The following is a 69355-nucleotide window of genomic DNA, read 5'->3' as shown; positions in this document are numbered from 1 at the left end:
CTGTGAATAAAAGTACATGTTTTTGTCAATGTACCATAATAACAGAAGCGAAACGCAATATTGTGTCAGGACAATTCACTATTTATGCACAATAAATAAAGGAGCATAGCGACAATTTCTGTTCAGCGCCAGACTTGCTTGTAACCTATATCACCAATTATGTTAAGAAAAATTACGTATTAACTACAACAGCAGACTGACCTCTGTGGAAATGCTTGGAGCAGACTAACCTGTGAGCTGGAGTGTTCTGAGACGTTATATTTGGTATATCCAGACCATCCGTCGGCTCTTACTTCGGAAACATGGCTTAAAACATTTCTCTTCAACGACGTAATCCGATTAAAAAAAAACGATCGGCTTCCCGTGGCTGTCATGCGACCGGCTGTTGCAGTTAATAATACAACAGCTTCTTGCCATTTTTTGTTTCTTTTTATCGCTGTGTAACTGAGTTCAATTGAAAGCCTGCGTGCGCTAGTACCTCTTGCCACAAGTTCCCAGAATCCTTTGCGGTTTTACCCCTGAATGACGTCACATTTTCAATCTTTATCCTGGTGGGCCGGTCTCTAGTCAAAATGCCCGGGCCGATTTTTTGTCCCAGTCCAGCCTTGGTGACATCTATCAGGTTTCCTCTGGTCTGTGGAACAGGTAAGGACTGCTGAATCTGTAAGTTTGCTCAGAGGAATCGTGCAGTGCGTTCTTGGTTCATGTTGTGGATCAAATCATTACTCCCTCAGTGTGTCAGCGTTCCTAACATGAATGAATGAAGCACCTTTACATGTCTGTTTGTTGGTGATCTGCACCTGCTGAAACAACTTTAACATCCATTTTCACCTCACCTCCTCAAAGCTCATCTTTCCTTAGAGACCCAAAGAATTCATCATAATGAAAATATCAATAACAACAATGACTTCTGTGTGTTTCGTCTCTTTGGCAGGAATGAATTTTCTGAGGGGCTGACATCAGAGGGCTGATGATGATGATGAAAGAGGTGTACTCACCATCTTGGATCCTTCCTGCTAGAGCATCAGAGCTGAATCCGGCAAACACCACGGTGTGCACCGCGCCGATACGGGCACACGCCAACATGGCTGCCACCGCCAGCGGAGACACGGGCATATAAATGGCCACTCGGTCACCTTTGTTGATCCCGTGACTCTTCAGGGCGTTGGCAAGGCGGCAAGTTGTCTCCAGCAGCTCCCTGCAGGTCAGACAGAGTGAGGATGATGAAGGTGGCTGATTATTTCCAGCTTTGTGTATTTATTCTCAAAGGGAAGAGTGGCTTTGCATGACTCGTAGTTTGAAATAATCCTTCTTTGTCTGAGTTCATCATACGTCTAAAACCAGCTGCTTTAGCTCCTCCCCTTACATGAAACAGGACTAATCAGACAGCAGGACATGGGAGGAAACAATTAACAGCTGGTGAGAACCATCACCTGATGAGAGCTGAACCTGTGTCATGTTCAATGGCGCCACTCCGTGCATACCTGTGCTTGGTGTGGCTGTGTCAATGTCACCTCCAAAACACTAGTTGGCAGTGGAGTTCCTGTCTTCAGAAAGGATATCAGAAGGAGAGGCTGGAAACGGGAGATAACTAACTTGGAGGCACCTAACCAAAGGCCAATCAGTCACCACAGGCTATTACATTTGCAGACAGGTGTAGGTTAGGGTGGTGCAGGTTCAGGTGTGGCTACGACATAACGAAGGAGTATGACTCCCACCGTGACCGTTCTGAAAGCTGAACCTGTAAATTCGAGTGCAGCACCCTAAAAATATCCGGTCTTTAAGTGATGACGTATGAACCCTGGGTCCAAACTGCTCTGTTTATTAAGGCTGTTGTGTTTTTAACATGTTTTCATGTTTTGTATCTTGTTCTGTTTAATCTGAACAAGCCACTAAAAACAGTCAGTGATCACTGTCGGCCTCTGTTTTTATCACCACTGTTCATTTTAAAGCTCAGTTTTAAACCCTTATGATGTAACTACAGCCCAGCCCATGCAGCAGTATATGAATGACTAACCTCGTATTGTGGATGGATTATCTCAGTTGTTCTCCTGACTGAAGTTTGGTCCGTTTACAGCATCCTGCCATGCGATTGCATTTGTCCCTAACCATCAGGAACCTTCACGTTAACTTTTATCAAGTGGAAAATTGTTAGCGTTCATCCTCCAGCTTCACTGTGTTTATGCTAACATAGCTGTGTCGCTAGCGGTCACGTAGCACATCATTATCTACCAGCTAGCCCAACTTCAGTAACCCTACAGACGTCACTGCTGTTTACTTTTCTGTCTTCCTTTATGTTGAAAGTGACAGCAGAGCTGTACGTTTTAACTTTTCATAAAGAACATGCTATATCATGTTTAGGTGGAAACTAGCGAGCTAACGTCCTGCTAACTTCTATCCATCCATCGATCCATTTTCTTCTGCTTCTCCGGGGCCGGGTCGCGGGGGCAGCAGCCCAAGCAGAGAAGCCCAGACCTCCCTTTCCCCAGCCACCTCCTGCGTCCGGAGTGAGGCGGGAAAGAAAGTGCGAGAGAGAGGGTGAGAGAAAAAAAAAACCCCACTGCTCGCATCATTCACTTCAAAGAGTGAACGAGTCGGCTCTCAGAGCCGTTTCGTTCGCGACCAACACATCACTAGTCGCAGGACGTTTTGGGACACAGCTCTAGAGTCATTGTGGTTACTTCCTGTTTTACTTTGAAGGTTAATCTTCTGTTGTGCATCCTTCTAGTTTTACATCCTGCCTGGTGTTTCTTGCTGTGTAATCTTTGTTCACTTCGAGATGATGTTATTCCAGTTGGACTTTGCTGTGTTTGGATTTGGTTATCTCCTTTGGTTAGCTCCCATGCTGTTGGCGGAGAGACTCTAAGCTGAATATATCAATCAGACCATCACAGCTGTAACTGAAACCCTGCAAAGTGAAGCTGCTGACAGCTGAGGTTTCTGGAGCCAGGTGAAGATGCACAGCAGAAACACCTGCTCCACCTTTACGTTGCTCCAACACCTCTGTGGCTTTGCTGCGTGCTGATAAGATAAAGAGCGGTGTCATCTGCATAGAGGGAGGTCATGGCTTGATTTCTATCAGTACAGCTGATTAAATGATAACAGGTGTTCTTACCTGTAGGTGACCTTCACCTCAGTGCCGGGTTCATCTTGTTCCCAGATCAGAGCCACTCGGTCCGGATGTTTTTCCACGTGGACATCCAGGCAGTTCACTGACAGACAGACAGCGACTCAAACTGAAGCTTCAACAAACTAAACTTTTTATCAAACATAAAAATCAGATTCAGATCACACAGTGCTCACACAGATTTACACAGATCTGTGAACAACATCTGAGAGTCATGGGTCTTTGTTTTTGTAGAAAATGTTTCAGATCTTTGAGTTCAGCTCATGATAAATGGGAGCAAAAATAAAAGTGTTGAGTTTTTGTTCAGCACCAGGAGAATAAGCTTTAAACATTTCATGCACTGTCCCAGTATCTCCGATCATTTCCAGGTCCCTTGTTATCATTTAGCAGACTGGTGACTCCAAACGTGAGCAGAAACAGCACAAAGTGAACCTTTTAAAGCCAAAAATACAAACGTGTCACAGACAAGGCAGCTGCAAAAACTCGAGGCTGGACACAAATGAGGACGGCAAACAGAGACAACGGCACGGGGAGACTGAGCCTATTTATACAAGAGACCCAAAGAAAACCCAGAACCAACACAAAACAGGACGGCACTGACCACAGAGACCCAAAACCCCCACAAGGGAAGGCTGCGAACTACAGGGAATAAACCCTGGAAATACGCGGAGCTAAAGAGCAGTGACGAATGTGGAAATCAAACTCAACTAAAACCAGAGCAGAACGCAAGTTCACAACCTCAGAACTCTCTAACGCTCTACGACCTGAGGCACCTGTTAGTCAAAGAGGCCACACCCCTAATAGTCAGTCCTACATGCTACACCTGTAGAGGTGTTATGGGGGTAAATTATCTACAGAAACCAGAAATGTTTGTGTATCAGGCTGTGAATATGTTGACTCACCGCTGCCTCTGCTGGACACTAGAAAAACTGCAGGTTTAAGGCTTTCTTTTTCAGCCCTGGATGGCTCAATGCAGCTCCAGAATTCAGAATCCAGAATTCCTCCTCACGGCTGCTTAGTCCCGTCAGCAGCTACAGGAACGTCTGATGGAGGTCTGAAGGTTACGCACTGATAGATTTACAGACCGGTCTGACTCTGAGTGCTCCCAGAGTCTCAGAGATGGTGTTTGTGGTGAAAATCACACCGCCAATATTTCACTTTGCTCACTTTGCTTCTGGATTTTAAGCCACGGAGGTGGATTTCATACAGAAACTGACTGAATAAAATACGATTAATTCTACTAAGCAAACGTTTGAAGCTGAGGAAACAAATGTTTCTCTTCATTGTTTAATAATCTTTAAGAAGACAGGATTCAAGCCAGTGTGCCAAACATCATCACACTCCTATATTTACTCGTTTTATCTCATCAGGTTTCAGTTTATCGTGAAACCTTCAAATCCTGCAGCTGCACCTGTGTCCTCTATCCCTCGTGTTTTGTGGCGTCAGCATCTCTCAGATCCTCTAATGATTAATTCTGTATCTGATGCAAAGTGCTGCAAACACATCGTGTGATGCAGAGCGTCTTCATTTATGTTCTGATTGAACATTAATCTGAAAATGGGCTTAAACCTGCAGATCCTGTCACGCAGCAGCTTTACAAAGTCATTTATGTAACAAAGAGCAGGAACAGAAAAGAAAAGCATCCAATCAGATTGGAGAGAAATCCTCCAGCCGGCATTATTGGAATATTATTGGATTATTATTGGATTATTATTGGATTATCATGAGAGAGAGAAAAACAACAGAGGAGGATAAAGAGAGAAACGCAGTCAGGTCACACCCTGCAGAGAGGCAGATACTCAGTAAACCATTAGTATTGTAATTACTCACAGCACTGTCTCAGTTACTTACTGTCATGTGTTTACACACTAACATGCACACAGTAAGATAACATATGAAACTTCCAGTCTGATCGCTGACTCTTATTTAACCCAATAAACAAACAGTCCACTGACTAAATCTTGATTTCTATCAAATCGTATCAATAAAGATCAACAAGCACAGCAGTGACAGCAACAATAACCTCTGCTGCAAACACTGAAGCAGAAACATCTGAACATCAGAAACAGCCAGCTCCTCCCCCTGCCCCTGCAGGTGTGTTACTGATCAGGTGAAGTGGCTTTATTGTAATTTTGACCGTGTGCAGTGGTTCAGTACACAGTGAACTGAGACAGAGTTCCTCCAACACCCTGGTGCAGACAATCAGCACGGGACTGCATGAAGTGCAAATGTGCAAAACCACAACAACAGTGCAACATTAGACACAAGCGTGCAATAGAAATGTGCAAAAGACTGAGCAGAATGTAACTGTGTCAGTCCAGTCACGGAGTGTTCAGGAGTCTGACGATTTGGGGGAAGAAGCTGTTCCTCGGTGAGGGGTGTGTGGCGTCCTCCATGATGCTGGTGGCTTTGCAGATGGAGCAGGTGTGATAGGTGTCTGTGATGGAGGGAAGAGAGGCTCCAATGATCTTCTCAGCTGCGCTCACTATCCGTTGTAGAGCATTGTGATCCGATACGGTGCAGTTACCATTCAGACAGTGATGCAGCTGCTCAGGACGCTCTCGATAGTCGCTCTGCAGAAGGTGGTGAGAATGGCAGGAGGGAGATGGGCTTCCCTCAGCTTCCTCAGGAAGTAGAGACGCTGCTGGGGCTTCTTAGTTATGGAGCTGGTGTTGAGGGACCAGGAGAGGTTCTCTACCAGGTGGACACCAAGAAATCTGGTGCTCTTGACGACCTCCGCAGAGGATCCATCGATGTTCAGTGGACAGTGATCTCTCCGTGCTTTCCTGAAGTCAACAATCATCTCTTTTGTTTTGTCCACATTCAGAGACAGGTTGTTGACTCGACACCAGTCCGTCAGCTGTTGCGCCTCCTCTCTGTATGCTGACTCGTTCTTGCTGATGAGATCCACCACAGTCGCTCAGTGTGGTGGTGTTGGAGATGCTGTTGATCCAGATTGTCTGAGGCCTCTGCGTCAGGATCCAGGTGCAGAGAGAGGTGTTCAGGCCCAGCAGGCTCAGTTTAACAATCAGGTGCTGAGGAATGATTGTGCTGAAGTCTATGAACAGCATTCATCAGGTGTCTTATTGACAGGTGTATTACTGACATGTGGGCTTGAGCTGAGCTTCAGGGGTCACCAGTTTCTGCAGTTATGGTCTGAAACATAATCAGGTGACAGTAAAGGTGACCTTTGACCTGTTGAATATAAAACGGCACCACTTGAGGGTATGATCCGGTTTGGATGAAGTCCAGGTGAGTGTGTGCAGAATCAGAGGCCGAACTGAGAGCTCTCGCTGTGTTATCAGCCATGCACATTCCTCCAGACCACGCCTCCTCCTTGTGCCAACAGCTCATTATCAGCTCAGTCAGCAGCAGTGGCTCCGCCCAGCGACATGGAAGTAATGGGTGTGGTAAAAAAACGGAAACAAACGACCACATGAGGAGATGTGCGTATTCATAAAAAGGTGAATACATGATGAGAAGCCTGCGGCACAGGACTGAACTTTGCCTTCATTTTATGATCATTATATGTACTCACATGCATTAACACAGAAACAGACACGCCCACATGATCGCTAACATGCGTTTGTTTAAAAGGATTCATTCATGTGCAAAAACACATGACTGTCTGCATGAATAAAGTTTGGTCTGAAAGCAGAGCCATTATTAACCTTTAAATGTGTTTCGGTCCGAGCCACAGAACAAACGGACACATTTCTGAATGACGTCTGGTGAGTTTTTTCTGGCCTCATTAGGAGCCGCCGTACAAACACTCAGACGGGCCAGAGCTTTAAACTGTGACTGATCAGCAACAAAAGAACACCCCCATCACACCCCCACCATCATTACACCAGCAGCTCCGACTGTGAGACTGTGAGGTTTCAAACTGAGCTCAGGCCTCAATGATCAAACTGCGTGACAACAAAACCTTCATTTAGCCTCTTCATCAGAGCTGCAGACCCACAGAGTCCTTTACATTTCCTGCAGGCTTTATTTTTTCACTAAAGCATCAAACACAGTCCAGAGAAAATCAAGGTACAAAACTACTGACTTATACTTAATCAGATAAAACATTTAAACACATCAGTAAATGTACTTAAAGCAAGCAAGCAATTTATTTATATAGCACTTTCAGATCAGCCCCCAGCTGAACACAAAGTGCTGAACACTTGACATGCCAAAAGTGATACATTGAACATGTTAAAGAATAAGAAAAAATAATAATAATAATATTAATATATGTATTAAAATGGAAAATAAAATGATTATTAAAATGTCATTTAAAATAATAAAATTAGCACAAATAGCAAAAACAATAATAAAATAGCATAGAAAATGACGATGAGCATTACATTTAAAACAATAAAATCAGGGTCAGACTGTGTCATAAGCCAAGGAGTAAAAACAGAAGGGCTGCTAGCTGCAGCAGCACCGTTGTTACTGATTGATGGGAGATTAGTGTGGAAACAGCGGAAGTTAAAAAAGGTGAAAATCTGACTGAAGTTTGGCTCCGTTCGGCTTTTTCTTCATTACAAACTTTGACTGAAGCGCACAAACAGCCGCGCACACAGGCGAGTAAAATCAGGCACATTTTGAATGAAGTCTGGTGCAGACACTGGCTCCCCGCACAGAGGAGTTCAGGGCTCCTGCGCTCAGTATCGATCACTGATTAATAACAGTTATCAGCGTGTTATTGACTGGCACGCGCAGGAAACGTGACCGACTCTCCGACAGCGGGAAGTTTGACTGAGCACGACGGAGGAACTCGGATTAAATATCGGGATCGATCAGGTTATTGATCGACGGGAAACTCACCGGACACGTTGAGCTTTCCTCCCAGGAACCAGCCGATCCTCCCGCTGCTCAGGTCGCAATCCCGGACCCGGTGGAACGGTTCCACCCAGCGGAGCCTGTCGGCGGCGGCGGCCCCCCAGAACCGATCCGGGTCCGTGACGGAGAGGCGGTACAGGTCCCCGTGGGAGAGCCGGGACAGCTCGGTGCTCCAGGTCCCGGGGGCAGGAGCGTGAGGCTGGTAGGACAGACACCTGCTGGGTCCCGGAGCCCTGCGGCGGCTCAGCGCGGCCCAGAAGAGCCCGGACCCCCTGCTGCGCGCGGCCATGGCGATCCTGAGCGGTCAGCTGTGAGACCGGAACACCTCCGCTCCTCAGAGCCGGCCCCTCGGCCCTCCCACCCCTCAGGTGTGTCCAGGTGCAGCAGGTATGGAGGAACAGTAGTGCCGAGTTTCGGTGCTCCAGCATCCGTTATGAACATAATTATACCTGAAGTCTGAGTTTTGGATTGAAGAGTTAAAATGAAATTCTGAACTTATTTTTGTAAAAAAAATTAAATAAAAAATGAATTCACTCATTATTACTTATTATTTTAGAGAGTTTGTCTCATATTTATTCAGAAACATGTAATAAAAATATGTTTGCATTTTTAATCCCGTAATGATGTTTTTTATATTACATTTAAATTAAAGTCAGAACGTCAACTTTAATCTTTCTGTGAAGGTTCTCAGTCATCCAGGTCATCGTAGTCAAAGGAGCTTGCAAAGAAAAGCGTCTGGACTTCTTTAAGTTACTTGAAGACGTTTCACCTCTCATCCGAGAAGCTTCTTCAGAGGTGAAACGTCTTCAAGTAACTTAAAGAAGTCCAGACGCTTTTCTTTGCAAGCTCCTTTGTCAACTTTAATCTGCTCGTGTTCACTTTTTATTGTCACATTTATTTATTAAACTACAAACAATTTCCTGTCTTGTCTTCTTATTGTTAACGGTTACATCACTTCCTTTGTGAACATAAAGAAACCATTTAAATTTGAACTAAGGTGTCCCCGGCTGAGCGTCCTCATGAAGCCGCCCGCTCACATTAAAACCTGCAGATATTTAAAAGTGATGGCACGCCTGTAAAGGCACGCACTGTGCGAGCAGTTTGGGTGTTTTGCATTTCTAAAGGAGGCTCTGTGAGCCGAGTGTCCACAGATGTGGAAAAACCTGCGGCACAGAAACAAGCAGAGCGTGCAAAACACAACTTCCTTTCTGCGTGTTTTATTAAAATGTCAGAGCGAGGTCTGAAGATCGCACACAAGACCAAACGCGTCAAACAGGAAGGCCGTTTGTCATCGAGTGCGTGAGGTCGTACTTCAGACTCAGTTTTAGCTAAAGGAAGGAGGTGATTTGTCTTTCAGCCGGCGATGAGCACGAGGACGCTGAAGAGAAGCTGCTGGATTTGTACAAAATGAAATGTCTGCAGTGGACAGATATCCATGGTTACAGCCTCGACCAATAAGGAGCACGGATGCTGTATCACAGGATGGCTGGTCAGCTGCGCAAACATCTACTGTAATCTGCACATTTCCACTTTTTTTATTCTCAGAATTTTCTTTATGTCTTTATGTTTATAAAGAGACAAGCTGAAACACGAGGCTTTCAAAGATTAGAGACAGGAAGTTACCGCCGAGTGTTTCCTGTGTGGATAACAACAGTAAAACATGACAAAAGACACAATTAATCTGACGTAAACAGCTGATTCCCGCTGTCAGCGACACTTCAGCTTTAACCCTGTGAGCGTCTGAGCACCTGACCAGCTCGCCGACGTCCACGTTAAATCTGCGGCTCCTCGCATGCCTGTCAGCCAATAAGCTGTCACAATTATTAGCCCGCATCGAAACTGGGATTAACAGCTGCAGCTCTGACACGCTGACATGGAAAACATGGCGGTCTTTAACAGGTAAACAGAGACAACAGTAGCAATCAGCGGTCGCCACGGTGATTAAACTGTTCAAACACAAAGGGTCAGGATTATCTGCTGATTGGATCCTTTAATCTCACCTCTGTTCAGCTGGAAAACAGCTGGATTACATGAGCAGCTATCACAGAGGGGCACGGCCGACACAACAGAGGTCAAAGGTCACAAAGCAGGACAACTGGTCAGACGGGAAAACTCCAGGCGCTCTATTCTGAAAGTGCAGAGGAAGTCTGTGTGTATGTGGGCTGGAATCAGACTGTATATAAAGAACAGTCATTCACCTGTCAAAGAGGCCACGCCCCAAATAATGCAAAGGTCATTCTTCATTTATATTGAAATTCGGCATGGCGATCATTTCTGATCTGAGTTTGTTTTCAAAATAAACAGACGTCACATGACACATAAGTTATTACCAAACAGATATGAGTTTAACGACCACGCGGCGCCACGCCTCACAGCTCCGGTGCAGAGTGCGACTGTGGCCGCTGAGTTCTTGCAGTTCTTAAACACTGTAAACACAAATGGCGAGTTCTCCCACTTGCCGTTTGTGTTTACGGTTTCATCGTTTTGCTTTAAAGACTCGACACCAGCTGGGCAGCAATTATGGATCCGTCCGGGACCACCTCCTGTTCGATGCTGCTGATTGGCGGGGGGGCGTTTCCCTGCGCTCCTGTCTGCTTCACGTGAGCTTTGGTCTGCAGGTGAGCCTTGAGAAAGGTGAACAGGCGGAAGTGTTTACCGCAGTCGCGGCAGCTGTACGGCATCTCGCCGCTGTGGATGCTGCGGTGCCTCATGAAGCTTGTGGCGAGGTTGAAGGTCTTGGGGCACAGCGAGCAGCGGTACGGTTTCTCCCCGGTGTGTGTGTAGCGGTGGTCGCGCAGCAGCTCCTTCAGACGGTAGCTTTTCCCACAGATGTCGCAGTGGAAAGGTTTCTCCCCGGTGTGGCTCCGCTGATGTGCGCGGTACTGCGATGGGTTCGGGAACTTCTTGCCGCAGACCTCGCAGCTAACGATGGCGTCGACAGCGGGCAGCTCGTCGGCGGGCAGCTCGTGCGAATGTTTGCTGATGACGTGGTTTTTCAGGCAGCGGAAGCTCTTGCCGCAGATAGAGCAGAGCTGCCGCTCGCCAGTGTGCGTCGCCTGGTGGCTGCGCAGGTTGGCGGCCTGCGTGAAGCCCTTCCCGCAGGTGGGGCAGCGGAACGGCCGCACTTCCTGGTGCACCAGCTTGTGGCGTGTCAGGTGGCAGGCGTGGTAGAAGCCCTTCCCGCAGACGTCACAGATGAACGACTTGTCGAAGTGCGTGATGCGGTGCGTCTTCAGCACGCTCACGCAGGCGTAGCCCTTTCCGCAGATGTCGCAGTGGCAGCTCTTCTCGCCGGTGTGCCGCGCCTTCACGTGCAGGTCGCGATGCGCCTTGTGGTTAAACCTCTTCGGGCAGAAGTCGCAGATGTACGGCAGCAGCCCGTGTTTTTTCAGCTCGTGTTCACGCAGTTTCAGGACACCAGTGAACCGCAGGCCACACACCGAGCACGCCGGGTGAGCCTTCTTCTCGTGGTCGGCGAGCCGCTCGCTGTTTGGAAACAACATGGCGCAGTGCGAGCACTGTAGGTGAGTCTCTGTTGCCTCACCAGACACCACGATTCGAGCTCTCTTCCTGCGGCCGCGAGGCCTCTTCCTGACCCCACCCACTGCCGCTGAGGCACTGCTGGATGGAGGCGACGTCGAGCGAGCGTACTCGTGGTCATCGGCCTGAGGCGCAGACGAGGAGGGGGAGAGCTCTGTCCCCTGACCTGTTACATCACACGTGCTTTCATTTCCACCTGCAACAGAGCAACAGGAAGTCTGTGAGCGGGACGTTACTCGTAGACGGGACAGTCGGACAGCGCTCGCACATCTTAAAAAACTATCAAGTAACCTGAGAAAATATGATGTCACGGCCAATCATGATGCTTTGATTTCACGCTACAGACAACACCTTCACCAAACAGGTGCCTGTCTGGGGGTGTGGCCTACTGCATAACACCCACACTGTGGATAAGAACCTCACCTTTTTCAGGTTTAATCAGTGACAAATCAAAGGAGCGACTTCTCACCGTTAGCGTGACTCTCCAGTGACACCAGCACACACTGTGAGTCTGCGGTGGCATTCTGAAAGACACAGGACAGGTGTCAGTGCTCGCTTAGCGCTCGTTCTCTGGCAGTTTGCTGGACTCACTCACTGACCTCATAAACCAAGATGTAGGTCTGCTCTGAGGGGGGGAAGGGAGCGCCACCGCCGCCTTCGCCTGCAAAACAGGAAACAGCAAGTACACAACCTGAAGCGTTTAGGTGGTGATGTAATCATTCTTTCAGGGACCCCGTCCCAGCTGTTCAATCTGCAGCCAATCAGAGGTCAGAGTACTGACCTCCGGCTGTCTCTGAAACATCATCGCTCCCATCATGCATCTGGCCCACGTTCTCGCCGCTCTTCATAACGCTCAGATTGACCAGCTTCAGGATTTTCTCCACAGCTTCAAAACAGAGATGCTCGACGAGAGCGCTGAGTTTCTCCTGTGAGGAAAACACACACACCGTTTCATGACTCATGTTTTCTGATGATAGGTGATGGATCTTCATTGGGAATGTTCTTGTTTTTAGGTTTTCTTCACTGTCACTCCGAGTCAACAAAACTGTCTGCACATGATCACACATATGAGGGGAAAAAGGTTCATATTTGGTTCAGGATATTTCCCAAAAACAATGCTGAACGCTAACCTATACTTGGAATCTGTGAGGTAAAAGCAGAAAAACAGCTCCTGCTGCAGGTGAATGTCTTTACCTGTGTGTTAAGCGAAACTTTTCTCTTTCCAACTTAAAACATGCCGAAATGTAGGCGGCTTAGATTTCAGTCACAGGTAAGAAGGAGGAGCCAATTTTCAGGCTCTAGGTCTAAGTAGTCTCGGTTGTAATGATTTGTGTCACTGAGTTAATAAATTATTGACGAACTAAAATTGGAGGATTTTTAAATGGAGCTCGGGATGATGACATCGGGACTTTGGGAGTGAGTAAACCACTTAAACACCTCGCGCTTCTTCTTCGTCTTCTCTCGCACGCACACCGTGAGCACGTGAAACCGGAAGAGCTGGAGTTGAGCTAGCTGTTAGCGAGAGTTAGCTGGGCTGGCTTACCTCGGCTTCGAGGCTTTGTCTGTTTAAAGAAGCTCCCTCCACAGCGCTGAAAATCTCCGTCACCACCGCCCTGGCCAGGCTGTTGACGACGAGCGCCACTTCATTCCTGAAAGTGCTTAAATCAGCCATTTTTTAGGAGTTCCCACTCTCAGTGGCCAGTTAGCTTAGCAACCAAACCGCTAATGTGGATAGAGGAAGTGACGTAATTGGCTTATCCCGCAGGCACTGGTCGGGAAAGGGAAGCGGAAAGTGAATAAAAGTACATTTATTGATTTTCTGCTGAATCTACTGAAGGCGTCGCGCATTGGATAATAAACATTACGAAAAATCCTTAAATTACATGATTTTAAAATAGAGTTTGGCTTACTTCAGTGTGGAATATGAACGTAAATGTGTCTTTAATGGAATAGAATAGAGATATCCTTTATTGTCCCTCACCGGGACAGGCGGAGCATGCAGATTCACACAAAAGTAAAGAATATGAAATTTAAAAAAACAACAATTAAGAGACTGTAGAGGCAGATTTCCAACATTAAAAAAGCAGGACTCACAGAAATGTGCAGCTGAGTAGGATTATTGGTGCACAAAATGCTGTATATTTGTGCTTAAAAACCAACAACAACAGACTATTTAGCAAAAATGGAAAAACTGCAAATACCAGCAGGATGTAAATACTTTATTGAGTTTGTTGGGAGCTGTGACGGAAGTCCAACAGCTGCTGGGAGGAGGGACCTGCAACACTCCTTTGTGCACTGTGGATGCAGCAGGGTGAGACCAAAGGAGCTCTCCAGTTCTGCCACAGCTTCATGCGTGGGGTGGAGACACCGTCCAAGGATTCTTCTGTCTCCTACCACCTGCACTGGGTCGAGGGGGCATCCTAGCACAGAGCTGGCCTTTATGAGCTGGTCCAACTGCTTCCTCTCAGCTGTAGATAAGTTGCCGTTCTAACAAACAACATCATGATGGCTGATGATACACGTGTAATTTAATTCAGATAACACAGAAAAAACAGTATTAAATGGTATAAAAACATTTTTATTTTCAAAGGTGCCTGTTTTTCTTCTAATACCAGCAGCAATGCCTAAAATGGAATTAAATCATATTTTCAATTCATCCTTCAGTTTCATTACATTTGTTTTATAACAGAAAGATGAAGATTAGTGAATCTCTTGGCCTTTTATGAATTTTATTTGTATTTTTTCACCTATCTGGTTAATTTGGGGTACCGCTAAGTAGGTATGGAAGTCAGTGGGTGGCAAAAGTGAAACAATTCACAAAAAATTTGAATTAAACATTTATGGTACTCAAAGTTTCCTGTTAAAACTGAATATAGAATTTGGAAACTTTATAGAATGATGCTCTTTTAAAACTAGTAAATATGTGCCTCTTTTTTTTCAGCTGATGTGTAAAATTAAGTTTTAATCAGTGTTTGTGTTAATAAATCACAACAAAGCTCAGCTGATTCCAAAAATACTTCTTTATTTTCCACCCTGCTGAATCTCCACCTGTATAAGCATATACTAATAATAATAATAATAATAATGATAAAATGTTTGAAATCTTACATTTAAATTACATTCACAGAGTTTCAGTCAAGCAGGTCCAACTATAAAACACAAAAACCAACAGGAAGAAAACAGATATTCTCAGACTCCCAAAAACCATGGATATAAAACATAAACACACACACACACACACACACACACACACACACACACACACACACACACACACACACACACACACACACACACGTCTTTCACAGTCTTTTAGAAAAGACTCCAACCCCTCGAGGCTGATCTGAACGTCACAGCATTGGTGTTCATCTTAACGATGAACATTAGTTTCCCAGGAGCACGGCGAGCACAGCCAATCACTATTTTGTTGTTTCAGAACATAAGTTAGCATACTTAATGATTAGCATGCTTAATGCTAGTGCTCTGTTAGTATCAGGCTATTTTAGCACACTAACAACACTTTGTCGCACAGTGCAGAAATTACCACCGTAGCATGCCACTAGCATGGTAAATCTGAAATGTTCAAATACTAATACAAAAAGTTAATAGTAGTGATTAAAGCTTTTTTGAAGTGCTAAAGTTTGCTAGCTGATCCTTATAGTATAACACAGGGTTTACATATATTAGCATGTTAGCTAAAAATAGCTTTAAGTAATAGCATTTTCTATCAAAATATGTTATCATGACTCATATTTTCCCATTATTTGTTTCACTGTTAACACTTGTTGACAACTGAAACTTTTAATATCATTGTTTTTCATCTAAAATCAGAACTTTTTTTGTCGCTAACACTGAGAAAATAAAGTCAGCTACAAAATGCTTACATGATCAATCCTGCTGATATTTTAACAGGTAGTAGCACACCAAAACAATATTTATATTAGCTCTTAGCTTTGTTAGCAAACCAGCAGCTAGCGTTTGAACAAACTAACTTTGCATAGTAACAAGTAAAGTTTTGGCTGCGTTTGTTTCAATTGGCTGTGCTTCCTGAAAGAGCCAATCCCATCACAGCGCTGCCTGAACAGAACACCTTCCTCCTCTTTGGTCAGATCATCTTCAGCTATGTTCGTCTGATTCGCTGCAGCTTTGTTGCTGTGGTGAAGAGGCGGTTCTTATCGAGGCTCCGCCCTCCTCTTGCTGCTGCTGTTTAGATGAGCTGGACAGGTCAATGGCCACCTCCTCCTCCACCTCGTCCTCTTCCTCCTCCATCAGCTTGTCCTCCTCCGGCTCCTGGGCCTTGCTGGAACCTCGTCGTTCCGAGGCATCGCAGAACGAATCGGAGCGCGCCGAGTCGGACGCCGGAGGGCTGGAACACTTTTTGGACATTTCCAAAGACTTCTTGTGCATCCCTGTGGGGGCGGAGTCACATTCAGGTTCAGTCCAGTGCGAACTGCAGTGTTGTTTACATGTTTGTTCACTGCTATGGTAACATGAAAACATTCAGGCCCGTGTTACACGCAGCACTTCATTGTTTACTCTAAAGGCTTATTGATCACTGATCGGTGTGTATTGATGCTGCTGTGGTGCACGTGTGGCACTGACGTGCATGCGGCTCACCGAGCAGCCAGGGGGCGCACGATCCCATCATGCCGTTCTTGGCAGAGTTGAGGATGGACTCGGGCAGCGGGATGGAGTGTCGCACCATGGCGCCGTACAGACCGTACTCCGCCATGACGCTGCTGCGACCCCAGCACTTCTCACGCTTACGCCACTTGGCCCGCCGGTTCTGAAACCACACCTGGAAATAAAACAGGAAGTACAGAGGTCAGAGGTCGTGCCCAACACTTGAGCAGGTAAACAAATAAATAATGTGTTACACAGAGAAATAAAAACAACACGATTTCACATGTTCACAGCATTTCTCAATAAAATCAACAAAACAGAACAAAGTTCAGATCAGATTAAAGCCCAAATATTAAAAACCAAACAGCCTCTTCAAATAAATTCATTAAATCAATAATAAAAACAATTTGAAAAAAATACTTCTTTTTTTTTTAATTGAGAAAACTTGATTTTACGCTGATGTTTCCCCCTCACAGGAAATCTGTCTCTGATTTGAATGATTCAGGGTTTTCGCATTACAGATGTTCCTCGGATCAGTTCTCCACTCTGCTGATTGGTCAGATTGATGTCACCTGATCGGGACCCTCACCTGTATCCTGTCCTCGGGCAGCTCCGTCTTCATGGCCAGCATCTCCCGGGCGTACACGTCGGGGTAATGAGCCTCCTGGAAGGCCTTCTCCAGCTCCTCCAGCTGGTGGGAGGTGAACACCGTCCTGAACACAGCAGCAGACCCGATCATGTTTCATTCTTCATCACGTTTGATCTTCTTCATTACTGACATCACTGATTATTTTATTTACACTTCTAAGAATTGTTCTTGACTGAAAATTTAAAAAAAAAAAATCAGGTTAAAATATGAAATCTTTTTATTTTATTATCATCATCTGTCTTCTCTCCTTAATTACTGGAACCTGATTATTGATTATTATTTATTGAATTCAGTAAAGCAGCCACGGTTTGGTTTGTTCCTCCATTTTTTTTCTATGATTTGATTGAAAATGTTTTCTGCTTTTCACTAATGGAACAATCACGATTCATCATCAACATTATAATATTTATGACACAAAGCTTTCAATAATAAAATAATAATAAATGTTTTTAATAATCACGATGAATCAAAGTTCTTTTTTCTGCTAGAAACGAATTAATTCGTAGTTTTAACTTAATTAAAATATATTTAAGCCTTGCGTGAAGCTGAAATGTGTCTTTAAAAATCTTTTTTTCGTTTCTTCTTTTTTATTTCTTCACGTTGCTGAATTCAGAATAAAAATCTGAATGTGTGTTTGGGTTTTTTCAGCGTTTTTTCTCTTATTTGTATTTTTGTCCGAATTCAACGGAAACACCGAAAAAACATGAAAAGAGCACAGAATTAGAATTTTAAAAAGGCCAAATGTTTAAAAAATGACCCTGAATTATTTCTTCGTTTTAAAAACATTCGGTTCGTTGAGTTCTGCAGTTTTCCTCACCGGTGTCTCCTCTTCTTCCTCTTCTGAGAGTTTCCGGAGGTTTTGGGGTCGTTTCGGTCCGACAGACACTCTTCATCTGCGACAGCAAAGAGAAAAAAATCAAATCTGAACGAAAAATCATCAGAAACAAAATAAAGTTGAGATAAAGGAGCCAATAAACTCGGGTCGGTGATGACGCTGAAGGCCTCGTGACTAAAACCAGATTAAAAGCCAAAAAATATTTTAGGGACGCGTCAGCACAGAACCCGAGCCGGAGCGAAGGGCTCCCATCAGGGACCCTTCTTCCAGCCTGTCTCCGTACCGGAATAGGCCTCCCGCTGGGCCTCCAGGTTCTGCAGGTAGTGGCTGTCGGGCCGGGCCTGCAGCAGCGGCAGGTGTCCAGGCAGGAAGCACGGCGCCCCGGCGGGCTGCTGCGCCGCCAGGCTGCACAGGAAGCCTAGGCCAAGGGGCAGCGACCCCCCCGGGAAGGAGAACCCGCCGAGGCCGGGACCGGCCCCGTGCTGCTCCGTCCCGGGCCCCGAGGCGAAAGGAGCCCCGCCGGGCTGCTGCCGGGCCTGCAGGTCTGTCTCCAGGCCCAGCAGGTCGGTGATGGCGAAGCCTTTGGAGCGGAGCCCGGGGCCGTGCAGCCGGCTCTTGTCGATGCCGAAACCCGGGGACAGCAGCTTCACCCGCGGCTTCTCCTCGCTGAGCTCCTCCCGCCCGGTCATCATGGAGCAGAGGAGGTGATGGAGCAGAGGAGGTGATGAAGGTGGAGAACAGAGCGGCAACGGGCGGCGGGCAGCTTTATCAGGCCCGGGATCCCAGCGGCGGCCAATCAGGGCACAGAGCAGGAGGGGTGGGGGGGGGGGGGGGGGGGGGGCTCAATCCCAGAGGATTAATTGCCACCAATTTCCCTCCAATCCGATCAGGATTTCAGAGGAAGAAGAGGAGGAGGAAGACTGTTTATCTTTGATGCGGCCAAACATCACAGAGCATCCACCAATCAGCTGCTGCCATCAGCACCATCAGATTTCACAAACCTAATCTAGGCTCCATCAAGGCCGCTTAAACTGTGGGGCGCGGCCCACGGGGGCCGTGCTGACAGCAGGATGGGTCTAAGGGAGCCGCAGACTGACACTGCGAAGGCTGCGGTCACGTGACCCTCGTGCACTTCTGTTTGTGCTCTTTTCATGACCCTAAAAATGACCTCTGACCTCTCTTCACAGGTGTTTGATGCTTTGGATTTGCTGTAATCTGACTTCAGCTGCTGTTAAATGTACAAAATAAAGAAAACTGGATTTTAAAAGTGCTGAAAAGTCAGTTTTAATGATCGATGAATTTTATTTACAGACAGAAAAATCTAAACTCAGCAAAATAAACTATTAAATCAAGGAAGTGAGTAAAGAATCAAATGCACAGTTCCTACTTTATCCGTTGGATTTATTTCCTGGATTTGGTGCCATTTTATTTCTTTTTTTAAACATTGATTTATTTATTTTCCTTTCTGAGGTTTTGAACCTCCACACACAGTATGTTCATTTTTTATATTTCATTTATTGTCATTATTTTGACAATAATGCTAGAAGAATTGAATAAAAGTGAAAATAAAGATAATAAAGATGATGATCTGCGGGTGGAGCGGGTGGAGCTGATGAGGATAAACAGAGAAAATCAGCTGTTTGTCTCTTTGGGCAGAAAACGAAGCTCCTGCTGATGAAAGTCAGGCTGGAAATTAGGGCCAAGTTGGCGATTAATCCCTCAGGATTGACTGCAGGCTTGCAGTGTGTGTGTGTGTGTGTGTGTGTGTGTGTGTGTGTGTGTGTGTGTGTGTGTGTGTGTGTGTGTGTGTAAGAAGGTAAAAATGGTCAACTGGTTTTAAAAGCAATTAGAGGAATCTGCTTATCAGAGATAATTAAAGCAAATTTGGGCTGTTTTTAAATCCCTCTCTGTTCTCCTTCTTCTTCTCTTTTTTATTGTGGGCGTCACAGTTTGAGCAGATTACAGATTAAATCATCCGATGCGTTCATGCGCTCGTTAATGTGCTCGTGTTAAATTAGAGCAAAGAAGCTCATTGCTCTCACTTCATCGGGACGCCCGAGTCTCCGACATTCGAGCGCCAAACAAAGTCAGAGGTCGTGTCCAAATTCATGGGCTGCATCCTCCTGAGGACCCGGCCTTTGCGGTCTACGTGGGCCGGGTCCTCAGGAGTCGGGAAGGCCGGAAGTAAACGGCCGTGAAATTGGACGGTCTCGCCTTCAGATTAGCGTCGCCGCTGTCTCGGTGGAGTTTAATAAACTCGCCGTCTGCTCCGTGCTATCTAAAATATAACCAGACACTGGCGTAAATTCTCGACTGTCTCATACTTCTGTTTAATCAGTTTTCTGTTTGACGTTTAGTCAGCTGTGTGAAAACCAAGGAGGAACCCACCCGGGGGATTAATAAAGTTTTATTTTATCTAATAACTTTGATCTCAACCAAACCGATTTACTCACGAACAAACAAAACACTGAAAAAAGCCAAACAATAACATTTTAGGTTGTCTAAGTGACTTATATATTACGTTTAACCCGAGCAGCGAAACTCCGCGGTGATCTGAAAATGATGTGCCAGAGTTGTGCCGTTCTCGGCGGCTTCAGTGACCCTCGAGCTCCCGGCTAGCTGTCGAGCTGGTGGGTAGCAGACGCCTCCGAAAACGTCGAAGCACTTTTGCAAATATGGGATATCTTGATAAACCGAGCAGATATTTGAGGTTTACACAGCTACTTTCTCGCCTGAAAATAGGTTAAAAGTTTATTTTGTGACCCAGAAAGAATAATAAGAGTAATATTAAAATTAAGCAGCGGCCGCCATTGTTGGAAACTGGAGTTTGGCTGGGTCACGCTATGAATTCTGGGCACGCTGGAGAGATTATATCTCTCGGTTGGCCTGGGAACGCCTTGGTGTTCCCCCGGATAAGCTGGAGGAGGTGGCTGAGGAGAGGGAGGTCTGGGCTTCTCTGCGTGGGCTGCTGCCCCCGCAACCTGGCCCCGGATAAGTGGAAGAAAATGGATGGACGTCAGTGTGACGCAGCCGTTATCACCCAGAAATCATTTTTAAAAAATCAAATAAGAAACTAGAGAAACACGAGAGACGTACTGAAACAGAGCTGCACAGGTGAACCTTCACGTGCACGCCAAGAAGAGGAGGAGGAAGCTGATTGGATGAGCGGTGGAATTACTCAACCTCAGCTGAAAGTCTGTAGAGTCTGTACCTGATTACTGACGAGAGCTGAAACATCTGTGCACATCTGTGTCCAGGAGGAAAGGGGGAGACCCTGAACGCACCGCGGCGGCCTGCAGAGCCCACGAAACGTTCACAGACATCAGAGAGTTTATCTGCCTGCACTGTATTTGAGCTTACATGTGTTTGATTTTTACAAAACTTCACCAAATTACAATTTATGGGTTTTTGTGTTTCTTATTTTATTCGTTCAGTTATATTTAATAATTTTTTTATCCTTTAGTGTTTTGCTTTTTATTGGGTTGTTTTACCTTCAGTGTAATTATTTTTTCTGTCTTAGTGTTCAAATCTGGTTTTAACCTTTAACCTTTGTTGCTGTTTTAATGTTTATGTTTTGTTCATCATTTTATTTTGAGGTTTCATGGTTTTATTTGTGGAAACATCACGTTTGAAATCTGAGACGGCTGAGCAAAAACACGATGTTCTTCTTCTCTGCCGCTTTAATCAGCCGCTCACATTTGCAGGAAGATGAAAACAGAGCTCGGAGACGCCCATCTCGCCCCGCCGCTCACAAACAAGATGATAACAACAACGAGCAGAGGCGACACGGCTCGTTATCTTCTTTAATCTGAGGGCGCTCTTTGTTATCTCACTGATAACAAAACTGCAAAAACAACTGAGCATTCATGCGCCGGCCCTCGGCGTGCTGCAGCGGCGCCCGCTCTGACTCAGTGGATCTCTGTGGATCAGTGTGTCCTGAACCAGCTCAGACACAGACTGTATATAAAAGACGGACAGCGCTTCTGTGAAACGTGAACTTAAATCTGAGTTTGTCCTGACAGACGCGCAGCGCTGCAAACGTTTCTTATCAGAGCTTTTCAATATCGATGACGTGCAGCGGAGGAGGAAACAAAGGGGGAGGAGCTTCAGGAAGCGCAGCAGAGTGGATGACGCTGAAGGCCTCGTGACTAAAACCAGATTAAAAGCCAAAAAATATTTTAGGGACGCGTCAGCACAGAACCCGAGCCGGAGCGAAGGGCTCCCATCAGGGACCCTTCTTCCAGCCTGTCTCCGTGTCCACCTGCTGCACGGGATATCCCGTGCAGCAGGTGGTTTCTCCGTCTTCACCACGTTAAACCAAATTTTCATGGCTTCTGCTCGTGATGGCGGGGGGCGGGTTCGTTGATTATTTTGGCGCCAAGCCCCTCTGGGTGAAAGGAGGAGGCGGGTTTCCCCTGAGAGCGTGGACACGCCCACATAAAGGAGCAGCAGGAGCATCCATTTGTCAGGCTGCCGTAACCTCCACACACCAGCCTGACCTCTGACCTCTGCATCAACAGCAGCTAAACGCAACAATAAGACTGTGAGAGGCACAGCCCTGCAGAGCAGTCATCAGATTTTACTTTTGCATCATGCTTATCAGCCGGTGTGATGGAGAGGTCAGAGGTCAAAGCTGACCGTTTTCTACTCTGTGGTGTTGGCGGCGCTGACACGTGCTGACACGTGAGCGTCTGTGACTTTCATGAAGTCTCAGTTATCGTTTCAGCGTAAAGAAATAAACCAACAGTGGAATAATCTGATAACATCGCTTTCTAAACTGTAAACAGAGCGCTCCATTCTGAGGAACAAAAACAGCTAATCGTCTGAAGACAGCGCGCGGAGGCGTGGCCTGTGACTGCACCACAAAACACCTGAGAGCTGGGGCTGAGAGCACGCCGTAATTCTGTCTGCAGGAGGCGGCAGGACGGTGAGGTTAGCCAGGCTGAAGCACTGCGAGGAGGAAACCTGCACCAAAGAGCCGAGACAGCTTTATAGGCAGGAACGCAGCAAAGGGGAGGAGCTTCATGTCGAGCTGGGAGGACCCCCAGCACACTGACACCGGCGCCGCCTCCTCTGAGAAACGTTCTTGATGTAACTGAACACACTTCCTGGACTCGCAGTGATGTCAGTAAGCCCGAGAGCTTCACAGCTGACCTCTGATCAGCGGTGACGCGACCAAAGCTGCGCGTTAATTACAGAAAGAACAAAATGATGAGGGATGGAGATAAAGTGATGAGAAGCTCAGAGAAATATTCAGACCTTAATCTGAAGATTATTTAGCGCTCGTAATCAATCAGTTTCCTCCGGCAAATCTTGGTAATCCACGCTGTTTGAAGAGTGAACATAAGTTTGTGCGGTGATGTTTAATCCAGCCTCAAACTGATGTTCTGCTTCAGTTTATAATCTGCACACAAAGAAGAAAGAGCGGAACAGAAAGCAGAGGAAGAAGAAGATGAAGAGGCGATTGAGGCTAAAATGGAAAAGATTAAATTATCTCATAATTCAGAGAAAAGCTTCCACAGCCGTCAGTAAAACCTCAGTTATGTTAACAATAAATCACAGCAAGGTGATTAAAGCCTGCACGCTCGCTAACATCCAGCAGGGAGTGCATAGAAGTGTGTAAGGAAACGAGATGACCTCTGACCTTAGTAAACTGTGTCCTGATTGGTTTCTGCTCCAGCGTGCCTTCTGCTGCTCGTCTCTGCACTCCAGGGCTGTGTCCCAATTCAGAGGGTCGCACGCTTGAAGTACGCATTTCAATGCGATTACGTCACAGCGACGCGACGACGGCTGTCTCAATTCAAAGTGTACTTCAAATGTGGCGTCGATTTCCCCAAATATCAAGCGTGGTCCGGTGCACGCTTCGTGGTCCCATATATCCCACAATCCATAGCGCGGCGGTGAGTGTGGATAATTTTGCCGCAAAATCCGGCAGAAGGGAGCGGCCGAAGAGTGAACTGTCAAAAGTACTGAATATGATGTCACTTATTTATGTGCGAAAGTTTAATAACGAAGAACATTAAAACATTACTGTTGGCCACATGTCGGCAAAGTTACAAACATTAGTGATGTTTGTACTTTCAGCGTTAACTTGGTTTTAAAGCCTCTACATATATATATGTTTGTGAAGGACTGCTAGGAAAGTTTAACTGTCTGTGCTGAATCAGTCTTATTAGGTAATGTTCAAATAATGTGATCATCCCAGTGTTTCCAGTGTGGGAGAAAGTACTCAGAGTACTCAGGGCCTTCAGGTTACACACCATGAAAGGCAGCAACAAGTTTAATGTTCAGAAACCTAAAGTCTGTATCAGCAGCAGAATGGAGCTAAAATAAATGTTTGTTTCAGTTCTATGAAGCTTTGAGTATTTTGGATCAGTAGCTGCTGTGTTTGTTGCATCATATTGCTGTAACTGTTTATATGGTTTATATATTCTGAGCTAAGTTGATCTATGGTGTTACATCATATTCTATAAGGATGTTATGTGTTTGTAGACTTTCTGCCCAGTTTGACCCATTTAGCAGACGTCAGCCTGTTTGAGGCTCTGATGTCTATTCTGTGTGACTTACAGCAGTTATGACATGGTCTGATTTTCTCACCCAATACAGGAATATTTCATATATCAGTCGACTCTTCATTCTATCAGACACAGTTATCACAGCTCGTACATTTGCTTTTTACACATATATGTAAGCATTGAGCCAAATTTAGTGATGCCAACATATTAAAAGAACAATATTTGTCTCTTATATATAACACATCTGTATACACACTGTCAAAGATACTTGTCTTTGAGTGAAGATTTAAGGTGACAGGAAATATAAATAACTGTAACTTGAATCTTTGAATCTTTGACACAGAGTTCAAGCTCACTGCTGTGATATATCATAATAATCTGACAATAAATATAACATTGTCCATATTATATTTACATTACACAGTGAGATGACTTTAGTCTCATGAACAACATGAACTAATTGTCATTTACTAACTAATCTTAAATGACTGTTCAGCACAGAAATGAAGCCCAACAATCATGTTTACAGTCCTGTGGTCTCAGCCTCAGATACTCAACTAATCAAAGTGATGTTATGACAAAAATGAATGACCAACAAAACATTTTTCTCCTTCATTTCTGTCACACAAAGCTGTATGAAACGTTTCTCACGGTTAGTATCATGGTTGCTAGGCAACCTGAACAGCGCAACGAAGGCCAGACCGTCCCATTTCACAAGCCTCTCACCTCCGCACTTCTCGTACTTATAGTACGCACCGTACGTAGTACGCGTACTTCAAGCGTGCAGACCCTGGATTGGGACACAGCCTCTGTCCATCTTTTTAATATCCTCCTCTTTATCAGGTGTTCCTGACTCCTCCCAGAAGGGGGCGTGATCACCTCACCGGCACACCTATTTCCCATCTTCATCTCGGTCCTCCTCTCTCCTCCTCGCTGGACCGCGAAGCTTCAAAGAGTCAAGTGCCGCTTTGTTACCTGCCTGCTCACCTGTGCCACGTACTGGCCTCACCCACCTTCAAACCTGCAGAAATCAGAGCATGCTGAGAAACTTACCTGCACCCGTGTTTGTGAAACTGTCATGTAACGGGCTAAACACAAAAACAGGAAACTAGAAACCACGAATGAGGAACTAAGACACTGGGAAACTAAGCTAGGAGCGTGGACGACACGTGGGCTTAAATACACAGAGGAAGGAGAACCCCGCGGGGAACACAGCTGGGAGAGATCAAACACAACGAGACGGGGAGGAAGCCAAACTGAATGCACTGACACGGGACGCGAGACTGTCAAAGTAAAACAGGAGGCAAAGAGACATGACTGACAGAAGGTGCACGAACACAGAGACGAGACTGAAACATGAAGAAGACTCACCTGTGCTAACACCTGTGGAACCAACAGCCACTCACCCGAGCCTGCAACCACACAGCCGTAGCTGGACGTGGTCGTGTGGAGGACTCCTTTCAACTGCTGCCAATACTCACCTGTTGTTCACCTGAAAGTCTTCATTAAACTGTGACGTCGTTGTTCGTCTTCAAAACGGAGGTTAGCGTCAATAAAAATCCAGAAACACGACAAATCCAAAAGACGAGGAAAAACAGGCTGACGGCAACAGGGGGACAAAAGACAGGCAGGAAGTAAAACAAGCCCGAGCACACAAAGTAAAGAGGAAATGACTGAAACAGAGACAATAGTGCTCTCAGTCTGAGAGTTCAGGGCCAGTACACAGATACCGATATTTTCACCCCATAAAGGAAGCTTACGTATGGGAAAGAGCTGTGTCCTGATTTGTGGGAGAAAATCATTAACTTGCACATTCTCATCACATTTTAATGACCAGTGTGATTTCCACAATAATGAGTTAATACAATAAAACAGCTTTCAGCTTTTATTTTGAAACTCTGTCTCAGCTTGTGTGAATGAAACAGCACAGACAGGTTCACACACTGAACTTAGAAGATAGAAACAAAGTATTGATCTCCTTGTACCGGCATCGATCAGATACCGTTACCAGTGTTGGTATTGATGATATCGATATTTGGATGGAGCCGCCTGCGTCTGATGGACTCAGAGGGGAAAACTAGGAGACGTTTTATCCGTTTTCTCTGGTTGAAATCGAGTCTGCTGAACACAACTGCAAACGTTCACCTGCACCCACTTTACTCCGAGGAGGCCGGGAATGAAAGCAGACCATCACCAGAAGCAGCTCAAAGGTTTCCGGCTGCCGTGCTGTCTCACGGGGAGTTAATGGGACCAATTAAAGCGGCAGCTGTGATGAAATTAAGGGCGGCTGGCTGCTGGTGCGTGGGCTCGGCCGGCCGCGGCCTGTAAGCGATAGCAGTAATTCAGGCGGCAGACGGCTGCAGCTCCCCGCGGTTTTTGTTGTTCATTGTTGTTGCAGCTCCATTGTTTACTGCCGGCAACGGCAGCAATAGTCTGGCCACACGTCGGCACCCCTCCCTCGCCCCCACCACCCTCCACAGCCCTCTGTGTCCCACTAATTATTCATAAATGCACATTTATGCAAATAGATTAACCTAATTCAGTGATGTAAACAGCGCCTGGGTCGGGATTAAAGTTTTCAAATTAGACTGGAGTCTGTGTCTGGAGCTCTGAACCATATTCTCTTATATGAGGCCTGCAACCCCCGACACACACACACACACACACACACACACACACACACACACACACACACACACACAGCCTCATTTGCATTCTGTAATCTCGGCCCTAAAGTGCATGAGGCCAAGCCAGACCAACAGCAGCATCCAGAGAAAGCTCCAGTCTGTCTGCTGCCATTAGCTTTAATGGCTAATGATTAAAAAATTTAATACTGTGCGGAGACTCGCTGCGTCTGGCCTGTTTCTTCAGCCACCCGCCTCAGGCATCACGCCACCTCGGACACCTGATGCCAACGCGTGCCGTCTCACTCAGTAAGCTAAATGCATTATGCTAATTTAAAAGCTTGACCTGAATGAGCGATTAAATGTCATAGAGCTTTTGTTTTCTTTGCTTTCTGAATACAATTAGCCAGTTCTGCTCGGCCTGTCCCAGGAAGCTGGTGGCCAGTGAGACAGGAAGTGACAAAAGCACCTTCATGTTTACCTGCAGGAGCGCCAAAGAGGCTGCTGGCATTCCCTCTGCAGATTTACAGGAGATGGACACTGATGTGATCAACCTCTAACCCTGAGTCCTGGTGACCCTTCATTTCTAACCTCAACCCTAATCCTGACCTAATCCTGGGTCTACGCCTCCTTCAGAAGGTCAGGGTGTAGTTTACATCTATTCGTGTTGCCTTTAAAGGAAGTCATCACTGGTCTGAGGTAAAGATGTTGTCCTGAGAATATTAAGATAAGATAACCTTTATTAGTCCCACATGTGGGAAATTTGTTTTGTCACAGCAGGAAGTGGACAGTGCAAAAGTTATGAGGCAAAAATTAGAATACAATAAGAATAAATACAGTACACAGCTGTACAGAATAGAATAAAATAAAATACTATATACAGTAGAATGAATAGAATAAAATATACAATAGGATAACAATAGAATACAAATGCTTAATACAACTGAGTAAAAATACAACTTTGTCAGAGGGTTTTGCACTTAATCTTATTGCACATGTGGATGTGTTTGATCAGTTGGAGTCTTTGTTGTGGAGTCTGACAGCAGTGGGAAGGAAAGACCTGTGAAATCTCTCCGTCCCACACCGTGGGTGCTGCAGCCACTGAAGGAGCTGCTCAGTGCTGTCACAGTCTGCTGCATGGGGTGGGAGATGTTGTCCATCAGGGATGACAGCTTAGCCGCCGTTCTCCTGTCACTCACCACCTCCACTGGGTCCAGAGGACAGAACAGAGCTGGCCCTGCGGATCAGCCTGTTCAGTCTCTTCCTGTCCCCGGCAGAGATGCTGCCGCCCCAGCAGACCACAGAGTAAAGGAAGGCTGAGGCCACCACAGAGTCATAGAAGGTCTTCAGGAGTGGGCCCTTCACTCCAAACGACCTGAGTCTCCGCAGCAGGTACAGCCTGCTCTGCCCTTTCCTGTAGAGGGCGTCTGAGTTATGAGTCCAGTCCAGTCTATTGTTCAGATGAACACCAAGGTACCTGTAGCTGTCCACAGCCTCGATGTCCATACCTTGGATGTTCAGTGGTTGCAGTGGAGAATGCTTGTGCCTGTGGAAGTCTACCACCAGCTCCTTGGTTTTACTGAAGGTTTTTAAAAAACAGTTAAAAACTCTTCTGTTCAAACAAGCCTTTTGTTGATCTACATATTTTATTTTTATTTTTTTTACATTATTTACATTTGATCTTTTACATTGTATATAATGTCTATTGATTTTATTGTTTATTTTAATATTTTAATATTTGTGTACAGCGCTTTGTGATTGCCTGTCTGCGAAAAGCGCTTAATAAATAAAGTTTACTTACTTACTTTAAGTTTACTGGTGTTGATCTGGAGGTAGTTCAGCTGGCACCAGTCCACAAAGCCTTGAGTCAGTCCTCTGTACTCCTTGTCGTCCCCATCAATGATGAGGTGACTATTGCAGAGTCATCAGAGAACTGTCACGGCGGGGTGCGCCGATGTGTGTGGAAACAGGACCCAAAAGCAGATGATGACGAGTAGTTGAAAGTTTGAGCAGAAAAGTGATCCTTTATTAGATGACGGCAGGAGTAAACCAGGAAACCAAAGTAAACTGACAAAACACTAAGAAACAAAACACTAAACGGTACTGAGACCAAAACCTAAACTATGACTGTGATGGAAAATAACCAGCAAATACTATGACTAAGACTAATGATGAATAACAGATGAAAACCATAACTAAGACCGAGGTCAAAATAAACAGAACCAGGCTAGAACTAGGGCAGAATAAACAGACGACCCGACAATGGCATGAAGAAAACAAAAGGCTTAAATACAGACATGAGGTGATCAGGGGAAGTGGAAACATATGGGGAAACAGCTGACAGCCATAAACCTAATGACAGGACCAGGAGAGAAAAGCTAAATACAATTAACAGAGAACACATGACATTGTCAGAATAAAACAGGAAATACTAAAACTAAACATGACAACACAACTTAACAGACCTAATACGTGATGAATAAATACCAAACCCCAAAACATAGAAAACCCAGGAACAATAATCAATAACTGCCCAAACTAAAGGCAAAATAGGAAATAACACAAAAACTAATAACATATCAAAAAATACAAAGAAAACTCAGAGTGCTGGGTCGGAGACCCAGCCTGTGACAAGAACTTCTGCAGGAAGCACTGGGTGGAGTTGTGGGAGACGTCTGCAGTGTAGATGGTGAAGAGGAACGGAGCCAGAACCGTTCCCTGTGGGGCCCCCGTACTGCAGACGACCCTGTCCGACACACAGCCCTGAGTCCTCACATACTGTGGTCGGTCGGTGAGGTAGTCCAAAATCCATGTAGTGAGGTGATGGTCCACTCCTGAGTTCTCCAGCTTGTCCTTCAGGACCGAGGGAAGAATAGTGTTGAAGGCACTGGAGAAATCAAAGAACATGATTCTCACAGTGCTTCCAGCGGTCTCCAGGTGAGCGAGGGAACGATGTAGGAGGTGAATGACGGCATCATCCACTCCAATTCCAATGGTAGGCAACTGAAGTTGGTCCAGTGATGAGCTCACCAGGCGCCGAAGCTGAGCCAACCTCAGGCTCAGGTTGAAGAGGTGCTCCATCACCCCACACAGTTGGTCCGCGCAGGACCTGACGACCCTCGAGTTGATGCCATCTGGACCCGCTGCCTTCTTGGCTTTAATCCTCCTCAGTTCCCTCCTAACCTGGGTGGTTGAGAGAGACAGGCTGGAGCCTTGTGTTGAGTGTGTATTGGATGCTGTTGTTGGGGGTGGGGGGGAGTGAGCAGGGTGAGTAGAGGAGGTGTGAAGTGTCTGAGGTGTCAGAGGTGGAACAGCAGCAGTGGGGGTGGGTGAGTCTGCAGCCGATGTTGCAGACTGCCTCATGGCTGAGTCAAATCTGTTGAAGAAATGATTCAGTTCATTTGCCCACCTCACATCCCTCCCAGGCAGAGAGTTCTGCTGTTTGTGGCCCGAGATGGTTCTGAGGCCTCTCCAGACTTCACCAACGTTGTTTTGCTGAAGCTGGTTCTCCATCTTCTGCCTGTAGCTCTCCTTCCCATTCCTTATCAGTCCTCTCAACTCTCTCTGCACCCTTTTCAACTCCTCTTTGTCTCTGGATTTGAAGGCCCTCCTCTTCTGCTTGAGGACAGCTTTAATTTCTGGGGTAGTCCAAGGTTTGTTGTTGGAGAAACTCCGTACAGTCCTGGTAGGTACAGTGTTATCCACACAGAAGTTTATATAGTCAGTAATGCATGTAGTAAGGCTGTCGATGTCCTCTCCATGGTTGTCACAGATCACCTCCCACACAGTCGACTCAAAACAGTCCTTAAGAGCCTCCTCGCTCTCCTCTGACCATCTCTGTACTGTGCGGGTGGCTGGTGGCTCCCTGCGTACTAAGGGCTCATACACAGGGACAAGGTGCACCAGGTTATGATCAGATCTGCCCAGTGGAGGGAGAGGTGATGAACTGTATGCCTCTTCTGCATTGGCATACAGTAAGTCCAGTGTTTTATTGACTCTGGTTGGGCAGGTCACATACTGGGTGAAGGTGGGCAGTGTGGAGTCCAAAGAGGCATGATTCAAGTCCCCTGATATTATGAGAAGGGCTCTCGGAGATTGTGTTTGCAGTCTGCTGACCACAGAGTGGAGAGAGTCACAGGCTGCATCCGCGTTGGCCGAGGGGGGGGGCGCATACGCTGTTATCGCGATAACATGCGAGAATTCCCGGGGCAGGTAGTACGGACGCATGCTAACGGCTAACAGCTCAATGTCTCTGCTGCAGAGTTCTTTCACAGTGATGTGCCCAGGTTACACCATCTGTCATCTCAAACAGATGTGACATAGAGATGTTTCAATAAAGTTTCATATGGTTTATTAAGCTACAGCTGTACAGATGAAGTACATCAATACAAAAATTCACACGATAAAAACAATCAATTGCATGTATATAGGAAACGTTCCTGTCAGTGATCGAGCTCATTGTGTGTCCTCAATGTTATAGATGTACGCCAGAGTAACACAGGCCTAAAGTATTCATTAAGGTCACATAAATATAATTCCATATGAAGCAATGTTTAATTATTACTTATATATAAATATATGAAAAAGATTATTTTCACAAAGCTGAGAGATTTGGTGGGTGTTAACCACAGAGTCTTCGGCTTCTGTAAACATGTTGTTTTGGTTTATGACCTGTGTATTGTATATGAGTGTACACGTGTCTATAGTTAAACATGTGCAAGTATTCATATCGATAATCTGAGGTACAAATGGAGTAAAGTTTATGTGATGCAGGTATTCTCCATGTGTTGAAGTACTCGCTGTACTGTAAACACGAGCTCAGTCTGTGGGCTCTGTAGGCTCCAGGTTCATCTCTTCTCCTGGATTAAGTCTGATTGTAATTTTCTCTCAGGTCAGATGTTAATTAATTAATTATCGGGCATAATTGTGATGTGTGTGGTCGCTCACACTCTGCTCCACCATGTGGCTGCCCCCTCCGTTTCACCCTCCCTTCCCACCATCTTCACCCCTCCCCATCCCTTTCTTTGCATGCCTCACTCTCCTCCTCCATCTGTCCTTCCTTTTCCCTCCCTGATCCTTTTTCTCCTCCAGTTTCCACCCATGCTGGGATAACTGGGAAGGAGGGAATTCCAGGACTCAGTCAGACCTTCGTCAGCCATTCTCCATCATCTTCACACCTGTTAGTAAGAAAAAGCACTGAGTTTTTTTTTGAAACATTTATTAATATTTGACGGTGTTTGGTTGTTGCAATTTCTTAATATTTTCAGGCATTTTTAAAATATTTTATTCTGATCTTATGAAATATTGAATTATGAATTAGTTATAGTACATAAATAGTTACGTTAATACTGTGAAATCATATACATATGAATTATAATGAGCTGACTGAGGAAGTGTGTGTGTGTGTGTGTGTGTGTGTGTGTGTGTGTGTGTGTGTGTGTGTGTGTGCCTGTTAACAAGAGGAAAGTGTGCTGGGATTAACACAATGAAGCTAAGAACAGATTGGAGGACAGAATAAGAATCAAATCGGTTTCAAAATGACAAATATTAATAAACAGTTGAGGATGTTCACCTTCACACAGACTCTGTGTTTCAGCTTTGGACCTAGAACAAACTATGTTCAGAGTAGAGGACGTAGCATGACAGATTCCTGCTAATGATTGATCAGCAACATGCAAATGAGAGCCTAAAACTGAAGCTCCGCCTCCTCAGGTGGTCTGTTAGTACAGTGACCTCACAGCGGCTATATTATTGGTCACATGATGTCATTAAAAATGCTCCAAAAGGCTCCAACAGAACAAACACTGTCGAGAGGTCCAGTTCAGGTGACCCTACCAGCTGTGTCACCATTCACCTTTCATTCAAAGAGGCCACGCCCCTAATAATGCAAACTTCAAACAGGTGAGCTATAAGTAAATCCTCCCTCTGTACAGGTGTTATGAAGCAGGAGATTATCTACAGAGGCTGCACCTGTGGACATCAGCCTGTAAACATGCTTGTCTATGGTAACGGACTCACTGCTGCCTCTGCTGGACGCCAGGGAAACTGCAGAAAAAAACTCCTGCTTCTTCTAATTGGCTTCGAACTCTGAAGCAAATCAAAAGTATTTTAACAACTGAGGCGGGGTCAGAGGTCAGGTTTGGGGATTTTATTTATTGCTGATGTGAAGACAAAACGATATGGCTCATGTTCAGTGCTGAATATGAGATAATCCACAAACAAATAGTGATGTGCAGACCTCCATCTTGGTCTTCAAAGCAGGTTTCAGGGCACTGCATCCATGCATCCATCATCCATCCATCCATCCATCCATGCATCCATGCATCCATCATCCATCCATCCATCCATCCATCCATCCATCCATCCATCCATCCATCCATGCATCCATCATCCATCCATGCATCCATCCATGCATGCATCCATCCATGCATCCATCCATGCATCCATCCATCCATCCATCCATCCATCCATCCATGCATCCATCATCCATCCATGCATCCATCCATGCATCCATCATCCATCCATGCATCCATCATCCATCCATCCATGCATCCATCATCCATCCATCCATCATCCATGCATCCATCCATGCATCCATCCATCCATGCATCCAACCATGCATCCATCCATGCATCCATCCATCCATGCATCCATCCATGCGTGCATCCATCCATCCATCCATGCATGCATCCATCCATCCATCCATGCATCTATCCATCCATGCATCCATCATCCATCCATCCATCCATCCATCCATGCATCCATCCATGCATCCATCCATCCATGCATCCATCCATCCATCCATCCATCCATCATCCATGCATCCATGCATCCATGCATCCATCCATCCATGCATCCATCATCCATCCTTGCATCCATCCAAGGGTCCCTTTACGGTTTTACGGTTTTACGCCTTTACGGTTCGGAGCCACAGACCTGTTTTATATACGCGCAGAATAGTTTTCTATACGAGATTACTGCAAAAAGTGCAGCCTTACCTAATGTCCACCTACCCTTACTTTACTCTTTGTATGGAGAGTAACCTTCAGTAATAGTAATAAATCACACAGCAATAGGACATTCATGTAGTTGTAAAAAGCATGACAATATATTAAGTAATCCAACGTATTCAGAATACATTACTCTCATTGAGTAACTTAACGGAAAACGTTACAAAATACATTTGGGGGCAGGTAATCTGTAATCTGTAGTGGAATACATTTTAAAAGTAACCTTCCCAACACTGCATATAGTTAGGGCTGGACCAGGTGACTCTGAATCCTCCCTTAGTTATGCTGCAATAGGTGTAGACTGCTGGGGGATTCCCATGATGCACTGGGTGTTTCTTCTTCACTCATTATGGCCCTTTCTCAATTCTCAAGTACGCGAGTCTGTGCTCGCGTTCTCGGCGAGTCCGGACTTGCCGAGAACGCGAGCACAGAACACCAGCGTACTTGATGATGTCACAGGTCCGGAGTTTTTATTAATATGTTAGAAAGCTTAACTTTGATCTCAGCCAAACTGATTTACTCAGGAACAAATAAAACACTGAAATGAACCAAACATTGACATTTAGAAGTGATCTAAGAGACTTATAGATCATGTTTAACCTCAGTAGCAAAATCTCTATTAATAAAAATAGTGTACATGTACAGTGGGGCAAAAAAGTATTTAGTCAGCCACCCATTGTGCAAGTTCCCCCACCTAAAATGATGACAGAGGTCAGTAATTTGCACCAGAGGTACACTTCAACTGTGAGAGACAGAATGTGAAAAAAAAATCCATGAATCCACATGGTAGGATTTGTAAAGAATTTATTCGTAAATCAGGGTGGAAAATAAGTATTTGGTCACCTCAAACAAGGAAAATCTCTGGCTCTCACAGACCTGTAACGTCTTCTGTAAGAAGCTTTTCTGTCCCCCACTCGTTACCTGTATGAATGGCACCTGTTTGAACTCATCATCTGTATAAAAGACACCTGTCCACAGCCTCAAACAGTCAGACTCCAAACTCCGCCATGGCCAAGACCAAAGAGCTTTCGAAGGACACCAGGAAAAGTATTGTAGACCTGCACCAGACAGGGAAGAGTGAATCTACAATAGGCAAGCAGCTTGGTGTGAAAAAATCAACTGTCAAATCAAAAACAGCCCCATAGCATGATGTTTCCACCCCCATGCTTCACAGTAGGTATGGTGTTCTTGGGATGCAACTCAGTATTCTTCTTCCTCCAAACACGACGAGTTGAGTTTATACCAAAAAGTTCTACTTTGGTTTCATCTGACCACATGACATTCTCCCAATCCTCTGCTGTATCATCCATGTGCTCTCTGGCAAACTTCAGACGGGCCTGGACATGCACTGGCTTCAGCAGCGGGACATGTCTGGCACTGCGGGATTTGATTCCCTGCCGTTGTAGTGTGTTACTGATGGTGACCTTTGTTACTTTGGTCCCAGCTCTCTGCAGGTCATTCACCAGGTCCCCCCGTGTGGTTCTGGGATCTTTGCTCACCGTTCTCATGATCATTTTGACCCCACGGGATGAGATCTTGCGTGGAGCCCCAGATCGAGGGAGATTATCAGTGGTCTTGTATGTCTTCCATTTTCTGATGATTGCTCCCACAGTTGATTTTTTCACACCAAGCTGCTTGCCTATTGTAGATTCACTCTTCCCAGTCTGGTGCAGGTCTACAATACTTTTCCTGGTGTCCTTCGAAAGCTCTTTGGTCTTGGCCATGGCGGAGTTTGGAGTCTGACTGTTTGAGGCTGTGGACAGGTGTCTTTTATACAGATGATGAGTTCAAACAGGTGCCATTCATACAGGTAACGAGTGGGGGACAGAAAAGCTTCTTACAGAAGACGTTACAGGTCTGTGAGAGCCAGAGATTTTCCTTGTTTGAGGTGACCAAATACTTATTTTCCACCCTGATTTACCAATAAATTCTTTACAAATCCTACCATGTGAATTCATGGATTTTTTTTCACATTCTGTCTCTCACAGTTGAAGTGTACCTCTGGTGCAAATTACTGACCTCTGTCATTTTAAGTGGGGGAACTTGCACAATCGGTGGCTGACTAAATACTTTTTTGCCCCACTGTATGTCTTAATAAAAACAACCAGGTGAGATGTTAGAACGCCTTTATTTTTATTTTAGTAGACACTCAAAAATTACAATAGACAGCTGCTGGGGTTTGGAAGAGAACTGAACAAATATTTAAATTATAATCTGATCATTTTGAAACAGCCTTCAGAATCTCCAAGTATTAACATGCTGTTTTTGTTCCCGGTGAAAATGTTTCCTCCTGAATTTAAATACAGTGGGGCAAAAAAGTATTTAGTCAGCCACCGATTGTGCAAGTTCCCCCACTTAAAATGATGACAGAGGTCAGTAATTTGCACCAGAGGTACACTTCAACTGTGAGAGACAGAATGTGAAAAAAAAATCCATGAATTCACATGGTAGGATTTGTAAAGAATTTATTGGTAAATCAGGGTGGAAAATAAGTATTTGGTCACCTCAAACAAGGAAAATCTCTGGCTCTCACAGACCTGTAACGTCTTCTGTAAGAAGCTTTTCTGTCCCCCACTCGTTACCTGTATGAATGGCACCTGTTTGAACTCATCATCTGTATAAAAGACACCTGTCCACAGCCTCAAACAGTCAGACTCCAAACTCCGCCATGGCCAAGACCAAAGAGCTTTCGAAGGACACCAGGAAAAGTATTGTAGACCTGCACCAGACTGGGAAGAGTGAATCTACAATAGGCAAGCAGCTTGGTGTGAAAAAATCAACTGTGGGAGCAATCATCAGAAAATGGAAGACATACACAACCACTGATAATCTCCCTCGATCTGGGGCTCCACGCAAGATCTCATCCCGTGGGGTCAAAATGATCATGAGAACGGTGAGCAAAGATCCCAGAACCACACGGGGGGACCTGGTGAATGACCTGCAGAGAGCTGGGACCAACGTAACAAAGGTCACCATCAGTAACACACTACAACGGCAGGGAATCAAATCCTGCAGTGCCAGACGTGTTCCGCTGCTGAAGCCAGTGCATGTCCAGGCCCGTCTGAAGTTTGCCAGAGAGCACATGGATGATACAGCAGAGGATTGGGAGAATGTCATGTGGTCAGATGAAACCAAAGTAGAACTTTTTGGTATAAACTCAACTCGTCGTGTTTGGAGGAAGAAGAATACTGAGTTGCATCCCAAGAACACCATACCTACTGTGAAGCATGGGGGTGGAAACATCATGCTATGGGGCTGTTTTTCTGCCAAGGGGACAGGACGACTGATCCGTGTTAAGGACAGAATGAATGGGGCCATGTATCGTGAGATTTTGAGCCGAAACCTCCTTCCATCAGTGAGAACTTTGAAGATGAAACGAGGCTGGGTCTTCCAACATGACAATGATCCAAAACACACCGCCCGGGCAACAAAGGAGTGGCTCCGTAAGAAGCATTTGAAAGTCCTGGAGTGGCCTAGCCAGTCTCCAGACCTCAACCCCATAGAAAATCTGTGGCGGGAGTTGAAAGTCCGTGTTGCTCGGCGACAGCCCCAAAACATCACTGCTCTCGAGAAGATCTGCATGGAGGAATGGGCCAAAATACCAGCTACTGTGTGTGCAAACCTGGTAAAGACCTATAGTAAACGTTTGACCTCTGTTATTGCCAACAAAGGTTATGTTACAAAGTATTGAGTTGTATTTTTGTTATTGACCAAATACTTATTTTCCACCCTGATTTACCAATAAATTCTTTACAAATCCTACCATGTGGATTCATGGATTTTTTTTTCACATTCTGTCTCTCACAGTTGAAGTGTACCTCTGATGCAAATTACTGACCTCTGTCATCATTTTAAGTGGGGGAACTTGCACAATCGGTGGCTGACTAAATACTTTTTTGCCCCACTGTATATCTCAGCCAGAACGATTTACTCAGGAACAAATAAAACACTGAAATAAACCAAAAATTTACATTTCGAAGTTGCCTCAGAAATTTATATATCACGTTTAACCTGAGTAGCGAAAAGACCGTGGGGGGGTTGAAAACGATGTGCCGGGAGTCCGCTGTTCTCTAGAAATCCTCGACCTCCCGGTCAGCTATCGAGCTGGTCACAGACGTCTCTGAAAACATCAGAGCACTTTTGCAAATATGTGATGTCTTGATAAATCGAGCAGATATTTGAAGTTTACACAGCTACATTCTCGTTTGAAAATAACTTAAATGCCGCGCCTATCCGCCATTGCCGCGTTTGAGTTTTGGAGAAATGCATTCTGGGATATTTAGCTGTACCAAGTCCACACAAGTCACCACTGATGCATGCTCGATAAAACGGGCGGAGTGAGAACACATCCGGGAATTTTTTGCGTTCTCGGCTTGATGCGTACTTTGAATTGGAACAGTACTTGGTCTCCGACTGATGGCGTATCACGAGTACACGAGAACACAAATACGCACAAGTACACATATTGAAACAGGCCCTATGTGTTAACAGACCTCTCTGCACTGACTCACACTTGTTATTAACCTCGGTCTCTCTTCCACAGCATTTCTTTATCCTGTCTTCCTTCTCTCACACCAACCAATCACAGCAGATGGCCCCGCCCCTCCCTGAGCCTGGTTCTGCTGGAGGTTTCTTCCTGTTAAAAGGGAGTTTTTCCTTCCCACTGTCGCCAAAGTGCTGCTCACAGGGGGTCATATGATTGTTGGGTTTTCTCTGCATGTATTATTGTAGGGTCGACCTTATAATATAAAGCACTTTGAGGCGACTGTTGTTGTGATTTTGTTGTGAAAAAAAGAGGACTCAGAAATGATCCCTGAGGAACCCGACCCCAGCCTTTGCTTTGTCCAAGATTTCTGAGGTGCTGATGAGGTGTTGAGCTGTGAATAATCATGCCCACAATATTACTGCATGTATATACAGATATTGTAGTCAGCATGTCACCGTTTTACTGTCAACTGTAAATCCTGTTGTTTCCTGAAAGATATTGCGATTTGTGATTGCACAATTTGCTGATCAATAATCCATCAGGATCAGTGCTGCCTTCAGGCTCTGTGACACACTGCCAGTCAATAACCCTCAAATTAAGCAAATTGCAGGCGAAAGTGAAAAACAATCATTGTTGGATGAGATCAGACGGGTCCTCCTTCATCTCTTCATATTCACTGCTTATCTCATTGTTGCCTCCAATCCAAGTTAGCAGGGATTATCTCCATGGAAAGGGCATTAAGAGGCGGATAACCTCAGCTTGGAGGCAGTTAATCTAGCAGCATGTTAATGAGTCTTGTAGTGGATTGCTTAAATTAAAAGCAAATATCAACAGTCATTTGGCTAAAGGAGCCCACGCGACGAGGGCCTGGCCTCAATAATAATGCATTAAGTGATTTGAGTCGCTGGGTCGTTGCAGTAATCGTGTAATGTGAGTGAAAAACAATAAAATTAACAGGTTATCAGGAAATTAAGGAGGCGAGGGGAAGAAGAGGGGGAGATGAGTTTGTGTGAGGATACAAACAGGATTTGAGTCACCTGGATGAAAAAACAGAAGGATCAGACAGAACCACACACACTTCACTCTGTGCGAGCTTCAAACAAACAAAAGACAATAGGAGGAAAATGTAAACACATTAATAAGGATTAAAGTCAGATTAAATGGAGGGAGAAGAAGAAAAACACTCAAATAATATCCTCCATCAGAAATAAGCTCAACACAAAAGCAGCTTCACAGGCCCCCGAATAAAGAGGAATGATTTCACCTGAGATGCACACAGACTTATTCCCAAGAGTTTGGATCCACGGCGGTCAGCAGAACCAGACGAATAGAATAGAATAAAACTTTATTATCACAAGGATGAGAAGTAAGGGGAATATAAAATATAAAAGGAAGACACAAAGTGGTCCTGTAAACATAAGCAAATGAAGTTTGTATATACAGGTAACAATGTAGAGAAATACATATAGAACAATTGCCCGGAGATATGCATAAAATGTGCAGAGAACAAACAAGCTGGTGAGTAAGATGACCAAAGGATGTTAAGCTGCATTATAGAGTCTGACAGCTGCTGTAAGAACGACCTGTGGTAGCGCTCCTTCCTACACTGTGGGTGTAAAAGTCTGAACGAGCGGCTCGGTGCTTGTACAGTCTCATGCAGGGGTGGGAGGTGATGTCCATGATGGATGTTAGACAACATCCTCTCCTCCCCAACCTGCTCGATGGACTTCAGCGGACAGTTGAAGGCACTGGAGAAGTCAAAAAACATGACTCTCACTGTGCTGATGAGAGATGAGAGAAGCAGGTAGGTAACAGCATCATCCACCCCGATGTTCAGCTGGTAGGCAAACTGCAGCAGGTCTAGACCTCTAGACTAGTGGGAGAAGGTGGTGTAGTATGATCCCCTCCATGGTCTTCATCAGGTATGAAGTCAGGGCAATGGGCCTGAAGTGGTTTGGCTCCTTAGGGTGCGTTGTCTTTGGGACCGGCACCAAGCAGGAGGACTTCCACAGAATGGGGACCCTCTCCAGGCTGAGACTGAGGTTAAAGATGTATGTGATGACCTCAGAGAGTTGATCTGCACAGACGAAGCTGATTTAATGAAGGCTGAGCGGGCCCAACACATTAAAGGAAAAGAACGACAACTTCAGAATACACTGCAGCGACGATCTTAAAGGACACAAGGACGCTCCAGCGTTTGGTGTTAGAGCTGAAGGAGCTTCTTAAAGAAGTGCAGTCGCTTTTCTGTCCAAGCTCCTCAGATGACTGAACTGATTTTTATGATGTTTTTGATGTGTCCTGTTCTCTGCTGTTATTTGAAACGTTTTGTGTTTTGGGCAACAGCAATGTAAACTTCATATGTTTTTATCTGCTGACGTATCCACGTCGCTCTCGTCCTCCGTTAGACAAGCCTCTCGTCTTTCTCCGTGCTGTCACTCGTTGTCTCTCGTTTCTTTGAACCTTCGGTCCTCATTCTCTGCCTATTTATTAGCTCTGCTCATCTCTGAGCTCAGTTTGTTAAAAACTCTGGGCGTACCAACAGCTGATGGGCTCACGGAGCTCCTCAGAGAAGAATCAGTGTGAACATGAAGCTCAGGATCGGGACTTTCTCCCAGCGAGTAATCCAAACCACACAGCGGCATTAATGAGTAACCTCGTGCTGTCGATGGATCAGGTCAGACAAGCTTGGTCTGTGTCGTCATCTCTGCTTTTCAGGGAACCTCAGCACGAACTGTTACTGAGAACACTGATTACAGACCAAAGCCTGCAATGAAGCCAGAAACAGCCTGACAAGGACGATGCGATGCAGGTGGGGTGCAAAGCAGCTTTCAGATGTTTACCTGAGTGAAAAGGTAAATGCATTATCTTTATTAATAAATAGTTAAGTTTTCATAAATCCAAACCTGGTGTGATTGTGCTTCTCAGACCTTTGGAGTCCCTCAGGGATCTGTTCTTGGGTCCTGTTGTCTCTGAGATCCAAACGGTCAGATAACTGTGTCAGCTGATTAAAACAGGAAAGAACAGAGGCCCGAGAGCTGATCCCTGAGGCACGCCAAACTCCAGGTTGACGCAAGCACTGGTTTTCTCATCCATCCACTTTCCTGGAGATACCAACTCGAGGCTTCGGTTGCCGTGGAACCGTCCGAAACGCGACCTGAATGTTTGAGAGTTACGTGGAAAAAATGTTTTAATTTGATCTTCTGTAGATAAAACCGTAAATCTCCAAACTCAGTTGAGTTGTCTGCTGGCTCTGAAGGTAAGAAATCCTTTGTGTTAGTGTGTGCGGCCTGACCTTTGACCTCTAAGCGATCTAAAATGATGTGAAAGTTTAGCTTTGATTTGATTCAGTTTGTGTTTGATCAGCTTTGCAGCCACTCCAATCGCTGAGCAGCAGATTGCCTGCAGGGTTTAAGCGTTTCACAGCGCTGATATTAAAGATCAGGAGGCTGTGAGACAATATGTAATCTAACAACCTCCAACAGCAGACATGATTAAGGATTCATCTTCACAGGCTTTATTTACTCTACAATATGTCACTTATTGTCCTTTTTCTGCACAGTGCGACCTTTGGGCTCATCTAGAAATAAACACGTGAGTTCAGGTTCTGCTGCAGCTGAGCCGCAGAAATGGGTTCGATGGTCAGCGGAGGCTCGTACACCCAACATCTCACACATGAAAGAAGGACGGACGAGTTTGTGAGGACGCCTTCGATCCAACAGTCAGAATAACTGAAAGTATGCAGCACAGAGGCTACTGCTATTATTATTGTTATTATCATTGCTATGCAGTGCAGAGGTAATTCAGATAAAAACATGTTTCCTGAATTTCGTGGGTTACTGTTGAGAAAAGGGTTTTCAGCCTGACGTGATTAATAACGACATGTTTGATCCTTGTTACAGCTGTAGGTCTGTGTTGAAAATGATGTGCTGGGAGTTCGCTGTTATCTGGTGACCCTTGACCCCTCGGTCAGCTATCGAGCTGGTGGGGCGATCGTGGCTCAAGAGTTGGGAGTTCGCCTTGTAATCGGAAGGTTGCCGGTTCGAGCCCCGGCTCCGACAGCCTGAGTCGTTGTGTCTTTGGGCAAGACACTTCACCCGTTGCCTACTGGTGGTGGTCAGAGGGCCCGGTGGCGCCAGTGTCCGGCAGCCTCGCCTCTGTCAGTGCGCCCCAGGGTGGCTGTGGCTACAATGTAGCTGCCATCACCAGTGTGTGGATGTGTGGATGTGTAAAGCGCTATATAAATACAGGCCATTTACCATAACAGACGTCTCCAAAAATGTCAGAGCGCTTTTGCCAATATGAGATGTCTTGATAAACTGAGCAGATATTTACACAGCTACATTCTCGCCTGAAAATATCTTAAAAGTTTATTTTGTATCACAGAAAAATTAATAAGAGAAATATTAAAACTTAGCAGCTGCCGCCATTGTTGGAAATTGGAATTGGCTGGGCCGCGCTATGATTTCTGGGATATGGTGGTCCACGAAGAACACACCCGACCCATCCTTCAAATCTGGGGAAATGAAGGACGCATTTGTCGGCTGCATTCGGAGGAGTCTACGCATTTGGACAGCCTTTGTTGCGTCGCTGTGACGTAATCGGCCGACAGATGTGGCCTCAGGAGGACACCCCTTGTGTCTTTGTGTCGTCCTTTTTAGTCATTTTGATCTCTTTGCTTTTGCTTTTAAAGGTTTTTCGTTTTGCTTTGTGTCCTGTTGTAGTCCATTAATGCCTCTGCACGTCATCGTTGAGTCTCTGTGTGTTTTACAGACTCAGTCATGTTCTGGTTGGATTTCTTTGACCATCTCGGAGCGTGCTGGAAGCTGAGCTGGTTTAAAGTGAATGAGCGAGCGCAGCGAGACGACCTGTTTTCTGGTCGTCGACACATACGTGATGTGAACGCTGAGTGTGTGATTAAGTGTGTGTCTTTAGGATCCATTAGTGTGTGTGAAGGGAGGGCTTAGTGCTGCACATGAATTGTTTTCTGTCTCTTATATGAGCTGATTGAGGAGGAACTGCAGCTGTTGACATCTGGACTCATGCACGCTACATGTGCATTAACACGTGATCACTGCAGATGAACTTGAGTTTGTGTTGTACGATGAGATCAGCTTAAAGGAAGCGATGCAGAGCTGCTGCTGGTGGATGCTGGTGGAGTTCAGACCCTCAGAGCTGATTCTGAGGTGGAGCTCAGTGCGTGGACTCGGGAACATCAGCATGAATGCAAAGATGCAGGAGAGCGGGGTCAAACCGCAGCTTTAACATCAGGCAGTGGTTCCTAAAGCAGGAGAGATCCCAGCAGGCCTCGCTCCGACGCAACCACCTCACAAACTGTGCAGCTTGGGTCGCTCCCCGGGTCTCAGGCCTGAAACAGTCGTTGGGAACATTTGAGGAAACAGGTGATGTTTGGATTAGGTCAGACCGCGGGGGGGGGGGGATTAGCTGGTCGGACTTCCTTCATTTTTCAATCTATTTTAAACACTCCCTTTAGATTAGCCGTCAGAGTCAGAGTGCATCAAATCAAAGAAAATTGCATTAAATTATCCCATTAAGATTATTATATTGGGCTCCAACATTATATAATGGGACAAACTCATCTGCCTCAGCCTTCATCCACACAGGAGCCGTGCTGCTGCATGAAAATGGGATTGGCCCGTTATGATGCAGAAGCTGCAGGACGTCCTCATCCTCACTCTGTCGCTCCACAGGACGAACTACTCGGATTACTTACTGCAGTAAAAGTACTACACTACAGTGTAACAGTGCTCCTAGTGTCTCCTCGACCACCCGGGCAGACCCACCTTTCTACCTGCCTCTCCACCTTTTCGCTTTCTCCGCCCAGTCTGTGTGTGTGTTTCAGGGGCGGAGCTTCGGTGTACCTGGAGTTATTCTTTGTAACTCTTCATAAGTTTGTTAACATTTTAGTTTTCTGACTGAAATTCTTCATTCATGCTGTCCACGTGCTTCCATAATAATCCCAGTGACAGTTTCTGGTATCCTGGAGTTATTTTTATTGGTTCTTTTTATTATGCTCTGTTAGTTTGGGCTCCTCGTGTCATCATGTTCTTTTAGGCTCTTCCTGTTTTATTTTGATAGTCATTTTGTCACGGTCTGTGTGGCAGACTGTGGGGATGAGGGGAAAGGAGGACCCAAATGCTGGACTCTCTGTGCTTAACAGTGCATTCATTTACAGTGCAGTAAATCTGCACATAAACAATCCCTGTGCGTTCCCCTGACTCCCGTGTCGTGTCTTCCTTCCCAATAAGTCCGTGTCCTGTGCTCTCGGCTCCCGTGTGTCTGCACTCCCCGTGCTCGCTGCTCTCTGGCTTTCCACGCTCTTCGTGGAGTCTCATGCAATGATCCTGCGCCGGAGGAAGCTCCATCATTCCCTGCTCCCCCCGACGAGCCCGATCAGCAGCAGGTGTGTGAGGTCCTAGGCGTGACCAGCCATCCGGCAGGGCCACACCCACCAGGCCTGAGAGTGTCACTGCTGCACTCACACACACAAACAAGCAAGGAGAACGGGACAGCAGCACAGTCCAGAAAAGATAAAATAATAATATAAGTCCACAACTGCTCAGGGACCCTGGGTCGCTCAGACTCAGGACCCTGACACATTTATTTCGAATGCCTTGTATTGAATTCTGTTTCCTCCTGTTTGTCATTGTTCCGCTTGTACCTCGATCAGATGATTATTCCTCAGTGTGCCGTCTGTGCTTCCTCCCTTCCTCTCTCACGTGTTTGTCTGGACTTTTACTTGTAGATATTTGACCCAAGTCACTTTATACTGTCAGGTAAAGAGCCTAGAATAAAACAGAGAAACAAGCCAGCACTTGGTGACAGCGGGAAGGAAGAACTCCCTTTTTAGAGGAAGAAACCTCAGTTAGAAGCAGGCCCGTCTGCTGTGACTGGGTGAGAGGAGGAAGGGTTAGTATATGAAGCTTGTTGTCCCTCAGAGGTCTTGTGTGAGGCCACGTCAGTGCGATGGAGCGCCCAGCCTGGCACTGAAGGCGTTGTGTTTTGAGCACGGAAGCAGTTACTTTGGAAAGCAACAACTATTCACCAAGGAATACCTGGAGTCCAGTAACGGATCTTCATTAGTTCCTAGGAAGTCCTGCAGCTCTTCTCATGCGTCGGTCTAAGAGCCGAACAGAAGAGCTCGGCTGTGAGAACCTAAGAGGGGCTTTGAGGCACCTCGGACACAAACGCCACATCGTTTGGACTTTACTGGACAATTCCCAGAAAAATCCATGCACAGGCTCTAAGGGGCACACGGAGAGTCGGGAAGGTCTCGAAACATGAAAAGTGCTGTGTGTGTTAGAAACTCCTCCTCCTGCTGCTGGCGGCCCTCTGGGGGCCGGCGGGGGCCTCTGACATGGCGGCCCTGGGCCTGTTTCCTCCTAATCCGCCGTGTCCTTGGGCCACGCAGGTTTTGTGTCTAATGACTTGTTTTGTGGCCTAAGCAGCAGAGTTAAGCCCCGAGAACAAGAGCGGGCTGAACAATAATAAAAGAATCGATAATAAAAGCAGTTTAATCTGCCTCTTAATGTGACTGCGGCCGTCTAATCCACGTCTTCCCGGTTGTGCGGCTGCGCCGTGTTTTCCTGCGGGATGAGATGGTGTTTAATCGACTTTGGGAGAATTAGTCATTCCTTATTACCGTTGTGGTTTTTACAGGACTTTCCTGGAAAATCCCATTCAACACACATTTTAATTTCATTTCTGCGGCTCAATCATGTTGAGGGCAATGTAAATAATCCAATAACATTAATCATCATTCCTCTTCTCCTCCAAAAATAGAGGCAGCAGCAGGCGGATTGGACGGGCCGAGACGCTGCCGTTCACTCTCCTTTATTGGTTTTTAGAAGCTCTGATGGTTTTATGAAATGTCATCATGACCCCAATTTACTGAGCGCGAGCAGAACGTTCTTTCTGTTAATCCGAGGGGCGCCCGAGCGGCGGTGCTTGCCCTGTTTCCACTTCCCGATGATCCAAAATCACATTTTCACCTGAAAGTCAGCTCCTTCGCCATCGACTGCTCCATGTTTCTTCTTCCTGTCTCTAAAGTAATCCGTCTTCCACCAACACGAGCAGCTCGCCATGCGAGCTCGCCCCCAGCTGCAGGAAGTTCCAGTGGTTGTGCTACATGCTGCTTTGCTGCAGTTGCTGCACCTGTGCTCAGGTGTGTCTCGTCGTGATCAATCTCTGACGTCATGCTCTGACGACTCATCGTGTTTTGATCGATGTGTTTAGCGGTCACGTTATTTTTAATCGATCTCTTTGTTTCGCAGCTCGTTAGAAGCACTCCTTAAATAACTGTTGTCACTCCTGTTTGGGGTGCAGAAAGCGTTTCCCTCCGCGGAGACTCGACGGCGGCGGCGTGCAGCAGGTCGTGACCGTGCAGCAGCTGCAGAGTGCAGATGATAATCGGAGCTGATGAGCTGCAGACATGATAAGAGATAAATAAGATTCAGCCTAATAAGGCTCAGAAAATAAGGCAGCTCAGTCCAGATGTCTAATCCACGCTGAAGCTGCGTCTTACCAGATGAAAGTGGAATCTTCTATCAATTATTATCCTAACATGCTGAATTATATCCGCAGAAATCCTTCAAATGATTCCCAATAATCCTCCTGATGGGATCACGTGACCCAGAGCACAGGCGGCTCAGGAGCTCAGTGTTCTTACGATGGAAACGGGTTTTCATCCTGATGTCAGCACAAAAACTCAGAAGTCATCAGAAGAAGAAAAGGTCAAAGGTTAAACATTTAACCCTCTGCAGTGCGTTTATTACCTCTCGTAAATCACATCAGCTGTGCGTTGATCTCTGTCGTCACTAGGGCTGCCACAAACGATTATTTTGATAGTCGACTAGTCACTGATTATTTTTGCAATTAGTCGACTAATCAGATCATCATCCATTGGACATAAAACGTACAGCTTATTGCACCAGCAGCATCTGCTCTTATATAACTATCATTAGCTTACAGCTTTAAGTGTTTAAGGTCTGTGCTAACTAAAAATAAAGACAAGATGATAGTTTATTAATTTTTAATGAAATTTGCAGATTGTTTCGGTGAAGTTTAATAAACTCCTTGCTATCTAAAATATAACAGGACACCGGAGTAAATTCTGGAGCATCTCACACTTCTGATAATCAGCTGTCTGCTTGACGTTTATTCAGCTGTGTAAAAACTATAACTTTAATCTCAGCCAAACCGATTTACTCAGGAACAAATAAAACACTGAAAAAAGCCAAACAATAACATTTTTAATTTATCTAAGTGACTCATATATCATGTTTAACCTGAGTAGCGAAAGACGGCGGTGGGTTTGAAAAAGATTTGCCGGGAGTCCGGTGTTCTCACGGCTCTAGTGACCCTTGACCCCAGCTAGCTATCGAGCTAGTGGGTAACAGACGTCTCCGAAAACGTCGGAGCGCTTTTGAAAATATGCGGTGTCTTGATAAACTGAGCAGATATTTGAGGTTTACACAGCTACATTCTCGCCTGAAAATATGTTAAACGTTTATTTTGTGACCCAGAAAGAATAATAAGAGTAACATTAAAACTAACTAGCTGCCGCCATTGTTGGAAACTGAGCTGGGCTGCGCTATGAATTCTGGGACACAGCTTCTTCTTCTTCGGGGTTTAACGGCAGCTGGCATCCTTGTACATGCAGTGCTGCCATCTTCTGTTTCAGTCCGTTATTACACTCTTAAATCCTGCTACTTATTCCTGCGTCTTTCGGGATCTTACAAAGCTTCAAACGACGCGTCGACTATTAAATCAGTCGACGATGTTTTTGATAGTCGACGTAATCGAGACTAGTCGACTAATCGTGCCAGCCCTAGTCGTCACACAGACGAATGTCAGTTTACCTGTCAGCCGCTTAAACCCACATGGTGTCCGCAGCCATGTGGGCTCTTTGTCCTCCTGTCAGGTAGTGCTGGGCCATATCACACCGTTCACAGTAACACCGGTATGATGTTGGGCAACGATAAGAAAATGAACTATGGCGATAGAATATGGGTAAAACGTGCATGCGCAGTGCTTTTGTTTACATACGCACATGGCGGAAAAATCATGGCGGTGACGCAGAATGAGAAGAGTGAAAGCGGATCGTTGAGTGAAACCATGAACCTGAACTGGTTTGTAAAATGCTGCAGCTTCACTGGTGTGGAACTGGTTTAGCTTTCGTCCGTCAGATACACAACAAAGCACTATTTTTGGTAGCGCATGCTAGCGGGCCGTCGTTATTACCGTGTTGTTTGGAAAATACGGCGCACTTAAAATCAATCCTTTGATTTTTCTGACAGTCGACAGAGCCCCTTATAATCCCGTGTGCCTTATGTATGAACTCTGGTTGTGTTTACTGACCTCGAGACGATTTTATGTGGTACACGAAAATCTGTCAGATGTTTCAGTGCGACTTTGCTAAGCTACGAAGCCGCACCGCTTGATGGATTGTCGGAGCGTTATGGCATCGTAGGCGGAGTCTCGCGGAGTGATACGCACTGCGCTTCAACATAATGTTACCGTACTGTGTGTGTATAAGCTCTTTTTAAGTGTTGTGGATATTATACATGGTTACACTGAGGATGTGTCGGCCAGTTTCCACTGGAAATGCCTTTTGGTTAAACTGTCAGCGAGGAATTTGCATTTGCACTGTTACATGTTTATATAACTTTAATGCACATAAAAAAACAGCTGCTTGTTTCAGTGGAAATACATTGATGTTTGTTTTGCACTAATAAAGTTGAGGAGTTGTAAAGTATTTTGTCTCGTGTCGATTATATCGTCAGTTATATCGTTATCGCAAATTTTCAAATGTATATCGTGATAAATATTTTTGGTCATATTGCCCTGCTCTATTGTCAGGTTCATAAGACGTGTGCACGAACACACGCTGACATTCTGATATTCCTGGACATTTCTCACACATTCATGCTTCATAATGATGAATCTTCGATTTGAACCTTGAACCCTCAGGGGTAGAAAATGATCGCTGCATTTCCTCTGACGTCCAGCGGGGGCAGCAGTGAGTCGGTCCCATTGACCCCCATGTTACAGCCTGATACACAAACTGATTGGTGTCTAGAAATAATGTTGCCCTTCACAGCAAACGTACGGGGACGATGACTTTATAACTCACCTGTTTAAAGTTTGCATGGTTATGGGCGTGGCCTCTTTGACTAACAGGCGTTGGCGACGGCTGTAGCTGCTAGCTGTCTGCTAGCCTGAACTGCACCTTTGTGATGTCATCATAATATGACCGCTGCTGTGAGGAGGCGGAGCCCCAGGTTGCTCCTGGATGTCTGCATGAGCTCAGCAGCACGTCTGTATATGAGTGACTGTGTGACCATGTTTTCTTCTGTGACTGTTCACCTCCAGCAGTGTGTGTCTGCCTCACTGTCGTTTTCAGGCGTCATCATGATGTGTTTGGACTGTGAGGCTGAACACGACCGCAGAGAGGAGGAACTCTGAGGATGTTCATGCTCGCTGAGCTTGTCTTCCTCGCCGTGTTTCTGTGTCGATTAACAACTTAGTTGGATTATTGTCTCACGCTGACGTAATTGTCTCTAAATGTCATTTGTGTGTAAATCTGCGGGACGATTATGATCCACTCAGCGAGCTGCTTTTGTTCTGCTCACCATCAGACTGATGAAATAAAAAGGCACAGAAGATTACAGAACCATTAACGTCTCTGCCACCATTAACTGATAAACAGCTATTAGAGGCTTACAGATGAAATTACATATATGGAGCAGAGTGAGGAGGAGGAGGGTTAGGGTCAGACTTCATTCATGAAGGTCTGAAAGTGTGAGAGTGAAAACGATCTGCAGTCAGTTCAACTTCTGACCCTGAATCTTTCACTTGAAGAACACGTGCGTCTCTTTGCATCTCTGCATGTTTGTGTCTCTTTCTTGTGTGTTGGCAGCTTTGGTGCATCTTAGATTTGTTATTTGTCTTTCTGCTCGTTTTCATCACTTCTGTCTCTGTTGAGCTGATCCTTTTGTGCCTTTGTTCTTTGTCTCTAAGCCAGTTCTGCTGCGGTATTTGTGAATCATGTCCAGGTCAATGTGAGCATCTTTCACATTTCTTCAACCTTACACACTCTTGTGGTTTTTCCTCTTCATCATACGTATTTTTTCATTTTTAAGGCTGTATGTTGTGTGAAGCAGGATTAGACACTAACGCACTGAAATGCTGCAGAGCACTGAATGGAAACTATGCTGTGGCCAATCAGAGCCTGAGCTCCTGTTTGTGATTCCAGTGATGCTGCAGTTCGCTAATTTTACAAAGTTAAAAACATTTTAACAACATTCACAAATTCAATGAATCGTTTTAATTTGATCTTTTTTATTATATATAACAATAACGTAATTATAATATATATATATAATAGAAAAGAATCATTAGCTTTTCTTTATTATTATTATTGTTGCCACGTCCACGCCGCACACTATGACGTCATCACACGGCGCCTTGTCGTTGACGGAAGTCCAGAATGAGAGAATGTGAAGTGACGAAGAGGAGGAAAGTGACCGGGTTGTTTGGTTAACGGGAGCCGCCGCTCACGGTTTCTGCTCGGTACGTCAACACTCGTTTGTCCGCTTGTCCCCGCGCCAGGACGCTGTTAGCCTGATGCTAGTCTGCAGCTAACCGGCTGATGCTAGCGGGCTCAGCTAGCTGTTAGTGTCTGAGAAACTGCTGCTACAAACACGGAAACGTTTATTTTCTGCCTTTTCTGTTTAAAGTGACTTATACAAAATGTGTTTCACCTAACAAAACAGCGAACGTGATTCTAAACCAAACTCCATTTAAAAAACTGCCAGCTTAACATTGTTTGCATGCCAGCTTAACATGCGTCCTGTTTTCCTGGCAGCTGTTCATTTCAGTAAGCTAACCTGAGATTCAAGTGTAAGCTGAATAACATGAACTGCTTAGAAATGACTTCACACTAGACTCCTTATTCCAGTAGAGTGTGTAGCTTTTAGCGATCTTGTTTGAAGTGGTAGATGTTGAACTTTATTCTATGTGTGTAGAGACGCTGTGAAAGGTCTGCTGTTAAATGTGATTGTTAAATAATTCCCCCTAGGGATCAATAAAGTATTCTGATAAATGTGGATATTTTGTGCTGTCTTTGGTCACCAGCTCTTGCATCTGCACACAGAATGAGAGGCGATGAAGAGACCAAAGCTGGCCGGAGCTTTCCTCTTCGTGTGCTGCCTGTTTGCCTACCTGATGTTCGTTAAGCATCACTACTCCACCTCCAAACCGGAGGCCTACAGACTACCTCCTCACCACCAGCCTGACTCAGACCTCAGCGCAGATGAAGGGCCCACCTCTGATGCTGGACGGCGCTTCCAGTACGGCATCATGTTTGATGCTGGGAGCACTGGGACCAGAATCCATGTCTTTAAGTTCCAGATAGAGGACAAAGGTACAGCCGAACAACCAGTGTAACTCACACCAGACCCCATTCATATATCTGATGATAGCACGATGTAGTTTGCCTGATGTATCTTCAGACTCTGTAAATGTCAGAGTGCAGCTGTGTAGTCACATATCTACACTCCCTACGCCACATAAACTGATTCCCAACCAAAGTCCATTCAAATATCAGTGAATTTAACAATCTGTCGATAAATACACGGACTCAGACAGACTCAGGGTGCTACTGTTTTTTAGCTCTGTTTGGAAATTTAAAATACTGCAATCCTGCACCAAACTCCATTTAAAAACTGCAGTTTTTACTGTAACCACTGTGGATTTATTTCTTTACTATTTTGAATTTTTACACAATAAATGCATTTTAACCATTTTGTAGGTAGCTTACATGACTTTTAATTCAAATAGCTGTTAATCTGGAACTCCATCAGACTCTAACCCGATCAGAAAACTGAGAAATAGCGTGACTAATATGGTGGCTTTGAGAAACTCCTGACGTATCTGAATATTTGATGTTGGTATTTTCTACAGCAACCACTGTGTATGCAGCAATGAGACACGTTGATGTTGAAGCTTTGAATCTTCTTACATTTTCGTTTCAATTTAAAGGAACTCGATGGCGTCCACTGTGACTCCAAACCAAACTCCATTTAAAAACCTTCAAGTTTAAGTTGAGTTTGTGTGTGTGTGTGAATTTGAATGATGAATATTTAATGAGAGTATGCGTGTGTTGTTGTTGTTTTAGTAGCAGCTGATATTAATGTGTATCAGGGGATGTGTGGGTGTTAAACCTCTATGTATACATCCTCTCAGATCATATAGTGCTGCTTTTAGTGTATTTAAATCCACATGTTGGCTCCGAGCATTAATTACCAGACGTGAATCCGTGCAGACAAGAGGAGCTTTCAGCCTTTAAGTCCTGCTGCAGGGAGCTGCTGCCAGTTCAAATGGACACAAACTCATTAGTGTGTTTTAGAGCTTTCTGGTTTATTAGGCTTAGAGAAAGTTTCCTGCAGTGCTCGGCCAAATGCCTTCGTTATCGCATTTAAGCGCTAAGCTAAATCACACAGGCTGAGTGCTGTCTTGGCTCCTTTGTTAGCATCGCAGCTAACTGGACTAATGGCAGCACCTGTTAGTTATACATGCTGGGATTGTCATTAAGAGCTTAATGACAGCTCAAATGTAGGCACAGGTCCAGGGTCACTCGGTCACTCAGTGAAATTCAATTAAATGCGCCGACGTATCGCCTCTTTTATCTGTTTAAAGCTCACAGTCACATAGTTTTATCTTTTTTCCCGCAGGAGCTCCAAAGCTGGCCCAAGAGACGTTCAGAGCCATCAAACCAGGACTGTCAGCGTACGCCGACGACCCGCAGCAGGTAGGGCGCACACGAGGGGCCACGGGAGGGTCCCACGCTCGAGTGGGCCGACTGACTGAACCTACAGCAAACAGCCCCAGAGTGACATTCAAATACTGTTTGCTTAGGAATTGTGCAGTTATCAGCGCTGATGTTCAGCATTGGTTTTCTCATCGTAACAAACAAGTTCCCCGACACGCTCACATTTGTGAGTGAATATTTCTAGAGTTGGTGCAGCGAGTGTAGTTTTGTTGCTCCGACTCGAACCTACAGTCCTACATAAAGACTGAGCATGCTCAGAGCCTCCCTCTGTGTCCAGTGCACTGCAGGGATCGTGGAGCTCTTGGAGGTCGCCAAGTCCAGCTTCCCCCCTTCGTACTGGACCTCCACCCCCGTGGTCCTGAAGGCGACGGCTGGGCTGCGTCTACTTCCTGGAGAGAAAGCCGACCAGCTGCTGGACAGAGTGAGACTCACACGTCACCTGATCTCATCTTTATTATTTCACGTTTCAGTTTTTCAATTCTTTTATTTATTTCGTATCGTTCAGACTTCGTATTTTATAAAAATCATTTAAATTTTTGAATTAATTTTTTCCCTCATTGCATTTTTTATTTTCCTGTATTTCTAAATGGAACAGCTACATTTAGGGTTTTTTCAAAATAAAACGATAACTCCAGCACAGATGTTTAAAATGTTGTGATCAGGTATCGATCAGGTCAGACTGATAACTCCTCTGGCTGCTGCTCCTCCTCCTCCTCCTCTTCATCGTCATGTTGGAGCCAGAACAGAGAAAGTCTATTAAATCTTTTAAGTAATCAGTAATAACAGGACTACAGCAGCGAGCCAGAATGTGGTTTAATCTGAGGCTTTGCTCTTATTATCAGACGAGCTCTGATGCTGCAGATTACGGGGGGGGGGGGGGGGTCATTTTTACAAAAATGCATCATTAAATATTAGATTATATTTAAACAGAGATCACTGATTGATGGGAGGCAGAAATAAAACTGTTTCACTTTGTGAAGCTCAAAGATTGTTCGCTTCGTGTCCAGGTGAGGGCGCTGTTCCTGGAGTCTCCCTTCCTGTCCACAGATGACAGCGTGTCCATCATGGACGGCACCGATGAAGGTAAGATGTTCTGATTGATCAGCCCGCACACTCCTACTTTCTAAAGATGACCTTTGTTCTGAAAATATTTCACAACAGAAGCCTCATTTGCTGAGGGCTTTTAATGTGAAATGCATACAGGAACTGTTGAGTTCCTTATGCAGCATCTTAACGGTGTGGGATAGGCCCCGTGGGCCGGCTCTGGCTCCCGGGCTGAGATGAGGTCTTTTCTTTTGAAGTGGTGCAGGAACCATGCGCAGCTGAAGAGAACGCCGCAGAGCATGACGGCACAGAAACAGGAAATAGATCCACCTGGAGCGATCTGAGGGGAGTTTCTGGAGGGTCGTGACCCCTCGCGAGGTCTCGTCCTGAGCGGGATCTTCATCTCGTTATGACATTATTAGATCAGAGGGAATCTGCAAGTCTCCTCGGGTTTAATCTGTGACGGTGATGAACCGAGCTCCGGCTCTGATTTCCCCAACGGAAAGCGTCAATATGGAGGATTAAAGAGGAGACGACGGGGGAGGCGGAGCTCAGGGGTTTGATTTGTAGACACTTCCTCTCTACAGTTAAAGGAAAACATGATCAGGCTACACAGCGAAGCAGCAAATATGTTTAATTACTGGGTGAAAATCATCCAGTACTATAAACTGGGAGGGGCGGGGATAAACCAGGTTTTAGTTCAGGGCGGCGTGGGTATCCAACTTTGAATGTGAGAACGAGGCGATGGCGTAGGTGCGTCGGTGACATCAGCCATGTGACACACACACAGAGGCGGCGAGGCTGGCCGTGAGGGTCAGACTCTCGCTCACCGCCACATGAGCCTCGTTCACACGGGAAGCTTTTTTCTGTGTCGAAATTCAGCCTTCAGTATCGTGCAGGAGCTGAACCCCCGACCTCCTGATTGGCTGACGACCCCACTCTACCTGCTGAGCCACACCCACGGTCAGCGAGGAGAGAGGCGGTGATAATGTTTGGAAATGGAAGTCCTTTCAGAGGCCTCTGTTTTTAAGAGTGAGGCGGAGCGCACAGTGTAGTTCATGTTTCACATGTTTGATTCCTGTAAATCATCCAATCAGGATGCAGAGTGAAGGTTAACCAGTGAAGTCATTCACTGATCAGAAGTAAAGTGCATCTGCTTATTCAGGTCAACTCAAAGATGACTTTAGTGTCCGCGGTGCAGTATTTGCACTCAGCTGCATCCATTAGTGCCTTTTAGCAGCGACCTCTGACCTTTGGGCATGCAGGAGTGGGTGATTACGGGGCTCGGTACAAACTGTATCATAGGGGCTTTACCATAAAACTCTTAGCCCGATACGCTAAGAAGCAATTTCCTAACAAAACAAACAAGAGGCGGAGAAAGTCAGCTAAACACTGGCACTTAGCACCCGGCCGCCTCCCAGGAACCACTCAGAGGTCCCATTAACAATAAGTCGCTTCACTCGGACGGGCCCAGGGTAATCTGAGCCGGGATAAGCATGCTGGCCAAGAACGGCACAACATCTGAGCCACAGTCAGGCTGCGGGAGTTCAGACAGACAGACTTCAGTTTAGTCGGGAACGCCGCACAGGACTCTGCCCATTAGAGGAAAAGCAGAGCGGGATAAACGGCAAATTCAGCGATCATTAAAAGACGAGCAAGGACGAGTAGTGATCCCGCTCAGGAGAAAGAGAAAAGATTTCAGCCTCAGAAATAAACGGGACACATAATCCCCCCGTTAGATTAAGTGGGACATTATCCCACACCAACATAATTGCTTGTATGAACTACTTTAAAAGGATTGGATTATGTGCAGGCGGGCCTGTTGCCCATACAGGACAAAACACTGAACTTACATTCCCATACATATCCACCAGCAGAGACATTACAGCTGGGCCAAACATCTGGAGCTCAGGGTCACAGCTGGATCCAGGAGAGACGCATACAATACGTCCAATCAGGATCCAGCGAGGTGTTCAGGACTTGTTGAGTTAGTCCTGAATACGACGCGTGTGTTGTGGTCACGTCTGGTTACTCTGGGGGGGGGACGGGCGCAGAGACATTACAAGGGGGGCGCAGTGTGAATTTCAAAAAAAGCACTTGGACACTGCGAGCGTAATGGAGGACAGGTATTTGACGGGGCTCCCACACAAACGCAAACGAAGCCAAACGTGTTTCCAAACCAACTTCCTTCTGAGCCAAAGACTAAAACTTGTGATGAGTCTTGGTTTTGGTGTCGCCTGCACAACAGCTGTTTCCAGAGTCGGGTCCACGTTGCTGCGTCTCGTCTCCCAGAGAAACGGTTCATATTGATGGTTACGTGTTAGCGTGCTCGCTGCTGCTGCAGCACAGAAACACGAGTTTGCAGTGAAGCGCGTGAGCAGCTGAGTGTCGTCTGCATAGAGGTGTTGAATCCAGCGATCCTGTAACCTTTTCGTTTTCTCCTTTCAGGTATTTCTGCTTGGATCACCGTCAACTTCCTCACAGGTGAGAGCGCTCACCATCGTTTTTATTTAGTGCAGCAGGGGCGTGTGATCCTGTGCTCCCAGCTGATGTTGAGTGCTTTCAGGTTTTGTATGAACCGTCCTGTCATTGGCGTGTTTGGGTTCTGAGTCTTCAGTGGACGATGGTGGTGTGGAGTTTGCACGCGCTGCGTCTTCATCGATCCTCTTCCTTGGTCATGTGATCATGCCGTCAGAAACTCCACCCTAACCATGAGGCTGGATGTCCACGCCCACGACTGAACTTCAGGGTGAAACCGCCACTTCGTGTTCCCAAACAGATGACCTCTGTCCTCTCAGAAAGCCCCGAACCTCATGTTGGTCCTCACAGAGGCGGGCCTCCACGTAGCACGCACACTGGCTCCATTTTTAACACTGCGGCAGGAAGTGGATGTGGATTGGTGTGATTTATGATGCGTGTGTGTGTTTCAAACCAGATTAATGTGCACAAGAAACGGTGATTACCTGTTATTGGATTAAACTGCAGCTCGCTCTTCCTCCTAATCTCCCCCTCCTCCCTCTCTCTCTCTCTTTTCAGGTGGTCTTCACAGTGCTCACTCGCCCACAGTGGGGATGCTGGATTTGGGAGGTGGGTCGACTCAGATCACCTTCAGCCCTCAGGACGAGGTGAGGACTCGCACAGGTGAAAGGGTGAGGAAGACTGAGAGAGGAAGAGCTCTGTCCCCTCAGTCAAACTACCAGGATGGCTCCGTCTTAGGCTTTAATCTGGAAACGCCTCGCTAATCCCAAATAAACAGCCTCACATCAGGCAGGGGAGGAGAAAGGGAGTGAAGAGGGGTCTATTTAGGTCAGGCTTCGTACACGAGGGATTGGCCAGTTCTTCTTCAGCCTGTGAGAGGAGGAGGAGGAGGGGGGGAGGGGGGGATGCAAACGAGGAACTGAGGCAGCAAAAGCTCCAGATGAAGCTTTCTTCTTACTGAGGTCTGACAGCATCAGCAGGAGGGTGGAGGACGGCCTCCCAAGAAAAAACCCACCCGGTGTTTGAGAGTACAACACAGAGAGCTGTGCAAAAGTCTTGAGCCACCCCTCAGGTCTGCTGAGCAGCTCTCGAGCTTCCTGAAGCTCCTTAAAGTTCTTCTGTGGACATTGGCTGCTTTTCCTCTCCTGTTCAGTCCTTGTACGGGAGCTTTCTCACAGGAATGACAGTGAATCCCACACACCTGAGCAGAGGTGCAGTTAGTTAGCATCAGCCTGTCTCACAAACTCATCATCTGTTCCAGTTTCTTTACCAAATCTGTCAAAAATGCCAACGATATCACAGCTTCTCATGAAAACAGGATTTTGTCTCCAACATGGTGATTCCAAAGAGCTGTCAGCTGAAACTCTGCACATCTCAGCGTGGTGTCAGTGTGTCCTCAAAACCCTGAGGAAAGTGGACAGAAGAAGCTTCCTGTTCCAGCATGACAACGATGCAAACACACTGTCAGTGCAGTGAAAGCACACCTGGATCTGACACCACACAGCAGGACACCATCAGTCACGGACGGGCCTCCGCAGAGCCGCCCTCAGCTGAGGAGACGTCTTCCTGAGGATCCTCACAGAGCTGACAGCTGCTCACACCAAATACACACTCCGTGTTTCCATGTGTGTGTACTGTATTTACATGTGTGTTTGCACAGTACTGTCAGAAAACGCTCTCAGGAAAAATAAGCAGCAGATTGATTTTCTGTGGATTTGTTCCACCCAGCGTGGAAGCAACACTCGAAGGAATCGTCTGTTTTTAGAGCCGACCCAGCGTCACAGAAGCCTGAAGATCTTTTCTTTCTGTGCAGAAAACCATCCAGACCTCACCTATCGACTACATCCGGACCTTCCAGATGTTCAACCACCCACATGTGGTCTACACTCACAGGTACACGCACTCACACTGTGCCTGTGCTGATTGGCTGATGTGAAGTCAGCTGGTGGGTCACACACAGCTGTCAGTCAGAGGCTCGCTGACGTGATTGAACTCGTCGAGTTTCCGGTTTAATCGTCGTGTTTGCTGTTCGAGTCTCAGTAGCGACGTTAACACGCAGGAACTGATTGTGAGCTTAAAAAGTTAAAAATCTAAAGAAGCAGGAAGAACCAAACGTGTCAGCGCAGACACATTCATTTTCTGATGATCAGCTGATCGATTATGGATTATTGATGTGCTCTCTCTGCAGCTATCTGGGTCTGGGCCTGATGTCGGCTCGCCTCGCCATCTTGGGAGGCGTCGGTGCCCCGCCCCGTACGTACCTGACCTGTTTTTCTTTTTCTTGTTTTTCAGTTTTCAGATTTTCATCTCAGCCTGTTGTGCCCCCACCCACCCCCGCCCGGCAGATAAATAAGCCATTATCTAATCTTTTAATAACACACTGCAAGATTAATTCCTTGCTGGCCAGCTGTTGCTGCGGTTTAACTGCTGCAAGAAGCTGCAGCTCAGATCCTCTCTGCTGTCGGGCTGTTTATGTGCACGCAGGCGTCGCCGTGTCCGTGGCGGTGTCGCGTTCAGGCGTCCTGCTGGGACCGTTTTAACCACACATCATATATTTGTGACTTTTTGGAAAACTGCTGTAGCAGACTGACAGCATTTGGCTAAAGCAGGAAGTGTGTGCAAGCAAACTGCTGCAAACATGAGCCATCGTCACTGCAATAACCTCACCGCTGCCTCTGCTGGCGGTCGGAGGAACTGCAGGGCCGTGTGTCGTTGTTTTACTGTTCGCGGGTTTGAGATGAGATAAACAGACAAACGTGTGTCTGTGTGTGTGTCTGTGTGCAGTAGGGGGCAGCCCGGAGCTGGTCAGCCCCTGCCTTGCTCCAGAGTACTCGGGCAGCTGGGAGCACGCTGACGTGGTCTACACTGTGAAAGGCCAGAGCACAGGTGAGCAGATCATCTCTGATTGGTGGTGTGGTTGCCATGGTTACTCATGATGGAGCTGGGGTTAGGAACCTTTTGTGTGCACGTGTGTTTCAGGGGAGCCGTTTTACGAGGCGTGCCTGAACAGAGTGGAGAAGGTTTTGTACCAGAAGGTGGCGAAGGCGTCCGGCGTGACCGACATGGACTTCTACGCCTTCTCCTTCTACTACGACCGCGCCGTCGACATCGGCGCCATCGGTGAGGAAATACTGCCGCTCTGCTGCTCGCCTGCAGGGGGCAGCATGTCAGGCTGATCCATCATGGCGTAAACAGGAAGCCAAATAAACCTCGACGAGGGCGTGGCGTCCGTTGAAGCCGCAGAAACGCTCGGCGCTGCTGCGTTCGCGACTCAAACTTCTTTTTTGGCGGATTTTAGAAGACGAATCGTTTGTGAAGCCGCGCCGTTACAGGGGAAGTTACCCCGGCACACCTGTTGTCCCCGGGGGGCGTCCCATTTATCAGAGCGTCCTGAATGTGGCCCGGCGTTACCTGCAGACCAGGTGTGAGGAAGGGTCAGAGTTGGAGCTTCACGTTCAGGCGGCGTTCGCTCACTGACTCGGGTTTAATCGCTCGTAGGCGCAACTTTCATCAGAGCCTCGTCCCAGACTTCCTGTTTTGTGTTTACCAGAGCCGATTGGCTCACAGCCGCCCCCGTCCCGCAAGCTGCCGTTTGTCACCTTTAACATGACGTTTGACTGTGGGAGCCCACAGTTCCTGAACACAGCTGATCCCAGAAAAGCTGGAAAACCGGGAACGTTCGTGTTAAGGAGCTGCTGCAGGTTTCTGTTTAACCCTCCTCTCTGTGCTCTGTGTCCAGACGAGAAGAAGGGAGGAAGCATCAGAGTGTCCGACTACACCGACGCAGCGAAGAAAGGTGAGACGGCGCCCTCTGCTGGACGTCACTCAGAGCTGCCGTCATCATCAATGAAGCCAGAACGTGTTTCTGACCCGACTCTAGTCCACATGATTGATTAGTTTATGCTAACCCCACAGAGGTCCAATTAAATGTTGATATCAGCAGATTTTTTTTAAATCGGTGACCGCTGTGGGTGTTTTTCTCCCCGCAGGGTGCAGCGACGTGTCCGTCGGTCCTCAGCGGAGCCCCTTCCTCTGTCTGGACCTGGTCTACATCTCAGCCCTGCTGCAGGAGCTCGGCTTCCCTCCACACAAGCAGTTCAGGGTGAGCTTCCTGTCTCGCTTCTATCGATTCCTTTAAAACCATCGATCCGTCTCACCTCTCTGACGTTGTCTGTGTCCCAGCTTGCGAGGACCATCAACCAGGTGGAGACCAGCTGGGCTCTGGGCGCCACTTTCCACTACATCGAGTCCCTGAAGGCACACTGAAGCTCTGAGCTTTTATTTTGAAAAGCTCGGGGTCCTGCTTACTCTGAACACAGCTGACTGATGATGTTTGTGCCAAAGCAGAAATCTGAGCGGTGGGATAAAAACGTGACGTGTGTGAAAGCGGCTCATTCAGACCGGCGGTCAGGAGGCCGGGGCTGAACTCGCTACGGTCCCAGCGTGGTTCATTAATCGAATATTTCACATTTTTAAGACCAAAAGGATGCGGTGGAGCCAAGGGTTTGTGAGCCAGTGACGGGAAAAAATAAAACCCTGTTTATGTGTTTGTTTGTTCTGTGGCTCTTTTCCATTAGATAAACCTTTGTTAGTCCCACACGTGGGAAACTTGTTTGGTCACGGCACAAAGTTAACCATTTAACACGTTAGTGCTCTTCTCTTTTAGGTTTCTGGGATGTTGTTGGTAGTGTTGTGGGTTTTTCCGTAGATGTGTCGGTTTCTTGCGAGTTCTGCGTCGGTGTTTTGGGAATTTGGGTCGTTGTTTCTGAGCGTCGCCTGAATGACCATCAGCGTGTCTTCTCACCTGATCAAACTAAGCCGGGCTCAGTGTGAGCAGCTCGTTGGCGACTGATTGTTTTTATTCTGAAGGACTTCCTGTTTGTATCCCTGTAGTTTCATGATGAGCAGATGTTTAAACGGTTCCTGTAGAAACCCGTCTGTTTGGCTCTCAGGTGCTGAGACCGTAAGAGTCTGAGTCACGTGACTTTGGCGTCGCCTCCTCTGATGTCAGCTGTTCCTGAGTGGAAGCTTCAGCGTGTGCAACTTTCACATAAGATCAGGATGAGACAAAGAAGGGTTATTATGAACTGTGAATCATGGCAAGCTGCTCTGTGAGAGCCTCAAATAGACCTGAGTGTCCTTCTGTTACGTGGAGAAGCTCCTCCTCTCTGTAACGTTCGTCTCAGTGATGATCATCTTCAAACCACCGAAGCAGCAGCTGGGCTCTCAGCAGGCCAGAGCTACACCGGCTTATTTCACACAGAGCGGCTCTGCATCAGTCCCAATATTAAATTGAAGAATGTGAAATGTTTTCCTTCAGCTGATCCTGTGCTTCATATGAACGATGATGTTTGCAGGTTTTTAAGGATGTATTTTTATATTCTGAATCATAAACTCTGTATTGTGATCAATAATTCATTGGAATAAAAACTGGAAACAGCTTTAATTCATAAAAACCTGAAGGTTTCACTTAAACACATTCAGGAAAAATAAAGTTTAACAGAAGATGATGGAGGTGTGAAGGTGTTTGTCCTCAGCGTCCTGCAGCAGGAAGCCCACAAACACAGGTGTGCTTCAGGTGAGTGCGTGCAGGTCTGCTCTTCTCTTTTTGTAGGATGTGGCGGGCGGCTTTAACGCTTTCAGTGTGAATGAAAGGACCCGATTGGTTCCTTACCTTTGAAAACAGGAAGCTGCATCAGCGTGGAGCGGCCCTGAAGTTTTGCTCGTCACAGAGAAACCAGCGAGTCTGCACCAGCTGACGTTTCACCGTCATCCTGAAGCTCCAGGTGTTTCAGGAGAAAGCACGCCGATGAGGAGTAAAGGACGCCTCGCACGCCGAACACCACCTGCTCTCACTCACACCTTGACCCATGTGACCTTAATGACTGGTGTGATGATGGTGGCTCTCCACCAGCTGTTAGAGCCTCCTGGATGAATGGTAAATGGCCTGCATTTGTACTAGTCCCTAAGGACCCCAAAGCGCTTCACACTACATTCAGTCATTCACCCATTCACACACTGGCGATGGTAAGCTACATTGTAGCCACAGCTAGGCGCACACAGGGGCGCACTGACAGAGGGGAGGCTGCCGGACACTGGCGCCACCGGGCCCTCTGACCACCACCAGTAGGCAAACACGGGGTTAGTATCTTGCCCAAGGATATTTGGCATGCAGCCAGGAGGATCCAGCCTGGGATCGAACCACCGACCTTCTGATTAGTGGCTGACCTGCTCTGCCACCTGAGCTACAGCCACCTCATGAAGGGGAAAGAATCAAGTGACCGATAAGACAAGGAACACAAGACCACACGGCTGAGTTTGACCTGAAAACTGTCGGCGTGATGACGAGGATGCAGCGTTGAACAGCGAAGCAGGAAATGATAGAATGACGGCAACAACAGAACTTTAAATCAAATCTTTGAATGATGGAACCAGCGGCCAGCTCTCAGCTGTGAGGTCTGACCCTCCACCTTCACTCAGACCTCCTGAGACGATACAAACTCAGCGTTTCTTCAACTCGTTTATTGCAAACGTGTAAAAACAGTACATGTCCCAGACGGCCTCAGGTGTCTGCTGAGGGCCCTGCTACAGTCACTGTGCTGTCTGGATTATGATGCTAATAAAGTTTTAATGTTTAAAAAAGCAGCGGTGATGAACCTGCAGGCAGCATGTAAAGCCGAGATCTTAGCTAATGCTATTAAAGATATCACAGGGCTAACTGAATTTGGCTAGCAGCAAACCTAGCTTGATAATGTTTACCATATAGTGTAAATTAATAAAAAATATTTCATATGTTTAATATTTGTTCCAGAATACTTTTACATAAACAAAGGCATTTTTCTCTTTCACCTCCACATACCATACATATGACATCACAACCTGATTGGCTGGTTGTGACGTTGATCCTGGACGAACGTTACTACGTGGCGGGTCCACTGGAGCCCAGTTTACAGCGAGTCACGCAGCCTCATCAAGATCTGAAGAAACGTTTCTGTGCAGACGTTTACGTGAGATTAGTGTGAATGCTTGAATGCTGTCTCCTTCAAAACCGCTCAACTTAAAACTTTATTCAACAAAAAATTTTCAGCCGTTTCAGAGTTTATAATGTGTGTATGGGACGGAATGTTGGCGCTAGCGTGAGAGGAGGAAAGAAATTAATCTTGAAATCTTCCTTTAAACTGCTGCTGTGTCCACAGCGTTTGCTCTACAGGTATGATTTTACCCTCAAAACGTAGCCATGGCTGTCCTCTTTCATCCAATGTGTTTACTATTGTACTAGGTGTTATGGTTCTTTCATAAATGTCACCAATGCACAGCCTCCTCCCTCCAACTCTTCCATAGACTAATGTTAAAAGGGCTCAGAAAGTTGGTTTGAAAATCAGAAGTACAGGCTGTCTTTACACTGTCGTCACGCCCATATAATAAACTCCACAGGCATGAAAACTGAGAATTTGGTAGACTGGACATTGCTGCCGCTCACGGTGAAAGAATTTTGTCAATACGACTCCAAGTTGTGTCCAGTGTTTGCTCTACAGCCATCATTTTACCCTCAAATCACAGCCATCGTTGTTCTCTTTCCAACATCTTGTCTTTCAAAGCTCAGAGATGTGAACGTTTTAAACTGTGTGGATCCAAGTGGAGGGATCACATTGAATCACTGAATGAGTAAAAAGAATATGAACTTTTAATATTCATTCAGATGTTTTCTGACTTTAAATTTTCTTTTCTCATTTCTTAGGTTTTTCTAATTTACAATTAAAACATTTTCAGCTTTTTTCCAACTTCTGTGTGGATGTCAGCTTTTAGCACTTCAGCACTTTTGTTTTCAGATTAAACTCTGTTTTTTTTCTCATTCAAATTTTTTAACTTAAAATTCAGCAATTAATTCATTTCAGTGCATACATTCAGATTCAAGCATTCACACTGCAGTTTCTTTAGAAAATGCACTTCCCAGTTATAAATGATTGGCATGTGTGCGTGCATGCGCACACGCGTGTGCGTGCATGCGCGTGAGTTAGAGTCTCAGGGCTGTTTCTGCTTCATCTCCTTCCAGCTCTTCCACACCAGGACATCTCGACTTTTTCCCCAGGCGACGAACCAGCGGGGCAGCCTGAAGCCGTTGTATTGACCCACGCCGTCGTCATGGCCCATCGCCAGCAGCATGGTGACGTTACCTAGCAACCAGGAAGAACTCGAGTCAGCCAGAGAACAGAGGCAGGTGACCAACAGCCCGGCATGGTGAGCGCATACCTGTTTGATAGGAAGTCAGCTCCTTCCCGCCCACACTGTTGGCAATGTTGGCCACGGCGACAGCGGCGTGGAAGCCGGCGTTGTACGCCGTCTTGGGCTCATTGACATTGGTGCAGTCACCCACGGCGAAGATGTTGGAGAAACCGTCGACCTGCAAGTGGTCGTTGACCTTCAAGGCCCCGTTTTCAGCCATACTGTCATCTGTGAGCAGAAACCAGTCGCTGATCAATGCAGCCATCGTTAAAAATAAATGTCTACGTGATTTTTCAGGCTAGCAGAGGCGGGACTCGGCATTATCACTTCCTGTGACACTGTAAGTAAGAAGAGTGACGTCGGGCGACCCTGTGGTCAAACCGCAGCGTGGAGTGAAAGAAGGAAATGACCTCCGTGCGTGTGGGTTTGCTGTTCTTACTGAAGGTGGCGCTGTAGGCTGCAGAGTTGATCTTGAGCCCGGTGCAGCAGATGATCAGATCCGTGACCAGCGTTTCGCCGTGGTCCGTGATCACCTCCGTGTTCTTCGTCATCGTGTTCAGCGGCAGCTCCGACAAGTTGCTCACTTTCTGTCCTGAAAACACGGCGGTGGAAAGTGAGCCAAACCCCGAGCTGACGTGAGCCGTCACCTGCAGGCGTGAACTCACCCAACACAAGCTCCACCCCCTTCTCCAAGAGAACCTGATTGGCCTCGCGCCTGATGCTGGGCAGCAGCTCCGGGTCAGCCAGCCCGAGTTTGGAGTGGATCAGAACCACCTGGAGGGGTCAACGCGGAGGAGAGAGCGGGGGCAGCAGCAGAGGTCAGAGGTCAATTTAATTCAGTTTTATTTATACAGTGCAAAGTCTCGAGCGCAGTCAGCTCAAGGAGCTCCACCAATCTGAAGACCACGGCTGAGTAAGCACTTGGCCACACAAATCTAACAGGAAGCAGACTCCACATGCTGTGGAAGACAGGTCAAAGGTCATCACCTTCTTATCAGGATACTCTGTCTTTATCTCTGCAGCCATCTCCACACCGGTCGATCCTCCGCCGACCACCAACACCGAGTCAGCAGCCTGAACCTGCACACAAAGACACACACACAGACACGTGCACGCACACACGTGCACGCACACACGCACGCACACAGACACACACACAGACACACAGCGTGAGGAATTTACATATTTTTAATTTGACTTCTTGAAGTTTTCTGGGTTTTTGTTGTCGTGTGAAACATTGAAAAACCAGACAGAGAAACACAATCTGACACGTCAGCTGCAAAACAGCTTTGCAGTAAAACCTCCTGCTCGGGTCTACCAGAGGCCCGGCAGCTTGAGGGTCCTGCAGTATCTCAGCTGTTCCCAGGACTGCGCTCGTCTTCACAGAGATGTCCGACGTTGTTCCCGGGATCTGCTGGAGTCGTTCTCGCAGTTTGGGAGTCACTGCACCCAGTGCTCCACTGGGACCACCGTCACCTTCACCCTGCACATCTCCTGCAGCTCTTCTCTGAGCCCTTGGTACTCCTGCAGCTTCTCGTGTTCCTTCTTCCTGAGGTTGCTGTTGTTCAGTATCACTACATCTGTCACTACGGCCGTCTCCTGGTCGTCTACCACCACTACGCCCGGTTGGTCCCACAGGACTCAGTTAACCCGTGTTGTATTTCCTGTAAAAGGCCTTTTTGTACCATTCTGAAATGTGCACTCTCTTTCAGTTTTAGCTAACCTTACCTTTATTTAAGCCTCTGTTCACCACTCACCTTTCCAGCTGTTCATCGGACCTGAACTGCAATAAATAACTGGAAACACGGGCTGTTCTAACACTTGTGTATGTATATCTGCGTTAAACATTACAATAATAAAACAAACGGTTTTGAAAAAATATTAAGTAATAAAATAAAACTAATTTCACTCACTAATACTGGACAGTTCTATTTCAGTACAGAGATAAACTTTAGTATAAAACTTGTACATTAATGTACTTTTTAGAGTAGAGTTTATACTTTACTCTAAATCTACGTTTACATGAACTTTTCCATGGCAGTATTTTTTCTGCTGGTGAAGTTCAAACTAAAATGTATTAAATTATTAAATATGAAGATTTGAAATTCAACCAAAAAAGGTTAAATAACAATAACTTCTAAACAAACAGCAGTAAAACCTGGATCGAACCTCTCTGATGAAGTCCTCGTACTTCTGGACCGCCTCCTTATGCGACGCCACCGTGTTGAACTTCCCGGGGAACGGCCCGTCGGTGCCAGTGCACAGGATGAGGTGGGAGTACTGGATCTCCTGCGGCACAAACGACACAGATTCAGCTGCAGCTTCACCTCCTCATGCTGCAGAAGAAGCTCCACAGGGAGCTGCTGTGGTCCTCACCCTCCCTCCCTCCAGGATCACCAGCTGCCTGTCTGTGTCGACGAGCTCCACCCGACCCTGAACGAAGCTCTCGCCAAACGTCTCGGCGTACGGGATGAAGGTCTTCTGAGCAAAGCCTGCACACAGCACAGCACTAATTTTTTTAAAATTAAAATGTGTAAAACTAACATAAATCTTTACATAAATCTAGAATAAAATCAGCAAACACAACAAGATAGAAGAATAACAGTCGACGAGGTCATCTTAAAGTGAAGATAATATAAGTACCAGAAACTACTTTTAGAACTGACAGGAGAACAGGTGAGAACAGGTGTGGACAGGTTGTACAGGTGTGCTCATGGTACCTGGCTGTACGGCGGCTCGCAGAGCGCCCAGGTTGTGATGGAAAGCGTCTCTCATGTCGATCAGAGTGAAGCTGAATCCTCGATACTTCAGGTCTTGAGCTGCAGCGATTCCACCAAATCCTCCGCCCACCACCACCACGTGGACACCCTCGGTTGACACCTGACCCCCCATCTCTGCAGCCACACACACACACACACACACACACACACACACACACGAAGTCACTACTACAGGTTGACCACACCTGACGTCGTCACCCCAGAGGTCTGAAGCTTCTTAAACCTGCATTCTCTCTGACGCCCAGCAGAGGGCGCCCACTCTGAAGTCTGATTCAATTGGGTTTGCTCAGCTGACCTTTGACCTCAGTAAACTCTGTCCTGATGAGTTTCTGCTCTGTCGCTACTTTCAGGTCTGACTGAATCAAACAGGAAGTCTATTTTGGTCCTGTCAGAGGGCGGGGCTAAACAGTGACTGACTAGTTGCTCGTTGCTCATGAAATCCAAACGACTGCTTCATGTTCGTGGACATGCACTGCTCCTTTTCAGCAACACTCAGCACACCTTTGAATGAATTTCAGCCAAAAGAACAAACAGTAACTCTGCTGTGTCCACAGGGGCGTGTCCATAGGGGAGTGTCCACAGTGGGGCACCATGAGGTCAACCCCCCCCCCGGCACCACGCTGCAGAATAAACGCTGTGACGTGTCACAAACTGAAACCGTCGACTATCAAAAGCTCCAACAACACTCAGCTCCAAGCTTCAAACACACCGCTGCCATCTTTTATATACAGGCTGTGATTTCTGCTGATTACATAACGCCCACTACTTTAATCTCAGCCTGTGTTTCTACAGGTGTACACAGACCACACCCCCTCCATCTTCTGAGAGCTCACCTGAGCATCACTCACAGGGAGATGAAGCTGGTCCTGCTCACCTGCAGTGTCCTCAGGTGAGCCTGAGCTGCTCAGATGGTCTTATCGACGCATCAGCTGTGAGCTCAGAGGCATGCGGGCGGTGAGGCAGGTACAGGTACGCCAAACATGTGGCGCAGATAGAATCGGGTGACGTTTACTTCCTCGGTTTTCCGGTTCTAAATCGGACTCATCGAGTAGGCTACAAACTGATGAGTACGTGTAGGTGTAGGTTCTGCTGCTCCTCTTCATCACTCTGCAGGAAACTCCTGCTCGAGCATCCAGATTAACAGGCGTTGGTCTTTTTGTTGTTCGACAGCATCAAGACTGACGGAGTGTGTTTGAGACAACCTCACAGGTGTCACAGGTGACACGCTTGGCGTTTTTTTTGCTGGTTTGTCGGTAGCAGCTCCTGAAACGCAAGACTGCCACACATCTGTTCGACCAACGCCAGTTAATCTGGAACACCGGCCTCACGTGAGCTACCTGCCGCTGCCAGCCCGTCTCTCTGACACCTGCCCGCGCGAACGGGAGGAACTCACCTGCTGTAGGTACGCGCCTCGGTCACGTCGTCCTCTTCTTCTCCGCGGCTGTCTGACCGCAGCGTCTTTCTTACCGAGCTCCTCCTCCTCTGATGACACCAGTTCTCCCCCAATCACAGCCCGGCTCCCCATGAAGGAGGCGGGGGTAGGCGTGCTGCTTTCAGGTGCTGTAGGAAATATTATTTTTAAGGCGAGGCGTGACCTTTAACCTATGATAAAGCAGTTTTCCTGTGATGGGAGCGGTCTGTAAAACTTTATTAGTGAGGAGTAAAAGAATATAATTTTTTAAAAACCGATCAGATGATGGTAAATGGTAAATGGTCTGTATTTGTATAGCGCTTCACTAG

General features: G+C 46.3%; 6 protein-coding genes across 10 annotated transcripts in view; 1 reads left to right on the top strand and 5 right to left on the bottom strand.

Moving 5' to 3' along the window:
- acss1 (acyl-CoA synthetase short chain family member 1) overlaps window positions 1–8395 on the bottom strand; it is a 19317-nt gene extending 10922 nt beyond the window's left edge. The window contains exons 1-3 of the mRNA XM_080868217.1: window positions 7943–8395; window positions 3116–3212; window positions 999–1198 (exon numbers count right to left, since the gene is read on the bottom strand). Of these exons, the coding sequence (XP_080724343.1) occupies window positions 999–1198; window positions 3116–3212; window positions 7943–8246 (601 nt within the window). The 5' untranslated portion in view covers window positions 8247–8395. The remainder of the gene's footprint in view (window positions 1–998; window positions 1199–3115; window positions 3213–7942) is intronic.
- A 398-nt stretch (window positions 8396–8793) lies between these two features.
- LOC308387876 (uncharacterized protein) lies at window positions 8794–13273 on the bottom strand. The gene is made up of 5 exons (XM_080868218.1): window positions 13041–13273; window positions 12279–12423; window positions 12097–12158; window positions 11967–12021; window positions 8794–11693 (listed from the first exon to the last, which is right to left on the bottom strand). The coding sequence occupies exons 1-5, from the start codon at window positions 13167–13169 to the stop codon at window positions 10447–10449; spliced, it is 1638 nt and encodes a 545-aa protein (XP_080724344.1). The 5' UTR covers window positions 13170–13273; the 3' UTR covers window positions 8794–10446.
- Window positions 13274–14156: 883 nt separating this feature from the next.
- Window positions 14157–18319, bottom strand: vsx1 (visual system homeobox 1 homolog, chx10-like). 2 transcript variants are annotated; one of them, XM_080868219.1, is made up of 5 exons: window positions 17888–18319; window positions 17587–17662; window positions 16710–16833; window positions 16100–16295; window positions 14157–15906 (listed from the first exon to the last, which is right to left on the bottom strand). In XM_080868219.1, exons 1-5 carry the CDS (start codon window positions 18294–18296, stop codon window positions 15614–15616), a joined length of 1098 nt encoding a protein of 365 aa, XP_080724345.1. In that variant the 5' UTR covers window positions 18297–18319; the 3' UTR covers window positions 14157–15613. The 2 variants fall into 2 exon arrangements, with proteins under 2 accessions (XP_080724345.1, XP_080724346.1); XM_080868220.1 differs by having other exon boundaries at window positions 16115–16295.
- A 9355-nt stretch (window positions 18320–27674) lies between these two features.
- On the bottom strand, window positions 27675–30970 carry LOC308388215 (uncharacterized protein; the record flags this gene model as incomplete). Its single annotated transcript, XM_080868794.1, has 3 exons — window positions 27675–28322; window positions 28545–30520; window positions 30860–30970. 2 exons carry the CDS (start codon window positions 30968–30970, stop codon window positions 29312–29314), a joined length of 1320 nt encoding a protein of 439 aa, XP_080724920.1. The 3' UTR covers window positions 27675–28322; window positions 28545–29311.
- Window positions 30971–50676: 19706 nt separating this feature from the next.
- entpd6 (ectonucleoside triphosphate diphosphohydrolase 6) lies at window positions 50677–62068 on the top strand. 4 transcript variants are annotated; one of them, XM_080869554.1, is made up of 14 exons: window positions 50677–50830; window positions 51414–51683; window positions 52993–53069; window positions 53368–53511; window positions 54098–54173; window positions 56583–56618; window positions 57171–57283; window positions 58426–58505; window positions 58801–58865; window positions 59397–59498; window positions 59592–59732; window positions 60352–60408; window positions 60602–60714; window positions 60795–62068. In XM_080869554.1, exons 2-14 carry the CDS (start codon window positions 51425–51427, stop codon window positions 60876–60878), a joined length of 1347 nt encoding a protein of 448 aa, XP_080725680.1. In that variant the 5' UTR covers window positions 50677–50830; window positions 51414–51424; the 3' UTR covers window positions 60879–62068. The 4 variants fall into 4 exon arrangements, with proteins under 4 accessions (XP_080725680.1, XP_080725681.1, XP_080725679.1 ...); XM_080869555.1 differs by having other exon boundaries at window positions 50690–50830; window positions 51395–51683; window positions 59400–59498; XM_080869553.1 differs by having other exon boundaries at window positions 50690–50830; window positions 51395–51683.
- Window positions 62069–63115: 1047 nt separating this feature from the next.
- Window positions 63116–69094, bottom strand: aifm2 (AIF family member 2). Its single transcript, XM_080869178.1, has 9 exons — window positions 69009–69094; window positions 67556–67729; window positions 67212–67327; window positions 67005–67124; window positions 65823–65915; window positions 65501–65609; window positions 65275–65427; window positions 64863–65063; window positions 63116–64786 (listed from the first exon to the last, which is right to left on the bottom strand). The coding sequence occupies exons 2-9, from the start codon at window positions 67725–67727 to the stop codon at window positions 64635–64637; spliced, it is 1116 nt and encodes a 371-aa protein (XP_080725304.1). The 5' UTR covers window positions 67728–67729; window positions 69009–69094; the 3' UTR covers window positions 63116–64634.
- Between the last annotated feature and the right edge of the window lie 261 nt (window positions 69095–69355).

This window comes from Rhamphochromis sp. 'chilingali' (genome assembly GCF_963969265.1).
Source record: "Rhamphochromis sp. 'chilingali' genome assembly, chromosome: 20".
Classification (NCBI taxonomy): domain Eukaryota; kingdom Metazoa; phylum Chordata; class Actinopteri; order Cichliformes; family Cichlidae; genus Rhamphochromis; species Rhamphochromis sp. 'chilingali'.
Note: the sequence above shows the minus strand (reverse complement) of the source record. Positions and strands in the feature narration are given on the sequence as shown.

What these genes read in the sequence shown, in the direction of transcription:
- aifm2 (XM_080869178.1), bottom strand. Translation starts at nt 67,727, where the DNA reads ATGGGGGGTCAGGTGTCAACCGAGGGTGTCCACGTGGTGGTGGTGGGC. An exon ending in ACGAGGACTTCATCAGAGAG is followed by an intron (nt 65,916 to 67,004) that starts GTTCGATCCAGG and finishes CTTTGTGTGCAG; the next exon opens with GTTCAGGCTGCTGACTCGGT. An exon ending in GGGGGTGGAGCTTGTGTTGG is followed by an intron (nt 65,428 to 65,500) that starts GTGAGTTCACGC and finishes CCGTGTTTTCAG; the next exon opens with GACAGAAAGTGAGCAACTTG.
- LOC308387876 (XM_080868218.1), bottom strand. Translation starts at nt 13,169, where the DNA reads ATGGCTGATTTAAGCACTTTCAGGAATGAAGTGGCGCTCGTCGTCAAC. An exon ending in GACAAAGCCTCGAAGCCGAG is followed by an intron (nt 12,424 to 13,040) that starts GTAAGCCAGCCC and finishes TTTTCCTCACAG; the next exon opens with GAGAAACTCAGCGCTCTCGT. An exon ending in TGTTTCAGAGACAGCCGGAG is followed by an intron (nt 12,159 to 12,278) that starts GTCAGTACTCTG and finishes CCTGTTTTGCAG; the next exon opens with GCGAAGGCGGCGGTGGCGCT.
- vsx1 (XM_080868219.1), bottom strand. Translation starts at nt 18,296, where the DNA reads ATGATGACCGGGCGGGAGGAGCTCAGCGAGGAGAAGCCGCGGGTGAAG. An exon ending in CCAGCGGGAGGCCTATTCCG is followed by an intron (nt 17,663 to 17,887) that starts GTACGGAGACAG and finishes TTGCTGTCGCAG; the next exon opens with ATGAAGAGTGTCTGTCGGAC. An exon ending in AGGAAGAAGAGGAGACACCG is followed by an intron (nt 16,834 to 17,586) that starts GTGAGGAAAACT and finishes TGCTGTGTTCAG; the next exon opens with GACGGTGTTCACCTCCCACC.
- entpd6 (XM_080869554.1), top strand. Translation starts at nt 51,425, where the DNA reads ATGAAGAGACCAAAGCTGGCCGGAGCTTTCCTCTTCGTGTGCTGCCTG. An exon ending in GTTCCAGATAGAGGACAAAG is followed by an intron (nt 51,684 to 52,992) that starts GTACAGCCGAAC and finishes TTTTTCCCGCAG; the next exon opens with GAGCTCCAAAGCTGGCCCAA. An exon ending in CACCGTCAACTTCCTCACAG is followed by an intron (nt 56,619 to 57,170) that starts GTGAGAGCGCTC and finishes CTCTCTTTTCAG; the next exon opens with GTGGTCTTCACAGTGCTCAC.